The following is a 52638-nucleotide window of genomic DNA, read 5'->3' as shown; positions in this document are numbered from 1 at the left end:
AAATAAAAATTAAAAAAAAAAACTGGACTCCTAATCTCCCACAAGGCTTTCCAAGTTGAGCAAGCAAACAGTACTGTTTTCTGACAGTTGCACAGACCGAAAACCTTGGACTCGTTATTGGTACCCCCTCTGATCCATCAACACATTTTTAAGAATATATTGAGAATCCTCCAACTCACCACGAGCACACCTATTACCTATCATGTGGTCCAAGCCATCAGCTCTTTCCTGGATCATTATAACTCAAGAGGCTTGAACTGGGGGCAATGTTACCTCTTGGGGAACATTTGGCCGTGTCTGGAGACATTTTTAGATGTCACAACTTGGGCGGAAGGGTGCCACTGGTGATTTAGTGGTTAGAAGACAAGAATGCTGCTAAACATCCTACAAAGCAAACGAGAGCCCCTACCCCCACATGAGTGGAATGGAATTGAGAAACCCTGTATTACAGTCTCTGCTTTAACGCCTTCCCTGCCAAATCTATTCTCAACATACCAATTAAACTGATCATGCTAAAACTGAAATTCAAATTTTAAACCACATTGCATCTTGGTCTAACCCCAAACCCTTGTAATGACCTGGCTCCTATGAATCAACCATTAATTGATTTCCCTTCCTGTTGCTGCTCTCTTTGTTCCTTCTGCTTCAGCTACACAAGTCTTCTGCTCCCTGGCTATGCCTATCTCCTCCTACCTCAGGGCCTTTGCACTTGCTGTTCCCTTTGCTTAGAGTATTCTTCTCACAGATTGTTGCAAGGTTTACTCCTTTATCTCTTCTATAGATGCCATGATGTGTGACCCATTCCCACCCTTGTGGGATTGATAGATTTATTATTCAGCTACCAGGGGAAGTTGTCTGCTTTCTCCTGGAATTACCCTCAGTGTAAGAAAGTATCACTGCCTAGTCATTCCCCCTTTTCTGGGCAACAAACATTTAAAGCTGTATCAATGTAGATGGATAAAGGCCCACCTCCATCCCTCCAATTTGGGGCAATTCCAAAGGGTCAGCCCAGCTCCAAAGTGCTCTATAGGGGAAAATGGTGCTGGCTGAGGTGCTGTTTTAACAGTACCCTAGGCTAACCACTTCCTCCCTCCAGTTCTGTTTCTGTCCCTTCCCCTTCCCCAGGATCACCATCCTGGGAGAACTCTTCAGTAAACTCCTTAAATGTTCATCTCAGTATTAGACTATGCTTCCCTGGGGACACAACCTATGACAACCTCTTGTAGGTTTTCACTTGGTGCTACCCTGTCAGAGAATCTTTCCTTATTGCCCTAATCAGACTGCAGCCCTCATCCGATGTTCTCAGTCTTCCTCTCCTTCTATTTTCCCTTCCCCTTTCCCAATTAGTACCACATAACGTCATCTCCATTTTATTCATTTCTCCAGCATATTGCCTTTGTTCCTCTACTGGTGTATTCTGAATTGCATGAAGACAAGAATTCACCTTTGATTTGCTTACTGATATATCTCCAGCATTTGGAATAATGTCTGCCATGTAGATACTGCCCAACACATGATTGTATTGTTCAATAAATGACTGTTGAGTGAATGTTGCATAAAAAAATGGGTGCGTCCCACAGAAGATGGTTGTGTTTTATCAGCAGGTACTAGAGGGGGATGGAGACAAAAGCTAATAAAAGGAATAAGCCTGGGGCTCCTGGGTGGCTCAGTGAGTTAGGTGTCTGCCTTCGTTTCAGGTCATGATCTCAGAGTCCTGGGATTCAGCTCCATGTCTGAGTTTGCTTTTCTCTCTCCCTCTGCCCCTCCTGTGGGCTCCATCCCAGGACCTCAAGACCATGACCTGACCTGAAGGCAGAGGCTTTAACTGACTTGAGCCACCCAGGCGCCCTTGAAATAGATCTATTTTCAACTCTATTTTATAACCAATGAAACAGAACTAGAATTTATTGAGCATTTACCATTTGTCAGGCACGTAGGATTTCACAAGAATTATCTCATTTAATGTCTACAGCAGCCCTATGCCGTGGGCACTATTATGAAAGGATGTGCCAACTGCAGCTCTGAGAAATTAGAGAACTTGCCTGTGGTCACACATGATAGGGTCAGGACTCAAAACCTGAGTCCAATTCTAGAGCTGCATGCCTACCTCCCTTTCTAAAAGACTCACTTCAGAGCAGGTGGTGCTGGGAAAGTAGGGAGGGGTTTTCCAGAATGGCATCCTAAGCCGTGATCACTACAGAGGATCAAGGAAGGTGAAGCCTGGAACTGAACCCTCGTTTTGCCAATTATGAAGTGTTTGAGAACTCTTGAAAGCACAGTGTCAAGGGAGTTGTAGGTGAGCAGGTTTCTAGGCTGCAGGGATTGGCAGTATGAGATGGGGACGAGGCAACCCAAAATACCCAAAGAGCTCCCCCTGACCTATATAATGGGCACCTGGTGAGAGGGACTGTGTTCCTTGGCACATTCCACCTTCTCCCTGGTGATGGGCAGCTCCGCTCAGATTGAGCTTCTCCACCCTCCACTAAGAATCCTGTTGCCCTGGGTGATCAGAGGTGGTGCCCCACACAGCCGGCAGGACTAAACAGCCAGAGTAATCCTGGAGCCAGAGAAGGAACTCTGTATAAACAGAGGGTTTTTCCAGGGCTCCATACCAACAACTGTTTATAGCGTTCATCACACACACAGCAAAAACATCTTAAGTGTTGGCAAGACACCAGATTGAAGATGGCCTTATCTTTCACGGGTAGTTCTTAATTAGAACCTAAAACTTTTTAAGACTTAGTCACATTCAAGCTTGCTTTCCCTAGCATCCAGAGTCTAGAAAAGATCAAAACAACCATTTGCCCAGGGCAGCACTATTTGGCTGTGGCATTTGGTGGTTTTATTACACTGTAATAAGGTTACTTACGCTCTTTCTTCAGCCCTTTAATCACTATACACATGGATCCCCATCTGTCTTTTACTGTATTCTATCACCAGCGGTTGCTTGAACATCTTGGAACATCCTGTGTAGGAGGAGATGCACATTGGGTCTCAGTTGGGATTTCTGTGAACTGTTGATGCTGTTTACCTCTAGGCACTAACTGGACTTCTATTTGCTGAGTCAACAGAAACATGGTCTAGGAAACATTCCTTTTGGTTGGAAGGCAGCCTTCCTAGGGGTCTTTGAAAGCCTTACTAGGACATTGGACTATCAGTAGTTCATTGCTGCTACAGAAAACCCCCAGACCTTTGGCACCTAAGATTTCTCACATTATTATTAATTTTTAAAAGATTTAATTTAATGGGGCACCTGCGTGGCTCAGTCAGTTAAGTGTCTGCTTTTGGCTCAGGTCATGATCCCAGGATGCTGGGATGGAGGTCTGCATTGGAGCTCCCTGTGCAGCCGCGAGCCTGTTCTTCCCTCTCCCTCTGCCTTTCCCCCTGCTCCTTGTTTCTCTCTCTCACACTCTCTCAAATAAATAAATAAAATCTTCTTTTAAAATGAAGATTTAATTTATTTATTCGAGAGACAGAGTAAATGAGAGAGCACACAAATAGGGGCAGAGGAAGAGGGAGAAGCACACTCCCTGTAGAGCAGAGAGCCTGACATGGGGCTCCATTCCAGGACCCCAGGATCGTGACCTGAGCCGAAGGCAGATGCCCAACTGAGCCACCCAGGCACCCCGATTTCTCACATTATACTGCAGATCTCCTAGTGGTAGTCAAACCAAGAGGCAGATGAATCTCAGGTTCATTGGTTGGGAGCAACTGGTAGAACCAGTCACCATCTATTTCAAGCATGGTGCAGGTGAGGAAGTTGTAGCACACAAAGGCTAGGAATCTTGGACAAGTTCAGGTGCCTGGTCAGGGACAGAGCTAAGATGGGCATTCAGGCATCTTGATTTCCAGCACTTTGTTCTATGACACTTCGATTCCCATGGTTGGAAAATTTGGGGGGTGGGAGGATGTGGTATGGTGGTGTCTATAAGGCATTTGTTTCTTGGGCATAAATTCCTATGTCCACCAGTGATGTCAAGTCCCAAGAGGGCAGAATGCTATTTTTAAGGCAAAATCTCAGCTACCAATTAAATTTCTGACCAGGAAGCCAAATAATGCAGTGGACTGTCCCAACTGCTTTCCAGACCTGACTGCGACGTGCATGCATGAGGTGATCTGTGCGTCTGCAGTGAGCAGTGTTGGCCTCAGATAGTGCGGATTTCGTATTGCCAGCCTTTCCCCAAAATGTAGAACCTTGAATAGTCCTGTTTTAAGAAATGCAGCTGAGTAAGTTTTTGTTGTCGTTGAAGATTTTATTTATTATTTACTTATGGAGAGAGACCGAGAGAGGGCAGTGCAAGGGAGGAAGAAGAGGGCAGAGAGATAGGGAGATAGAGAATCTCAAGCCGACTCTGAGCTGAGTGCGGAGCCCAGTGCCCGGCTCCATCTCATGACCTTGAGATCATGACCTAAGCCAAAGTCAGGAGTCAGTGGCTTAACAGGTTGGGCCACCCTGGCACCCTGGAAACTGAGTAACTTCAAACATTGAATTGACTTCATTGAGTGATTCATGACTCCGTGGGTACAAGGGAGCTCTGAGGAGTTGTACAAAATGTTAGGTTTTTATACGCAGAAGACTAGGGGGCTTGGGGAGTGAAGAATGGATTATTGCACCACCTCAAACAAGTGCAACACTGTCAACTATACATCGTCATCATTATAAAAAAGGTTATTTCAGGTAAGGTCACTTTCCCTTAGGGGAAGGCAGGAGGAATCTGGCAGGCAGATTACCTCACTCGTGCCCACCAGAAAATTCCAGGCTGATTGGTTTAAAATTCCATTCCTGGAAGAGGCTGAAAGTGCAGCTAAGTTGCATATTAAGTCTCAGTGATGTTGAGCAAAGCTGACTCCATTTTGGACCTGTTTCTTTTTCACAGCCCCTTAACACACAGCACTTAGGCGGGCACTTCAGGAAAGGTGCATCTGACCCTGGCAGCAGGGGGCGGCGCGGGGCGAGGCCCCGTCGGTCCGGTCCAGGTCGGGGCTTGGGAGCCTCTCCCCCCAGGACCAGAGCGGAGCAGGGAAAGCGGGAGGCCAGGAGCAGTAGAGAGGGCGGCCTCCCGCCGCCTAGACGCGCCCGCCCGCGCGTCCGCTCTGCCCGTACCTCGTCTCTATGGCGGCCCCAACGGCCCTCCGGGGCGCCGAGCGGGATGAACTCGGGCGCGGGCGGCGGCGGCTGCAGCGGCGGCGGCGGGGGCGGCGCTGGGGCCGCGGTGCGGTCCAGAAGGGGCAGCCCCGGAGGGGATGGCTTCGCCCCGTCGGCTCTGGGGACCCGAGAGCAGTGAGTGTGGCGTCCGGCAGGGGAGCGTGAGCCGCACGGCCCGGGCTGGGCCCCGAGGAGGGGATGGAGAGGGGAGAGGGAGGGGGAGGGGAGGGGATGGGAGGGGGATAAGGAGGGGTTGGAGATGGGGAGGGGGTTAGGGAGGGGAGGGGATGGGGATAGGGAGGGGGAGGGATACGGAGGGGATGGGGATCGGGAGGGGGAGGGGAGGGGGATAGGGAGGGGATGGAGATGGGGAGGGGAATAGGGAGGGGGAGGGGAGGAGGATAGAGAGGGGATGGAGATGGGGAGGGGGATAGGGAGGGGGAGGGGAGGGAGATAGGGAGGGGAGGGGGATAGGGAGGGGAGGGGATGTGAGGATAGGGAGGGGGAGGGGAGGGGGATAGGGAGGGGATGGAGATGGGGAGGGGAATAAGGAGGGGGATAGGGAGGGGATGGAGATGGGGAGGGGAATAGGGAGGGGGAGGGGAGGGGGATAGGGAGGGGGAGGGGATGTGGGGATAGGGAGGGGAGAGGAGGGGGTAGGGAGGGGGAAGGGAGGAGATGGGAGAGGGAGGGGGAGGAGAGGGAACGGGAGGGGGGATAGGGAGGGGAGGGGGATAGGGTGATAGGGAGGGGGGATAGGGAGGGGGATGGGGGAGGGGAGGGGGAGAGAAGAGGCTGGGAGGGGGATAGAGAGGGGGAGGAGAGGGGAAGGGGGGGATAGGGAGGGGAGGGGAAGGGGATAAGAAGGGGGAGGGGGGAGGAGGATAGGGCCTTGGAAGATGGGGATGACCTCGGGGCGTGAAGTGAGGAAGGTGGACAGGCTGGAATCCCCGAGGGGCCACCCTGGAGGTGGTTAAGAGGCACTTCAAAGAGTCGACGTGTCAGGGGGCTCGTGGGGTGCTGAATCGGCTCTGAAGCTCCTGGGAGCTTGGCCTTGAGGGGGTGTTGAACCCGAGGGGAAAGGGGGGGCGGGGCCGACCATAGGCCTAGCGAGCCAGGGTTGGGGGCACTGCTAAGGCTCCGGGGATGGGGTTGGAAGAGGTGGGACTGAAGGATGACGTGAGGAGGAAGCCGGGAGAAAGTGAGGTGACCTCACTCAGACCGATGCTCAGTAATTCCGAGCCAATTAATAGATGGGAGATCGAACGACCAGGGAAAGGTAAGGATGAAAGAGTGAGTTAGAGGATTGCAAGGGTGCAGCGATTCCAGAGAGAGGAACCCGGAAGAGAAGGCAAATGCTGGGGAGGGGGAAACTATTACTTCAAAGGAGTAAACCTTAGAGTTTAACCTTCAGGCAAAGCTTGTGTCTGCTGAGTTCTTTGTGAGTAACCACTGTATTGGTAGAAAAATCTGCGTGTCTGCACGTTCTAGTCTGAAATGTGCTGTAATGACACTCTGCCTGTACAGTGAAGTTTCGGACTTGTGTTTGGGGATTCAGGGATCCTTGGACAAAGAGTTGTTTGTATTTTTTTTTTTTTTTTGAGCTAAGATGTATAGTGTTTTTTATGTGTCAGGTATTGTACTCAGTGCTTTACATGTGTAAACTCACTCTGCTTGTCTGTGTCTTTCATTCTCTCGACACAAGGATGTTAATGGATCCTTAGGTCCATTGGAGATGGATCTATGTGCACGTACTGACTGACGACACTGATAATGTTTGAAACTTCTGTCATGAATATTTACAATGTATTAGAAACATTTAAATTGTAATACAGTTTGATTCAAGAATCTTGCTTTGCATTTGATTATATAGTTGGGATGCTGTCTATGAGAGAGAGCTGCAAACTTTTCAAGAATATGGAGATACAGGAGAAATCTGGTGAGTTAGAAAAAATAGTGGAATTATGATTCAGAAGAGAGAGAGAATGTTGTGTGTGTGTGTGTATTTGTGTGTGTGTGTCTTTTAAGTGCTTACCCCCAAAGAAAGACAACTCAGGAATCTTGGGAATCGTAGACTGATTCTGGCGTTAGTGGGTAGATTTAAAAAATCTCTCTCATCTCTCTTTTAATGGTCAAGACTTAAATTTGATAAGAATATAGGTATTCCCTGCTTTTTGAAAATTCACATTATGCCACTTGGGTTTTATGAAAGGCATTAGTACCTGTTTTGCTAACTGAAAGGAATCTAAAGATCTTTGCTTGCACGAAAAAAGGTGAAAAGCAAAAATAGAGTTCACTGTTTGTTTTTCAGTGAGCCATTAGAGAGGCAGTACACACTCCTAGCAGCAAGAGTGGCTCTGCCAAGCTCCTTCCCCAGGAACTATACTCAGCATTCCAGCATCAAGCTGTCATAGCTTTAAACAGTATCTGTGAGAGTCTGTGCTTTATCATGATTTATTTTGTGCATCTGTTAGCAAGATATATCTCAAGGTATCAGGTCTAAGAGAGGTTATCTTTGGGGTCTGAGAATGCTCAAAAAATTTTACTATATAAATTATTGGTCATTGCTTCTTTGCTTTGTGGCCTTTCACCTCAGGAAAGGTTTCATAGCAATGCTCTGCTTGCAGTTAGTGGGGGAAACCTGTATTAGGAAATTGCTGTTATCCTGTGATTGTCCTTTTACAATAAGCAATAAAATTTTGAGCTCTCAACATATTCAAGTTAATGCTGATGTAGAGAAGCATTAATAAGTAACATAGTGACCTTATCTATTCTGTTCCGTTCTTAGTAGTGTTCTCTCCTCAATAACAGTAGAGGTGTAGCTTAAGTCACAGATGTTACTTCTTCCTTTCAAAAAAGGCTAATTAAGCATTTTGAATAAGCTGCTTTAATGGAATATAGTTGTAATCTTTGCTCTATATTCCTCTGGTATTTGATTAACGGATTCTCTGTTTCTAATAGGTTTGGAGAAGAGAGTATGAATCGGCTAATAAGGTGGATGCAAAAACGCAAGATTCCATTGGATGCTTCAGTGCTTGATATTGGAACTGGAAATGGTGTTTTCTTGGTTGAACTTGTTGGTACTTTTAGTATTCATGTGTTAAAGCCAAATTTTAAAATGAAATTTAAAAAAAAGTCTTGGAAATGAGGATACTAACCATGTTAATCTAAAGTAATAGAGCAAAAAAAAAAAAAGTACAGCAATCATACCATTTACTTTTAGAAGCCACATGGTACAAAAGGGAGGCTGCATGGATTGTGAGAAAGCATTAAATGAGAAGTAGGGGGATCTGAGTCCTAGTCTTGGCCCTTCTGGCCTTAGTCTTGACCTTGAGCAAGCCACTTAATTTCTCTGGGTATAGTGTAGGTTCTTTCCTAAAGCTTTTGACTAGGTGATCTTAATTGGTTTCTTCTAGCTAAAAGCTCTGGAAATCTGTGTGTATAAAAGAAAGATGACTTTTTACACTTCTGGTAGGACATAAATACCTTATTTTCGGAGTGCATGGTTTGAAGAGAGTATTTTGTCTATGGGACTGAGTTTTGGCACAGGTTCTACTAACTAAACCATCACTGTTGTGTATCTGTTGTGTGCTCATTGCTGTGGCGTGTATTGTGGAGAAAATTAAAACACTTAGGCTTCCTTCTAGATGGCTTTACTGTCTTAATTTATAAGGATGTATATGTAATGGTGAAATTTATTAGGTGGCTTCTGTGTGCCAAGCCTTGTGCTGGGCATTGGGAACTTGAAAATGCAGACCTTTTGCTTGAGTTGTTCTAATATAGTAGAGGATGGACAGACGTATACGTAATTAACACTGTAGCTTAACGTGTGTGATAATGTATCACTGAGTATAGAAAAGAGAGCAATTAACTTTGGGGAACAGCAACGGGAAGGGTCTTGGAGGAGCTAATATCCAAGTTGGGTGGAAATTGCAGGGACCGGGGTCTGGTGAGTGTGAGTGAGGTGTAAAGAGGAAGAGAATTTCAAGCAATGGACACAATATTTAAAGATCTGAAGGTGCCTGGCTGGCTCAGTTGGTGGTGTGGGGCTCTTGATCTTGGAGTTGTGAGTTCAAGCCCCATGTTGGGTGTAGAGATTGCTACAAAAATAAATAAATAAAAAATCTTAAATAAAGAAAAACAAAGGTTTGAAGCAGCATATCATGTACTGGACTCATAAATAATTTGGTAAATTAGAATATAAAGTGTATATGTGGGGTGGACAGAATGAGGATTAAGTTAGAGGTAGCAGTTATATCATCTGCCATGCCTAATAGATTTTACTTTTAGGCCATGGGAAGCCTTTAAAATGTTTTAAGCAGTGGAGTATGATTAGAAAAAATTATGATAAATGTTTTTGAAACATTAAGGTATAACATATGTACATGTTAAAGTGCACAAATCAAAAGCATGTGGCTCAGTGAATTTTCACAAAGTTAACACACATATGGTCAGCTATGAACTATCACCCTGGTCAAAAAGTAAAATATTACAGACTCTAGAAACTCCCCTAAACACCCTACCAGTCCTTTCTAAATTACTCCCTCCTTCCCCTCTAGTGGTAATCACTGATGACGAGGTTTTAACATCAGAGATTAATTTGCCTGTTTTTAATTGTATAAAGTCTTTTTTGTTCTTGTTTTTTGAAGATTTTATTTGCTCATAAGAGACACAGAGAGAGGCAGAGACATAGGCAGAGGGAGAAGCAGGTTCCCTGCAGGGAGCCTGATGCAGGACTAGATCCCAGGACCCCAGGACTTGGGATCACAACCTGAGCCAAAGGCACACACTCAACCACTGAGCCACCCAGGTGGCCCTATTTTTGACTGTATAGATGGAGGGCTCCAGCATGTATTCTTTCCAGTGTACACATTCTGAGAAATTCGCTCAAGTTGTTTGTAGTAACACATTCATTTTCATTGCTATATAAGATTTAATTATACTGCAGTTTATTCATTCTCTTGCTTACCTTGTAGATTCTCTTGTAGATTCTTTTGGATTGCAGTATAATTATTTTAGTTTTATTTGTAGAGACTAATGATTTATCCTTTGAGACTAATAGTTTAAGTAGATTCAGATTTTTTACATATACAGTTGACTCTTGAACAACATAGGTTTGAAATATGCAGGCCCATTTGTGGTAAGAATACAGTAAATGATACACATAACATACAAAATACGTGTTAATCGACTGTTACGTTATCAGTAAGGTTTCCAGTCGACAACAGGCTATGGGGGTGCCTGGGTGGGTCAGTTGGTTAGGCATCCACCTCTTGATTTGGGCTCAGGTCATGATCTCAGGGTCATAAGATTGAGCTCTGTATTGTGCTGAGCGTGGAGCCTGCTTAGGATTCTCCCTCTCCCTCTGCCCCTCCCTCCTGCTTTCAAGAGCATATGCTCTCTCTCCATCTAAACAACAACAACAACAACAAAACCCCCAAATCCCGGTAGACTATTAATAAAGTTATGCGGAAATCAAAAGTTAAATGCCAATTTTTGACTGCTAGGGGTGTCAGCACTCCTAACTCCTCTATGTTGTTCAATGGTTAACTGTATAATTATGCAGACTATGAATAATGGCAGTTTTCTTTCTTCCTTTCTAATCCTTTATAACTTTTCTCCTCTATTACACTGTCTAGGATCTCTAATAGAATGTTGAAAAGAAGTGGTAACAGAAGACATCCTTGTCTTTTTTTCCCCTTTTCAGAGATTACTTTGAAAATTTCACTATTAGGTATGATGTTAGCTTGTAAATTTGTTTTTTAGATTACTTGGTATCAGACTAAAGTTTCTTCCTATTCCTCCTTTGTTAAAAGAGAGAGTGTGTAGGTGTGTTTCTCATGAATCTTGTTATTAAATGTTTTTCCTGTGATTGAGATAATCATATTAAGTTTGTTCTTTAGGCTATTTGTGTTGATGAATTACACTGATCATTTTCAAATGTTAAGTGTATTTCTGGAATGATACGTATATTATCAGCATATATATTATTAGGTTCTGTTTATTAATACTTTGTTTAGGATTTTTGCAGCTCTGTCCATGAGAAAGATTGTCTTGATAATTTAACTTTTGTGTAGTGTTCTGGTCAGTTTTTAGTACCAGGTTATGCTGGCATTATTAAATAAGAATGTATTTTTTGAAAGAGTTTATTAATAGTGTTTTTTCTTCCTTAAATGTTTGGTAGAATTCATTGGTGAAGCCACCTACATGTGGAATCTTTTAATTAAGGGAAGTTACTTTCTTTTTTAATGTGTACTTATTAAATGTAGTATAATGTGCATAGAGAAAAATGGTAATTTAAGTATATAGCTTTTACAAAATGAACACCTTGTAACTTACCAACCTGATCAAGAAATCATTGTTAGCATCATAGAAGAAGCCCCTTTGTGTCATTCCCTTCTAACGTTAACCACAATTCTAATTTTTTTTTTTAATTTTTATTTACTTATGATAGTCACAGAGAAAGAGAGAGAGAGAGAGAGGCAGAGACACAGGCAGAGGGAGAAGCAGGCTCCATGCACCGGGAGCCCGATGTGGGATTCGATCCCGGGTCTCCAGGATCGCGCCCTGGGCCAAAGGCAGGCGCCAAACCGCTGCGCCACCCAGGGATCCCCAACCACAATTCTGATGTCTGTCATATGTTAGCCTGGTTTTGGTGTTAGCTGTACTGGTTTTCTCACTGTGGTTTTTAATTAACATTTCTGTTATAACTAATGATGTTGAGCACCTTTTCATGTGCTTATTTGCTGTTTGAATATCCTCTTTGGTGAAATGGGTGTTCAGATCGTTAGGCCATTTAAAAAAAAATATTTTTAAAGATTTTATTTATTCATGAGAGAGAGAGAGAGAGAGAGAGGCAGAGACACAGGCAGAGGGAGAAGCAGGCTCCATGCAGGGAGCATGATACAGGATACTAGGATCACATCCTGGGCCGAAGGCAGGCGCTCAACCGCTGAGCCACCCAGGGATCCCTTTAGGCCATTTTTAAATTGGGTTATTTGTTTACTTATTGTTAAGATTTGAGGATTCTTTTTATTTTTTTATTTTTATTTTATTTTTATTTTTTTTATTTATTTATGATAGACATAGAGAGAGAGAGAGAGAAAGAGGCAGAGACACAGGAGGAGGGAGAAACAGGCTCCATGCCGGGAGCCCGACGCGGGACTCGATCCCGGGACTCCAGGATCACGCCTTGGGCCAAAGGCAGGCACTAAACCGCTGAGCCACCCAGGGATCCCCTATATTTGAGGATTCTTTATGTATTCTGGATGTAAGTTCTTTACCAAGAACTAAATGTTTTCTCCCATTCTTTGGCTTTTTTTAATTAATAATACTCTTTGAAGGGTAGGAGTTCTTGATTTTGGTGAAGTCCAGTGTACTAACTTTTTTCTCATATAGATTGTGCTTTTGTGGTCATAATAACTCTTTGCCTAATCCAGGGTCACACAAATTTTCTCCTATGTTCTGAAAGTTTAAAGTTTTACCTATTACATTTATTTTTATTTTTTGTTTTTGAATTTTGTTTTTAAGCTCACCCACTGTGGGGCTTGAACTCAGAGCCTTGAGATTAAGAATCACATGCATCACTGACTGAGCCAGTTAGGTGCCCTTATCTTTTACATTTAGATTTATGATTCTTTTTTTTTTTTTTTTAATTTTTATTTATTTATGATAGTCACAGAGAGAGAGAGAGAGGCAGAGACACAGGCAGAGGGAGAAGCAGGCTCCATGCACCGGGAGCCTGATGTGGGATTCGATCCCGGGTCTCCAGGATCGCGCCCTGGGCCAAAGGCAAGCGCCAAACCATTGTGTAGATTTATGATTCTTTTGGAAATTTTCTGTAAGGTTTCAGATACTGGTTGAGGTTCTTTTTTTTTTTTTCTTTCACATGTGACTGTTGTATTGTTTCCATTATATTTTGAAAAGATAATCCTGTGTCCATTACTTTGAGTTTTATCTGTTTTCTTTCTTTCTTTTTTTTTTTTCTTCAAGATTTTATTTATTTATTCATGAGAGACTGAAAGAGAGGCAGAGACACAGGCAGAGGAAGAAGCAGGCTCCATGCAAGGAGACCAATGTGGGACTCGATCCCAGGAATCTGGAATCATGCCCTCAGCCAAAGACAGATGCTCAACCACTGAGCCACCCAGGCATCCTGAGTTTTACCCTGAGTTTTACCTGTTTTCGATATGCTATAAATGATGTTATGGTTATACACTTTATTTAGTTAGTTTTTGATCTCCCCTTCTGCTGAACAGGGAATTGTGAAGTTCTCTTTTCAGAGATGGCTTACAGTATTTCACTGTTTGGTGAAACACTAGGTGGCTTCATTTTAGTGTGATAGAGTATTAAACTATATGAAAATACCAGTTTATTTAATTATGCAGTCATTCATTCATTTATGCATTTGCTCCCATGTTGAAGGGTACTGGGACTGTTTTTAGTACTCAATTATTAGTGATACTGCCAAACAATTTTCCGAAATGGTTATACTAGTTTATACTCCTGCTGGCAGTATGAGAAGTCCATCCTTGCCAACTCCTGGTCTTGTCAGTTTATACGATTTCAGTAATTTTGGTAGGGCGTAGTGGTATCTCATGATTTTATTATTTCCTGATGACTAAAGATGTTGAACATATTTTCATATGCATCTTGGGTATTTGGCTATTCTTTTTTGTGAAGTGTCCCACTTTTCTTGCCTATGTTAAAATTGGATTGCCTGTGTTTTTCTTATTGATTTGTAGGAGTCCTTTGTATCACAAAATACTTTCATCTAATGCATGGCTTGCCTTTTCACTTTTATAATAGCATTTTTTGATAAAAACAGTTTTTTAATTTTAGTAAAGCTTAATATATCATTAAAAATATTAGTAGTGCTTTTGCATATTCTGTATTAAACCTTGCCTGTCCTGAGTTATAAATATATTTTTCTTTGTGTTCTCCTGGGAGCTATGTTGTTTTCTTCGCATTTAGGTTCTGATGAATTGTTGTGCATGTTGTGAGATCAAGTTTGAGGCTTATTTTTTCTCTTATGACTATCCAGATAACCCAGCACCATTTTATTGAAATGTCCATCCTTTGCCCCACTGTACTTTGGTCATAAGCTAAGTAGTGCTGTGTGCTTGGGTCTGTGTCTGGATTCTTTATTCTATTCCTTTGGGTTTGTTTGCTTAACCTTATGCTAGTGCCTTGCTGTCCTGATCACTGCAGCTTTGTCTTCATATTTGGTTGATGTAAATTCTCCAACATTGATCTCTTTTCCATTGTGGTCTTGGCTATTGTTAGGTTAGCTTTTCCCATCTTTATTTAAATTTTAGAATAATCTTACCACTTTTCGGGGAAAAAAGCATACCCTGGCATTTTGATTAGGATTGGATAGAATTTACAGACTAATTCAGGGAGGATGCATATTTATTTAAATTTTAGACTTGTTACTTTTCAGGAAAAAAAAATCGTAGGATTTTGATTCAGACTGCATTGAATTTGGGAAGGATTTAGATTTTTACAGTATTGAGTCTCTGAATCCATGAACATGATATGTTCCTCCATTTATTTAGTTCTTTATATTCCCTCAGTAATATTTTGTACTTTTCTCTGTAGAGATCTTATTTATCTTTTCTTAGATTGATCCCTAGATATTTGTTGTTGTTCCAGTTGTTACTGTTATGCTTTTAAGATTTTATTTTCTAGGAGTGCCTGGGTGGCTCAGTTGGTTAAGTGTCTGACTCTTGCTTTCTACTCAGGTCATGATCTCAGGGTCATGGGATCCAGCCCCATGATGGGCTCTGTGCCCACCGTGGTGTCTGCTGGGGATTATCTCCCTCCTCCTTAACCCCTTCCCCTGCTTGTACTTTTTCTCTTTCTCTAAATGAATAAATAAAATCTTAAATTTTTAAAAACTTTCTAATAGTTCATTGCTAGTAAATAGAAGTACAACAGATTTTTCTATTAATCTTGTGTCCAGTAATTCAGACATTAATTCTAATAGTTTATTTATAAGTTCTTTTGGATTTTCTTACATACAGTAATGTCATGTAGTTTTATTTCTTCAAGTTCAACTTTGATGTCTTGCTTATTGAGATACTGTGTACTCTCGAATACAATGTGGAATAGAATTATTAAGGCAGGTGGCCCGTTACACTGCCTAGCATAGGAGGAAAGCTTCTAATATTTCTCCACTAAATATGATGTCAGCTATAGGTTTTTATAGTCTTTATCAGATGAGGGTTTTCGTTTATATTCCTCATTTAAGTTTTAATCACGAATGAGTGTTGAATTTGATCACTGGCTTTCTTTGATATCCATTGAGATAAGATGATTTTTCTTGATTCTGTTAATGTTGGATTGATTGATTTTAGGGATGGGGTATCTTTACTTTTTTAATTGATATTTTTATTCAAATAATTTTAGGGATTGATTTTTTTTTTTTTCTAAGTAAGCTCTGTGCCCAGTGTTGGGCTTGAGCTCTACCCACTGAGCTTGCCAGATGCCCCTGATTGTTCACTGTTAAAACAAACTTCCATTCCTCAAGTAGAACAAGTCTGATTGTTGTGTATTATCCTTTTCATATATTACTGGATTTCATTTGGTGGTATTTATTTTGCTTATGATTTATATAGTTTCATCAGAGAGATTAGCCAGTAATATTCCTTGTCTGAAATTTTCATGTGAGGTTTTTGTATCAAGGTTATGTTGGCCTCAGAACTGGATGGGAAATTGCTCGCCTTTTATTCTTTGGAAGAATTTGTAATTGGCTTTGTTTCTTCCTTAAACATTCAGAAGAATTCTTGATGACATGCTCTGGAATGTGGAGGTTTTTTTTGTTTGTTTGTTTTTTGGTAGGGTTTGAGTCAGTTTTGTGTTTTTCAAGAAATTTGTCCACTTATCTGAATTTTTTTAATATTTTATTTATTTATTTATGAGAGACACACAGAGAGAGGCAGAGACACAGGTAGAGGGAGAAACAGGCTCCATGCAGGGAGCCTGATGCGGGACTTGATCCCGGGACTCCAGATGGCAGGCGCTAAACTGCTGAGCCACCCAGGGATCCCCCATTTATCTGAATTTAAAAATTTTATTGGCATCAAGTTGTTCATAATTTGCTGTTAAATTTTTAAAATTTACATATTGTGAAATTGACTTTTTTACATGGAGTTCTGTGGATTTTAACACTTGTACAGATTGCCGTAATCACCTTTATAGTCAGGATGCAGAATAGTTGCATTCTATATAACCATACATTTTTCCCCTGGTAGCCACTGATCTGTTCTCTATCACTAGTTTTGTGTTTTTGAGAATGTCCTATAAAATGGAATTATGCAGTATTATAGTCTTTTGAGATTGCCTTCTGTTGTTCAAAATAATGCTTTTGAGATTCATCCACGTTTTTGTGTGTATCAGTAGTCATTTTTATTGCTGAAAAGTATCTGATATATGGTTATATCACAGTTTGTTTATCCATTTACTTGTTGGAAGGGCATATGAGTTGTTGCTAAGTTTTTGGCAATTATGAATATGCTGCTATAAACATTTGTGTAGACGTTTTTGTGTGAACATGTTTAAGTTTTCCAACTATATGTTATTAGAAACTGCCAAGCCATTTCTGAATAATTGTACCATTTTACATTCATATTTCACATACATGAGCAATGTATGATAGTTCTGTATTTTTGCTGAAATTTGGAATTGTCCGTGTTTGGTGTTTTAGCCCTGTAATATTTATATACAGCATCTAATCATGGTTTTAGTTTGTAGTTCTCTGATGGCTAATTAATTTGAACATGTTTTCATGTACTTAATTGCTATCTTTATATCTTGTATGGTGAAATTTCTGTTCGAGTCTTCTCATTTGGACTGAATTGTTTGTTTTCTTACTGTTGAATTTTGTGAATTCTTTGTGTATTCTGAATACAAGAATTCTCTGAAACATCATTGTAAATGGTTTCTCTCAGTCTAGCTTTTCTTTTCTTCTCTTAAGAAATGAAAAGTAAAGTTTATGACTTTGATAAAGCCCAGTTTATTGAGTTATTTGTATTTTTTCTATTAAATATCTCTATGTGGGGCTCAAACTCATGACTCTAAGATTGAATTGCTTGCTCTGTAGACTGAGCCAGCCATGTACCCCTAGTTGTTGTTTCTTTTTAATGTATCATGTTTTTGGTATCCTGTTTAATAACTCTTCGCCTAATCTTTTTTCTCCTTTCTTTTCCCCTAAAAGATTTTATAGTTTTAATTTTTTATGTTTGGATTTATGATCTTTTTGAATTAATTTTTTTAAAAAAGGTTTTATTTATTAGAGAGAGAGTGAGTGAGCACAGGTAGGGGGAATGGCAAGCAGAGGTAGAGACCCAGGGTCCTGGGATTGAGCCCCAAGTTGGGCTCCCTGCTCAATGGGGAGCCTGCTTCTCCCTCTCTGCCTTTTGCTCCCCCTGCTTTGTGTGTGCTCTCTCTCTCTCTCTCAAATAAATAAAATCTTAAAAAAAAAAAAAAGATATGAGGCTCAAGTCAAGATTCTTTTGTGTGTGTGCATATAGATGTCCCTTTGTTTTAAAGCATTTATTGAAAACACTGCCCTTTCTTTAATTATCCTTTCATCTTTGCCAAAAATCAGTTTGCCATATTTTTGTATATCTATTTCTGGACTCTATCCTGTTTCATTGATATATGTATCTATCCCTTTGTAACACCACACTGTCTTGATGAATATAACTTTTAGTAAATCTTAAAAGTGGAATAGTGTGATTCTGCCAATTTTATTCTTTTTTCAAATATTGTTTTGGCTGTCCCAATTCCCTTGCCTTTCCAAATAAATTTTAAAATCTATTTGTATTTATCTACAAGAGAATCCATGCTGAAAATTTGGTTGGAATTGAACTAAAATCTGTAATTTGAGGAGAAGTGACATCTTTACTATCTAGAGTCTTCCAGTCCATGAATATGGTATGTCTCTTCATTTATTTAGGTCTTCCTTGATTTCTTTCATCTGCATTTTTTCATTTTCAGCATATAGATCCTGTATATATTTTTATACTTGTATTATATATATATGCTTTTGGGGTATTAAATGTATTGCTTTTTGAAATTCAGTTTCCAGTTGTTTGTTGCTAGAAATCTGGTTGATTTCTGTGTGTTGACCTTGTATGCTGTAACCTTGCATTTATTAGTTCTAGGAGTTTTTTGTTGGGTTTTCTGAGCTTTTTTACATAGACTATCTTATTGTTTATAAATAGGGGCAGTTTCAGTTCTTCTTTTTTAATTTGTATGCCTTTTATCTCTTTTCTTGCCTAATTACACTAGGTATGGCTTTCCAGTACAGTGTTAACTAGGAGTGTTAACAAAGGACATTTCTGCCTTGTTCCAGTGTTAGTGATCCAATCTATGTGTACATTTCACCATTAAGGATGATGTGTTAGCTTTAAGGATGTGTTAGCTTTAAAAAAAGGGGGAGGAGTGTATTAGCCTTAAGATTCTTTAGATGTCTATTGTCAGGTTGAGGAGATTTCCTTTCTATTTCTAGAACAGATGTTGAGTATTTTATAGTCTTATTAAAGTTAATTCATTAGAGGGATTTTGCAGTTTTTGAGGAATTAGTCCAGTATATATAAACAGAATTAGACTATGGATGATGTGGCTTATTCTGGGAATGCATTGTTGGTTCCTTGTATGAAAATCATTTAATCTATCATATTAACAACCTAAAAAAGAAAAACCTCATGATTATATTCTTTGACCGGAAAAACATTTTTGGCGGGAGTCTGGAAATAGCAACATTAGACCTTTTCATGTTGTTCCACAGGTCTGTGAGATTCTGTTCAATTTTCCCCCCATTTTTCTCTGTTGATTAGATTTGATGTCTTCAAGTTCATGGACTTTTTTTCCTCCTCTTTCTATTCTATAACTAAGCCTACATGTTGCAGTTAGTTGATAGTCTATTAAGGCTTTTTTTTTTTTTTTTCTCCCTGCAGCTTTTTCTTACTTTGTGGTGTATTTTTGTAGAAGGTAGTTTATTAGTCCCAAATGATTTTCCACAGTGTAGATTTTCTAATTGTACTTCTATCATTTAAAATGTTTTCTGTGCCCTGTATTTTCTGCAGGTTGGAAGTTAGACCTAGAATAAGGTTCAGGAAACTAGAGTTGGAGGGTCGAATCTGGCCTTCCTCTTTTTAAAAAATATTGAAATGTAGCTGTACCTATCCATATACATATTGTCTGTAGCTGTGTATGTGCTGGAGTGGTAGAGCTGAGTAGTTGTGACAGAGACTGTAGACTGGGAAAGCCTAACGTATTTATGCCCTGTTCCTTTAAAGTAAAATTCTGATAATCTGTGATTCAGAGATTTTTACAAACTTAGTTATTTTTCAAAATGAGTTTAATAGGTGGTCATTGATATTTGCCTCTGTAGTGCATATTTTGTTTGTGTTTTTGTGATGTTAATAGCTATTGCTTATATTCTGTGCCTTTTAAGTGTTTCATCTACGTTTTTGATGCATTTTTTTGTTTTTGCTGGGTGATTTATTTATTTATTTATTTATTTATTTATTTATTTATTTTTTAAAGATTTCATGAGAGACACACAGAGAGGGAGAAGCAGAGACGTAGGCAGAGGGAGAAGCAGGCTTCATGCAGGAAGCCCGATGTTGGATTCGATCCCGGGACTCCAGGATCATGCCCTGAGCCAAAGGCAAACGCTCGACTGCTGAGCCACCCAGGCATCCTGCTGGGTGTATGATTTTAGATTGCTGTTTTTCCTTTTCTGTTTTCTGGCTTCCATTCTTTATGACTTATGGCTGCCAGTCTTATTGTCAGTCTAGTGAAGGTGATCTGTTGTTCCTGTGTGTCTCCCCAGCCCCGCTCCTTGGATGCTTTTGAGATTTTCCTCTTTTTAGTTTTTATCAGATACACTATGCTGGCTTTTGCTTTTGCTTTTTCTTTTCCTTTTTCTTTTCTCCTGTTTTGTTTTCTTTATCTTGCTTTAGGTTTATATTGCTTCTTCAATCTGAAGCTTGGGGTCCTTCATTGGTATTAGAAAATTCTTACCTGTATGCCATTTTCTCTTCTGCCCTGTTTTCCTTTCTTCTCCTGCTAAGATTCCTATTTTATATGTGTGTGTACATATATATGTTTATTTATATATATTTATATATAAATATATGTTTATATATTTACATATACTTATATACTTATACATATAAATATATATATATGTTTGATCTTATACTCTGTTATATTTTGTTTTCCAAAGTCTTTGCTTTTTTAATTGTCTATTCTTTTGTTCTATGCTTAATAGGAGTATTTTCTTTTGACCTTTCTTCCAATTCACTAATTTTTTTTCTGTGTTTAATCAGCTGTCAAGATGACCTGTGAATCTGCTTATTTTAAAAAATATTTTATTTATTGGACAGAGAGCAAGAGAGAGAGAGCACAAGGAGTGGGAATGGCAGCCAGAGGGAGAGGGAGAAGTAGCTCCCCACTGAGCAAGGAGCCCAATGCGGGACTCAGTCCTAGGACCCTGGGATCATGACCTGAGCCAAAGGCAGATGCTTAACTCACTGAGCCACCCAGGCACCCTTGAATCTCTTTAATTATTGCATTTTTTTTTTTCATTTCTGCTATTCATTTGGTTCTTTGTCATAGTTTTCAATTCTCAGAATTCTCCAAGAACTGTCACTTATTTCATTTATTTGAAAATTGGTTTCTGATAATTATTTTATTTGGGCCTCCTGTGAGTCTTTTCTAATGTCATTTCTTCCCCCTTCATTTCTTGTCATTTTTTTTTTTTTCCTTGAATGTCTCCTTATTTTTCACTGAATGCCAGAAACCAAATGTGAAAAATGTTGGAGATAGTTTGAGATTTTGGATGATTGTTGTAGAAACCTAAAACATCTATATATGATATTTTTTATAAGTTCTGTTGTGAGAAGAGGGAACATAAGAGGAGAACTGGTAAAAGTCAATTCATAGAATTATTCTGGCTTCCTGATAGAGAAGGAATTGAGAGAAACTGGGAGAAAATGATCAGAGTATGGAGTGGGACACCTAGAAGAATTGGAGATTGGCATCGAAGCAGGGATGTTAGACCTTGAGATTAAAATAAAGATAATCAAAGGGAGCAAAATTCTGTGGAATGTAATTTGGTATGTTGCTAGAGTTTAGATTAGAATCAGTCACTAGTGATGAAAAGTCAGGGAAGTCTTAATGGAAGGTGTAGGTGTAGGTTAAGTTTTGAAGGAAATAAATTGAGTAAATAGTGAAGAGTAGGGAGACAATTTCAGGCTACATTGTAGTTTTCAACTGCTTTCTCTTCAAATTTCCTTTGAAATTACCTTTGGCCTGATCTAAAAATGTTCAGCATAGTGTTAGGGGGTTGGGGTAAGGACCAGAAGCAATCATACTTTTGCCATAGGCTCCACATATCCTAGGTGCAGTCATGTGGCTTGTAAACTGCTGGGACTATAGCTTTAGGCTCAAAACTCTCTCTCTCTCTCTCTCTCTCTTTTTTTTTTTTTTTTTTTGAGAATTTATTGATAGAGCATGAGAGAGAGAGCGTGCACATGAGCAGTGCGGAGGGGTAGAGGGAGAAGCTGACCCCCTGCCAAACAGGCTATCCAGTGTGGGGCGTAATCCCAGGACCCTGGGATCATGACCTGAGCCGAAGGCAAATGCTTAACCACCTGAGCCATTCAGGTGTCCTAGGCTCAAAATGCTTTTTTAAATTTATTTTTTTACTTTTTTTTAATTTTAAAGATTTTATTTATTCATTTGAGATAACACAAGCAGGGGGCGGAGGGAGAGGGAGAAGCAGGCTCCCTACTGAGCAGAGAGCCTGACATAGGGTACCATCCCAGAACCCCAGGATCATGACCTGAGAGGAGGGCAGATACTTAACTGACTGAGCCACCCAGGAGCCCCTAGGCTCAAAACTCTCAACGTCCTCTGAGCCTTAATTTTTTGGGGATATTAATACCTGCCCAACCTATTTCACATAGTTTTTGTAAACATTTTGAAAACAAAAAGTGTAACGTGATTAATAATCACTTCACTGGTGGAAAATTGTAATTTAGAATTATAGTGAAGGAAAATTTTTCAGGAGCTTACTATGTATGCATTTCATCTATTCATATAACTTAACTGTGCTAAGTAAAATTTATGATCGATTTATGTGTGAATTAGAGCATATTAATATCAGAAGTTAATGTTACATTTTTCTACTAAGGGCAAAATATTATACATACATTCTCACTATCTATGAGAGAATGAATTTTCTTTTGAAATAGAACTTAAATACTATAAAAGCAAATGAGTTGTCACTTGATGTGAATTTAAATTCTTAGTTTCTATTTAGATTCTACAATAAAATTTAAACTGTAGATTATTGGATTGTATATGTCACTTGATCTATTAAATAAATTAAACAGTCGCAGTCCTAAAGGAATGTTGTAATTCATAAGCAAAGCAGTTTGTTAAAACCTTATTTTAAACTAAAGTATAAAATTGTTTCTCTGTCTCTAGGCAAAATCTGGTTTCTGTAATATTACTGGAATTGATTATTCTCCTTCTGCAATACAGCTTTCTGGAAGTATTATAGAGAAAGAGGGTTTATCTAACATTAAGTTAAAGGTAACTATTATATTACTGTAACTTATGTAATAGGGGTTATAAAGTATTAAGTATTTCTAAAGTATATTTGCTAACTATCTTTTGTACTCAAATTAAGGATTAATTATCAGTAATCCAAATTGAAACATTTTTAAGTAACTATTAAAATTTTCAATGTAGTTGGCTTGGGGAAGTTATTTTCTTCTCTTCCTGTGTGCAGGTGTGTGGTGTGTTCATTCTCTCATATTTGCAAATACAAATAATAGCTAACTTTGGATTAACTAGATCAAAAAGTTGTAAGTACATCAAGTGGTGTAGTGCTGCCAAAGATTACTTAGTTCTTTTGTGTGTGTTCTGTGATCTGTGAGGAGATGATGACTCTTGGATTTATATATCTAGCCCAGGCTTCTCTGAGCTCTAGAATGATTTAAAAACTGCGTGTTTTGCACTTCTTCCTGGATAGTCTCATGTAGTCCAAAATGAAACTCTTAGTTTCTCTTTAAACCTGCTTTACCCCAGTCTTCCCAATTCTGTTACTGATACCACCATTCACCTGTTGTATTAGCCTAAAACCAACCCAAGGAGTCGTCCTTGATTCTTCTAAGTCCCATGTCTCATTCTGTTGGTTTTGTCTTGTGTATCAGGCACGTGATCATTCCTTGCTGTTTCCACTGTTCCCTCCTAAGTCTGAGCTGCCACCATTTCTTGTCTACAGCTACAGTGGCCTCTTAACTTGGCTTCTCCATTTCTCCTCTTGCCACGCCACTGTCTACTACCACAGGGCAAGCAGAGTGATTTATTGAAATATCAATCAGCTCCTGTCACTGCCTTGGTCATGAGCCTCCAAGGGCTTTCTCATTGTATAGAGAATGGAATCTGAATGCCCACCCCACCTCACAAAGCCCCTCATTTCTTACCTGTTTTCCTCTTTGTCACCAGTATTCCAGTCACACTGGCTTGCTTTCTGCTCCTGAAACATGTCTAGCCTGTTCTTTTCCAGTCTTTCTACCTGCCATTCTCTGTCTAGAATATTCTTGCCCCAGATCTTGTTTGGTTCCTTCTCTCAGTCAGATCTGTGCTCAAATATCACCTTTGGAGGCCTTTCATATCTTTTCCAAAGCATTTCTCTTCCCAGACCCTGCTGTCTTCATTACTCTGTTTTTATTGTCTTCATACCACTTTATCTAAAATTATTCGTTTGGCTTACTTATTTGTTGTGTCTCCCTTTAGAGAATATAAAGTGTATTCTCATACAGGGACTCTTTCTTTTTTGTTTACTATTATATTCCCAGTGACTGAAAAACCCTGCCTATAATAGGTGTTCATAATATACTTGTTGAATAAACGAGTAGTTTGATACAGGCGTTTAGCTCTAAACTTGGCTCCTAGGAATGGTGGAGCCATTTTTTGCTTCAGGTATAATGAATACTTTGGTGGGAAGAGGAAAAATAACATGTTCTAATAAACATAGAATCTACATTTTAAAATCAAAGAGTTTTAGATAATATGCTATTTATGATTACTGTATTAAGTTTGAATAATCATGAGCTAATTGATTACTTTTTAAGAGTAGCTTTTCAGAATGAAGTACACTGGCAAATTATTGTATTAAATGAAATTGAGGCAGATCACAGTTTCAAATGCTTATATTAATAGGTTATTGAAAATGAATGATATGCTGGTATATGATCTTCACAACCTAAAGTGCATGATATTTATAAAGTTAAGTAGCTGCAGTTTAAATAGTCCTTTGACTTCGTAAGCTTTATGCCGTTCGTTTTATTCATTAGTTGGTTTGTAAGCTGCTGAATTAGGGTGGAGGGACTTCTGATCTACTGTAAGTCACACGACTGTAATAATATCAGCTGAAAATCATCTTATTTTTAATGACCTGTTTGAGTTCCACATAATTTTTATTATCTTAAAAACATTTCAAATGTTCTATTTTTTGACGGAAATAACTTTTTCGTAAGCCAGGCTTGCAGGCTCTATTATGTGCTGGTGATATTAGGCAGTACACCTGGCTTTCATTTGTTTCCAAATTTGTAGAGATTTGGAATGTCCAGGAAACCCTGTCTCTCTTACTAATCTTAGTTTTAATGATCTTGGGATGAAGCATGTAAAAGTTAGCTATAAAGTTGAAAATATGTTTATTATATGTAAAATGCCATCATAATTAATTGGTCTTTTTATCCATAAACGTTTACAGATTGTCACTTAAATTCAGGAGAGATTGTGTTACTTGTTCTCATAAGACATTGATTTTTAATATAGGTAGAAGACTTTTTGAATCTTTCCACAAAGCTGTCTGGATTTCATATTTGTATTGACAAAGGGACTTTTGATGCCATAAGCCTTAATCCTGACAATGCGATTGAGAAGAGGAAGCAGTATGTGAAATCCCTCTCTGGGGTGTTGAACGTGAAAGGCTTTTTTCTAATAACCTCATGTAATTGGACCAAGGAAGAGTTGCTAGATGAATTCAGTGAAGGTAAATGGCTATATGTTGTTACTGTGTGCTTACCTTAGGTTTCATGTACTTAAATAGGATTTTTTTCCCCATTGGTGTTACAGTGTTTTAGTGTCCCCTTTGTGGGAATTGCCTGCTTTTCTTCTCAAGTGTAAATGCAAAGGGCAAAGAAATAATATCCAGAGATCCAGAGTACTTTCTAAAATTTTCCAAGAAATCCTGGCAGTTAGGTACTAACATTTATGAGCCTATAAAAGTTAAGTTCTTTTTTAAGCAGTATAATCTCTTATTTAGAGACTCAAACAGTAAGTACGTATATTGTGCTTCAGACTTTAGTGTACTGATCTACTGGTGATAGTGATAATAGGAATCAGTAATGTGCAAATGGAAGTAGTATTTTTAAAAACCTTACATGAGAGTTTTAATTCTATAAATACTTTCTGTATCTTGCTAATAGTCATTTAGGTTTTAGGATTTAACTTTTTTTCAGTATATACAGAACAATTATTTTTAACATTGCACAGAAACAAAAAGTAGGGACTTTGTACTAGAAATACTCCCTATTAATTCTTGAGGTAATCTACCTTTTTTAAGGCTTTGGTGCCAAGACAAGATCCTTTCTCACTCCATTAGGAAAGTATAATTAGTGCTGTGTCTAATATGTGGGGATCTTGTGAGAATTGAGAATCTGTAATCTATACACAAATATTTTGAGTTCTTTGGCAGACTGTTCCTTGCATGTTTTAAGGAATATTTTACCTGCCAATTTATTCATGCAGCACACAGGCATTTCTGGGAAAGTACCTTGAGAATCCAGGACTAGTATTTGCTTGTTTTTTTCACAGACTCTTTTTTAGATTAGCATGAAGTTTTTTTAAAGAAATGGGAGGAATTTTTAGGGTGGAGTATTAATAAATGATATGGTACTAAATTTTTGTTAAAATTTGAACCTCAGTTACCACAAGCTAATGGGAAACGAATTTATAACCAAACTATATGCACTTTATCTTAGAGTTTGTTTTCTTTTTGGTAATAAGGGAACAGGCAGTAGGAGGGAGAACACTTAACACATGTCCTTTTGTGTGCATTCAGTGACTTTGGCAGGTTATATAATGTAAAACTTGAAGTATTTGAGGCTTGAAATGTGAGCTTGTGGTTTCATTACTATTGCCTCTGGAAAACAAGAATTAACGTGTGATTTATTGTCTTGTATTTCATGCCATTAATTTTACTATCTTCCATGTTAAATTTGTTTCCCTTAGAACTGTTGAGGCCCTGTATCCATAGTCTTTCCCTCTTCCTGAAGCTTGACAGTTTTAATAAATGCTCGAAGTTAACACTGTGTAGGGCAAGTTTCTTTCCTGGTTTTTAAATACAGGTGTTCTCTTTTACCCCTGGAACCACCAGACAAAAACATATTTGTCTGTCTTTGATAATGAAGAACAGACTCTAGCCGGGTAAAGAGTGCTTAAATTTGTGTCTATGTCTAAGAACTACTTTAAGTTATATTCAGTTTTAGAGCTTAGTACAGAATTTAAGCAAAATGTTACAATAGGAAATGTTAAATAAACACATACAATTGAAGACATTTTTTAGGCATCTGCATCTGAGAATATGGAATTTGGAGTTGGATACAGAACACTAACAGAATACATGCATCACTGCCGAGGGGCTTGTTGGTGGCTTCTCACGATTGGCTTCCACGGTCCCTTTGGCATAGAGTGAAGCTTGCTTCACTGATCTTTGAAGGTTCTTTGCTTCTTTCCTGATTCGAAACATAAAACTGTTGAAATAAATCTTGCATTTTTCCTTTATAGCCCTACTTATATAAACATTTTGTGTTGTCATTTGTTTTGGTGAGGTTTACTTAAATCATTTGCCAGATAGTGGTTCAAATTTGATATCCAAGGAAGCTAACTTTCTTTAAACTACTGAATTAAAACGACTTCAGAAAACTTACTTTACTATGGAAATCATTCAGATTCATTCTGAAAAAGATTGAAAAATATTAATAACCCCAACACAAAAAAGCATATAGCTTAAAATAACTCAATTTGTTACCTATCACTGGAATACAACCACTTTTAAAGTTTGGTGTTTTATTTATTAAAATACAAGAACTTCAGTTCTGTAGGGTTTTTTTTTTTTTTAATTTTTATTTATTTATAATAGTCACAGAGAGAGAGAGAGGCAGAGACATAGGCAGAGGGAGAAACAGGCTCCATGCACCGGGAGCCCGATGTGGGATTCAATCCCGGGTCTCCAGGATCGCGCCCTGGGCCAAAGGCAGGCGCTAAGCCGCTGTGCCACCCAGGGATCCCCAGTTCTGTAGGGTTAATCCAAGGAGTTTAAAAGACTAGTCCTGGAAAATTCACATAGACAGCTCCATTTTCTCTTGAAAATTTTTATTATGAAGAATTTTAAGCATGTGTAATATTTCAGAAAACAGGCTTTGTACCCACGTACTTACCACAGTGGCTCCATTCTCTGGCATTAAAATATATTATTTAGGCTTGTCCTTCTCTGGAAAGGTTTTCTAATGATCAATTTTAATGAGCATTTTAATATATAGCTGTTTGTTAAGATTTGGTGAAATTTGATTAAGAATATGAATTAGAATGCATGATGAAACAAAGTATAGAAGACCAGTTGATACAGTGATATATATCCTTTTACATGTTTTACTTGTAAGAGTTATTTCAGCTGAAGCTCAAGGCATAGAAGCTTAGAAAGTGTAGACACCTCCACCTCCCAGGAAAAAAATCTACCCTCCAAACTAATAGTCCTATCACTTTTCCATGGTTAACTTTTCAGTCTTGCTTGTCTTAAATTTTAAAAACAAAATAAAATAATGTTAAATTTCCATTTTATTTTAAAGATTTTTTTTTTTATTTATTCATGATAGACAGAGAGAGAGAGAGGCAGGCAGAGACACAGGCAGAGGGAGAAGCAGGCTCCATGCCGGGAACCCGACTCAGGACTGGATCCCAGGACTCCAGGAGCGCGCCCTGGGCCAAAGGCAGGCGCTAAACCACTGAGCCACCCAGGGATCCCCCATTTTATTTTATAGTTCAGGAAAATGCCATGTTATCTTATTTTGATCTTTACAAATTCACTGTGAGGTAGGTAGGGGCATTGGTATGTGTAACCTCCTTGCATAGAAACTGAGGAACCTGGCAAGCATACCTTCACCTAGTAAGTGGTAGAGTTGGAACTTGAACCCAGGACTTTTGAAGCCACATTAATTTTTAAGTTCCACTGTGCTGCTTTGAAAGTTAATACTTCCTTTTCTTCCCAGATCCTTTATTATTTCAGTCTGGGTCTTGATCTTTGGTTATGAACTCTTTTTTGTTGTGGTAAAATATATGTAAAGTCAGATTTACCGTTTAACCATTTTAAAGTGTACGGTTTTGTGAAGTACGTTCCCAATTGTTCAGCCGCCACCACCACCTATCTCTAGAACTTTTTCATCTTCTACAAATTCATTTTCTTTCCACATTGTTTGACCCTTCTGTATTAAGTACTTTTAAATGTGTGATGTAGATCGAGTTACTCCATATAAAGCAGTCAGGACAGTGCCTGATACCTGGTTAGACCTTGGCACTTGATAGTTGCTTCCTACTAACTATAGCCGGCTGAGGGAGATGTGGAGTGTAAGGGGTCATAGACAGGACATGGGGGAAAGAGGGATGGATGGAGAGCCTCTCTTTTGCAATTTCATTTTGGGATTGTCTGTTCCTTGCTCAGTTTAAAGTGTTAGTGGGTATGCCCCCTCTGTGCACATCCAGTAAAACTGAAAAATTATCCAGTGAAATTCCATCACAACATAATGGTTTCATAAAAGGTTTGCAAGTACATTGTTCATACACATTCCCCTTTACTGTGGGACTGGATCCCTATTAAAAGTATTTTAATCTTGTCTGACAGGATTTGAACTTTTCGAAGAGCTGCCAACACCCACGTTCAGCTTTGGAGGCAGATCTGGAAACAGTGTAACAGCATTGGTTTTCCAGAAAACGTGAGACTTTTCACTGGACAAATTCAGTTAGCTTTATTAAGAAGCTCCACATCAAAGTAAACCTGACACAGAAAATGCAAGTGCAAATAAATGCTTAGTAAGTACACAGGATGCACATGTTGAATAGCTATAATGGGTTGGTAAAAATATGAACATGTGAATGGTTGAGTTTTAGACACCAACCGAGAATCATTTAAAGTTTTCTTTTGTATTTGAAATGTAAATATTTTTCTCTTTGATTAAAACAAATTTCCTGTAACTGTTGAACAAGTAAACTTTAAAGCAGTAAATGAATTTACAGAAAGCATGTATTTTTGGTTTTTGTGCCTTGGTCAAAGTTGAATTGGATATAGCTGCTCATTAAGATTTGACGAAACTACTCCAGGGCCAGAATAATAAACACCAGCTTTCTTAGTGTTTTATTAGACTGTTTATGAAACATAATAAGTATAATATTTTAGATTGGAGGTGGTTATTTAAAAAAAAAAAAACCCAATACCTGGGAAAAATGCCCTAGTTTTCATGTGTATAATTAAACAGAATCAGATAAATGTATAAGTTGATCAAGAAATACTTACTGAGCTTGTGTTTTGCTGCTGATGGCCTTTTATACACTGTGAAGGATAAACAGGAAGTAGGAAAGACAACTAAGAGATCTGTTATTTGGTGTTAAGTTGCATTATGGTATTAAGTCACTGAATCCACCAAATATCTTCTTCTCAAGGAATGTAATTAACCTATTCCTGCTTCTTCATATCAGAGGGATAGTACTGGGGCACCTGGCTGGTTCTGTTGGTAGAGCATGTGACTCTTGATCTCGGGGTTAAGGGTTAGAGCACTACAGTGGATAGATTACTTAAAAATAAAATTAAAAAAAAAAAAAAAGAGGCTAGTATTGGATGGAGGCAGGATTCTTTGGTTCTGACTAAAACCCATTCTCTTCCTCTGGCATCTGCTTACCAGGTGCTAAGTCTCTGCCTTAATGGCACTTACAGTTCAGTGGGGAAACCAGGACCAGTCCAGAGAAAACACTGTCAGAGGAATTGAGTAGTTGAATTTTCAAAGCTCTGCAGCTCCTTTTTGGTGACAGTGTTGGTCTGTGGACTGTGAGTTAGTGAGTCATCCTTCACTACTTTTCTCCATCTCCCTTTTGTCTTAACAGACTTGCCTAATCAAGAACTGAATAGTGTCATTCTTTTGTGAAAGGGTGGTGTAAGCTATATGTGTGTATATATATATACATAAGCCTTGAGGGACATGAGGACAAAGATGTTTTAGTTAGGACTAATTAGCAAGAGAAACAGTTTACATATTAATGTTTTTGAAGAGATAGGTTAATATATAATGCCATTTTTGTATTTGGGCTGATATTTTCATGTTGGAGCCACAAAATACGTTTTTAAGTGATAAAATTTTTGATGATTTTCAACATTTTGAATCTCTTGGGTTTTTGTTTGTTTGGCAGATGTTAGTCCAGTAATGAGTAAGTCTAGCATTACCATCCTATTTCTTTTCTTTTTGTCTCTGAGTGGGGGCAGGGTGGAGGGAAGAGGGGTTTGATTTAGATCAACATTAATCAACTATTAAGATTACTACCTGCCTTGCAAAAGATAACCGAAGACATTTACATAAGCTTTCAACACAAATAACATTGCTTAAAAAGGTTTTATTTTTAAAATGTAAAGGGTGAGATGTTACTTCAAAATATATGTGATTTAAACTTATTAAAAATTGTGTTGATTGAAAAAACCGCGCAAGGGATTTTAAACCACAGAAAAACAGTTTATAATTTATTGAGGAGGTCTGGTCTTTGTTGTGTTTTCATATTATTGTTTCTTGATGTCAAATATGATAATAGTGTAGAAGTACTTTTTTTAGAATTTTGAGTTGTTATGCATGCTGTTTTAAAGCACCACTCTAACAAAATAGGCTTTCTGTGCCACCAGACTGAGACATTGGGTTTGATTCACTGATAGCTTGGAATGGGCTTTTGTTGAAAAGCTCCTCAAGTCACCCTCGTGGCAGGGTATGTATGTTCCATTTGCAAAGATGAAGGATTTGGGGGGATCATGGAGCTGTTGCTAAGGTTAGGAGAAGGGATTTGTCATCTCTCCTTATCAGTTAATCCTGTTGGAAGCCGGCTTCTCAGAGGTTGCAATTAGAACAAATTGGAAGGTCCCAAAATGCTAACAGTAAATTAGTATTTTCAAATAATGCCACACTTTAAAAACCAGGCCAGTAAATGGCCCCAAGTTACTGAAGCAGTCGTAAATATGTGACTATTAAACTGAGTTTTGTTTAAGCACATGACTATGTGGGTAACTGGAAGAAATTATACAGTTATAAAAGGGAGCAGTGAGTTCCATAGTAAGTGCTGGTTTCTCTGCATAAGAAGTTGGAATTGTAATTTTATTTCATCAAAAGACACTCTTATTTTGAGGAAACTTGTTTGAAATGCAAACGAAGTTTCTCTCCAGAGCCTGAACGGCATTGTTGCTTCTCATTATGATGTTATTGCTGCATAGCCAGCGCTTCTGTGTGTAGGAAGCACGCCGGCCTGTCCGAAGGGATTTGAGGCTGAATGGGTGGGTTACACCAATTAACAAATAGAAAGTTTTCAGAACATTTTGTTTTAAGCCAGGTGCACAAGTTAGAGTTGCTTTTTGGGACTGGCATTTATGCATATGAGAATCAAACCTGACACTACTCTTGGCAGCTTGACTGAGGCCATTTTAAAATAAGTACAAACTGTCCTTGAATTGATTTTCCCCCCATTGTAGTAGCAGCAAGTTTGCCTTTCTTCTTCATCTGTGACATGCATGCAGTTTTCTATTATTGGGGGGGGGGGGCGGGGGAGAATGGAGGTAAACCGTACAAAAGACTTTTAGTCTTTATGTGAATAATGTGTTTCAGTTTACGTATTTTTAATTTTCTGTGATACTGTAATATAGAACTCTATGTTGACCTTAATTCACATTCATCTGGAGTGCAGTAGAGAGCTTAATTTTTAAGGTATCTATGGTAGCCTCTAACCTTTGAAATAATTTTCCTTAAATTGATATGCAAAGAGACAGAGTATCCCTGCTTATGTCAATAGACTCTGATTTATGTTTTCTTAAATTATTTTATGTATTTATGCATGCACGTATGTGTCTGGTAGTCCATAATGAAAATATATACAAATGTGAAAACTCAATTGCTCTCCAGGCCAGCATTCTGCTGCTTGGGGAGGCCTGGGTTTGATTTCCTGTTGTTGGCACTGTGAACTAGAGTGTACGTGCTCCAGAGACAGCTTTCTGCCTTGAAAGCAAGAGACCAAGTGTCTTGTGTTCCACAGTAGTAACCTCTTTAGCTAATTGTGTGTGTGGGGGTGTGTTGATGGGCTCTGAAAGGAGTCTTGTCTAGGACACTTCACTGGAAGGAGGCTGCCCATGACCTAGAGTTTGATTGTGGGAGACCAGGAGCATGGTAGGTTGAAGGACAATTGCTTAGTGGGAAAAAATTAGGAAACCCTTGTCATTTCTCTGTTAGGCTGGAAACAGAGATGTCCTTAGATGAAGGGGGAGCACATGAGCATGTTTTATTAACAGTTAATGGAAGAAAATTAATGCTAATTTATTCTTCATACACACCATGCAATTTGTTGGAAAAGTAAAAGAATAGTTTGAAATTCTTTGGTCAATTGATGGATTCCTATGTTAGGGGCATAGAAATGAAACTCAACATTAAGCAGACAAATACCCAAGCCCACAGGCTACATAAATGCTGAATAAAACCAGCTCTACAATAGAACTCTGAAAAGCGAGGGGTAAGAAGCCTAATGAATGATTGAATATGACCTTAGCAAAATCCCTGGAGTGTTGTTGAAGGATCATTCATTTCCAGCTTAGATGTCAAGATGGGCTCCAGTAACCAGGAAAAAAGAGAGCTTGAGTCAGTACTTACTGAGTTTTAAAAATCTTTACAACTCAGTGCATTAGACTGATCATTAAAAGGGCTTCTCTAACTAAATTTTGAGCTGTCACTGTGTAGACCTGTAGTTTAGGCCCAGGGAAACCAAATTAAAAAGATAGGAGTAATTCGCAAGACATGAATGTATCGATATCCTGCTTCTATGGAGTAGAACTTCAAAAACTGGATGTAGAGGCTGGCATAATGTACTTTTGTCATGCTGATACCATTGTAAGAAAGACTGAGCACCATGAGATCAATTGGACCTTAGAGCATTTGCAAATTACTTGCCCAGTTTATTAGAGGAAGATAGAAAGAAACCAAAATGTACTTTTTTCATTTTTAAGTGGTTCATTCTGAAGAAATGATAAATTCTTTTGTTCTGTTTAAAATACGTGTTATTACTGCATCAGAAAATAAGTATGTTAGTGAGTGATCTTTATTGTGCATGCTGTCCAGAAGCTTTTTAAGAAAAGCAAATCTAACACATTTGTTTCCCCAAATTCCAAAAAATGTATACATGAACCAGCAATTAGCATATCCTGGATATTATATGAGGAGCTTAGGAAGAAGTATGAAAATACCCCCCATTTGGACAAAGGGACCATTAACTGTATTTCTCATCCTTCATTAACATACTCAGAGATGAAGCAGTTTATTATTCTCCGTGACTGTAGCAGAATAGAAGTGCAGTTGGGATGGTCGCCACTCTCCTGCTATGGCCCTCCACACTGCTTGTCAAAGATGGGCATACGCAGGGGGAGGGAGCTAAATGTAGAAGAGAGTGGGTGCTGCCAGTGCACGTTTTCTCGTCACCCCTCCTCTAGTATGAAAATGTCAGTCCTTTGTTCCCATCTAATTTTAGTACATCCTGGCTTAAAAAAAAAAAAAAAAAAAAGTTAGGATGCTTTCCAACCATGGAACTTTGAGGGGTGGGGTGGGCGGGGAAAGAGTACAGGAAGGAGCAGTTTACATTCCATATCCGTCTGCCTTTCTGTGACAGCATCTAGCCCCTACTCTGTTGATTCTGGTAATGAAATAAATTTAGATGCACTGAACCAGCAATAATTAAGTTTTCCTTCCATGTCCTCAACAAGAAGTCTAGTTGGAGTCTGAATGGGGAAAATCATAATATGGCATCTAATAGAACATACTGGGCTGAATTAAAGAGCTGTGTACAAGTTTTAGAAGACAGGTCTGAAATCGTGAATGAAAAACTGCATGTTGTCTTATTTAAATGTGACCTTTGAGGCCCATTTGTGATTCAGTGAAACTGCTTTTATGCTGTTGTTTAGAATGAGAATAATATTTGTTGATTTTTGAGAAGCAATCAAAGGCAAGGTACACAAGTCAGAGCTGTTTATTCCTCGTGGAAACCCTCACAGGTCTAGAAGGAAAGCTCTGATTTCTTGAAAAGAACCAGTTGGGTCAAAGAATGGGTAACATAGTTTGTTCAAGAGATAGGACTGAATCCCATATGGCTTTGTAGTTGAAAGTGCCAACTGTCATGGTTATTATTTAATTAAAAAGTAATTAACCAGATTAAACTATGAGGGGAAATCTACATTCTGGACTTCACTATGAAATAAGTCCATCTTTTCCAGAGGTTTCTTGCTTTAGGTGTTCTGAGGTTTCCTCTTGGAATCTCTCTATGGTAAAGATGTTAGAGAGCTACAAGTAAGAGGAATTATTTTGTTACTAAGTCCATTTGATTAATGATTTAATTTGTGATGGGCGGTATCAGATTATTTTCTGAACTTGAAATTTATTTTCGTTCCTTTGATTTTATAGTAACACAGAGTTTAAAAGCTGTTAAGTAATAGAGTAAATATTAAAGAGAAATGATTATTTTTTTAAATACTAAATTTGGGAGGAAAAAATGATGGTAATATAGGCAGGGTGCTTTCCTTCTTTGGGCTTCAGTTTTCCTTTCTGTAAAATGACGGTGTTCAGTAGGTGATGTTTAAAGTTCTCCTCTACCCCTGTACTAGTCAGTTTGGGTTGCCGTTGACCTGGTGGTTTAAACAGCAGAAATTTACTTTTCACTGTCTGGAGACTGGAAAGTCCAAGGTCAAGGTACGAGGAAGGCAGGCTTCATTCTGAGGCCTCTGCTCTTGGCTTGTAGGTGGCTGCTCACCTGGCCTCCCTGTGCATGCTTACAAGGGAGAGAGGGTGTGGGAGCAGGCTCTCATGTGTCTCTTCTTAGAAGGGTGCTGAGTCCATCAGGAGAGCCCCATCCACATGACTTCATCTAACCCTGATTACCTCCCAGAGGCTCTACTTCCAGATATTATCACATTGGGGGTTAGGCCTTCAACATGTGAATTTGGGGGGCACACAAACATTCAGTCCATAATATCTGCTGAAATTGATCTAAGATGTAGAGAAGGGCTTAATAGATTTTCACTATATACAGGAAGTTTAAATGCTTCAATTAGCTAAATATTGGTTGTTAGGTCTCTTTAGAGTTCTTTTTCTTTTTTAAAGATTTTACTTATTTATTCATGAGAGACACAGAGAGAGAGAGAGGCACAGACATGGGCAGAGGGAGAGAAGCAGGCTCCTTTCCATGCAGGGAACCTGATGTGAGACTCGGTCCTGGGTCTCCAGGACCACACCCTGGGCTAAAGGCGGGGCTAAACCGGTAAGCCACCCAGGGATCCCCTCGCTTTACAGTTCTTAAAGCAAGGTATCTATGTGTATGAGGAATAGATGTACATATAAGACATTTGGAGCGAAAAAATCATGTATTTTTCCATCTAAGACATCTTTGTACATCCATTGGTAAACTTTAGATCTGGGTGTTGATTGTCTTTGATATGTATTTTTGATAATTCAGTTTGTATTTGTTTGACCACAGCTATATTTTATTCAGGAAACTCAGAAATTTACATCTGATTGTTTGGTCTTCTTCAATTTTACATATAGAAAGATAGAGATCAAGATTGGGCCTTAAGGAAACACAAAGGAGTCCTACTCATAGATGACCTCATTTAGAAGTGTAAAGTCCCAGGGTTCTGAGAATTCTACTCTCTCATGCTACACAGAGTCCCATGCTTGAGCAGGTGGTATGTGGTCTGCCCTTCTCAAGCCTTGTAACTATGGGCTCTTGTCTACTTAATCGTGGTTTCCCTTCAGAACTTTTCTTCAAAGCAGTTGGGTGTAATGGAGAGAGAAGCAGTCACGGAGACCTGCTGTATCACCGGATCAGGAATATTAAATGAGAAGAATCAGTGTGAAGCAGCTTAGCATAATTCCTAGCACACACGAGTAACTAGGCTTTTCTCCAAGGACCCTTCTTCCTGTTGCAGCTGATGTATGGACTTGTTTGAGATTTTACCCCTCAGTACCACTGAATTAATGTATTCAGTTCAACTGTATTCCAAGAGGGAAGAGAGGAGGAGTGGTAGACAAGTGAGTAAGAGTATAGCTCCTTCTTGAGTCTCTAGATAGGGCTGGTGCTGAAGCACCTTTTTATTAGCTAAGAAAACAGGACCGGATAGGATGCCAGATTTTCACTGAATGTTCTTTACGATGTGTTTCAGTGGACTCCTTAAGAATACTCAGGTTTAGGATCATTATCTGTTTACGTGGTAATTATTTAGTAATTAAAGTAGGTCTGGTGGGAAAAATGTTCCTGTGGATGCACTGGAACCGGCTAAGGACGCGGTGCACCTTCCCTCAACAGGTCTGCATGCTAAGGCAGTATTTCCAGTGACATGAAACAAGGTAACTAAGAACAGGTCCCTCAACTAATGAAAACTGAGTTGGAGTTGGGTCTTTCTGGGTATCTAGGAAGCAGTGGGCTAAGTTTTTATCATTGATTTCCACCTTGCATCATATAGATTTGATTTCTTTGATCAGTGAGTCATATTTATTTTCCTTGTTTTAAGTTGAGTTAACGGTGCCATTCACAGTGACATTTCAAAGTTTGGTGTTGGGTAATACTTTATCTGATTTGACCATAGTTTATACTGGAACTGACTGTATCGTTTATAATGTACAGTGAATTGGTTGTCCTCGTCTAGAAAACATTTGGTTTTCAGAATTGTTTATTTAACCTTTTTATTGGTGGGTAGGTGAATATTTCAATGCCTGGGCTGCTTAGTGTGACTAGAGAAATGCTGGCCAGAGCAGTGTCACTTTCTTGAGCTTAAATCTTTGAAATATTTTTAAAAGGTTCTATAGAGATGAGGTCAGTATGATAATATATGTCTGTAGGGTAGACGTAATAAAAGCTTCACTAAAGTTAAGTACTTTAACAGTGCTACAATGGGTAAGTGACCTGGTTTTGATCAAGAATTTTTTGTTTGTTTGTTTCTTTGTGAAAGTTAAGAGTAAAGTAGTATTTAAAATAGCAAGCTAACTTCTCATATCAGTTCTTCTCCCTTTCAGGTCAGGTGCAGGGTATGTGCATACAAAATAGGCAAGGCTAGTTCCTCAGGGATACGATAAAACAAAACATCTTTGCTTTTGATTAAAATGGAAGGTTGACAAACTGCTGAGGGAAGTTAAGAAATTCACAGGCTAATATACTCTGGAAGGCACATGTTCTTTTCATACTGCTCCCAGGGATGTTTTACTCTTTGGAGCCGGAGACTGATTTTTTTCTTCTTGATATTTTAAATCCAAAGGATTCAGTCTTTAGATTGGGTATTCAGGCTCTGTGAAATCAAAAACTGTATGTATTTTCACAGTTTCCTTTTTCCCTAATGAAAATGAAATTGACTCTGTTTCATTTTTATGGGGATAGGCAGGATGGCAGTAGCTTTGAGCATATCACTAGGCATGAGTTAAAAATAGATTTTTCTTGAGGCAGTGACTTATATGGTAGATAGTTGACAGGAGAGAAAAATTAAGTTAAATTTTGGGCTTATATTGTAAATACAACATCTAAATTCTAATAAAGGATATATAAGAAAAAAATGGAAATGTTTTTCATTTGAAGGTGATAGCATAAACATTTAGTCTGGGTGTGCTGTTGAAATATATTCTAGGTAAAACTTAGTGTGTAACAGTATGAAAATACTGTAACTTGTATTTAGCTATGTATTTGGTGGAGTAACTGAGGCCAACGTAGGTTATGGGTGACCAACCATGTTAATAGTGATTGATATTAGAGTACTTCAGCTCAGATCATAAATAGATCAGGGAAAGGTCAAGAATGAATTACGCTTTTCAGTGTTACTATTAAAATAGTAAAATAGGTTTGATAGGTTTTGCATATACCAGTAACTTTGAATATAGATAGTGAAAAGCCTTCATTATACTTACTTTTGCTTACTTATCATGCATAAACTTTCCAATATGTTTTTTCATGCTTGTGTTTTCTGGTAGCACATAACACCAATAGCTACTATTACTTTGCCAAAAAAAAAAAGAAAAAAAAATGTATGTCAAATTGAAATAAGTTTTAACTGTTGCTCTGTTCTTTTTAGCTTACGTTACCCAGAGCTCTTCCATCCATGAGTTGCAAGCGTGACATTTGCTGTGTTTTCAGCACCTGCCAACTTGGAAACCAGGGTTTGTGCTCAGGACTTAGGCTTACAACCCACACTTTGTGGTGCACAATGCCGTCCCAGCTGGCATGCTTCGTACCTCAATGGTGCTAGACGTTCGGTTACAAAGCTGTGCAGAGTCACGTGCACTGATTTCAATAGGCATTCCGCTTGGAGCTGTTTTCAACTCTCGTTTTATATCAGAGGAGTTAGATTGGTATCATTAAATTCACTGCATGGTTATTTTTCATTGAAAATAAATTTGTTTTATGTCGTTCTTGAATCAAAAAGTAACTTTGTCTTCAGGAACCAAAGTACCTCTTTTAAAAAGGTGTGTGTTTAGATGTGGGACAGAACTCTCTCTCTCTCTCTCTCTCTGTCTACCTATATGAGAGAGATTCCAGCCAGGGCTATAGTTCATTTTCATCAGTGGAAAGGTTTCAGAACACAGTAGGAAAAGGACAGAAAGGAAAGAACAGAAGGATTAGTGGGTCATAACATGGTTATGTAGGTAGGGTCGTTAGTTGTAGATGGCTCATGTATGTGGGGACAATTACAGAACTCATTTTTCTGAATAAGATCTACATAAGAGATGGTAGATTCAGATTTTTGGTTTTCATCTGTAACCAAAACTTTACATGTTGTCCGGAGAAATGTATTTTGCTAACTTGTTTTCTTTCAGTAGCCAGTTTCTTTGAAAATGCTTCAGGTGGACTTGGTGATGTCTGTCTTCCCTTCATCTGTTATAAGCAATTTTAAAAGGTTCTGCTTTGTAAAAGATCTTTTCAGATTTAGAAAGGACAGTGTGAAATGTGAATGACTGGCTTTTAATACAACAGTTGTGACAAAGAGGCAGTGGCTTTTGGAAGCTGAATAAAGGGGTTAATACACACATCTGCATACTGTGCTGTTGGGTGCGATGTATAACAAGTTTGATGTTTGTTTCACTCACTTTATTCTAAAAAGAATACTGTATTATTCTCAAAGATAAACTAGTTTATCATTTTTTTAGTGGGGAGCTCTTTTTACAGCCATAGGCACACGTAGATTTGATGGGTAAAACTGAACAACATTGACTGTACTTGCTTAGACTTCAAAGCTTAGCTCCTTGTTGCTTGAATATCACATTAATTTGATTCTAAAGGCACAAAAATAAAACACCCACTAACTACCTAGGACACTCATTACTACATATCAAAACCCAACCTTTACCCTCCTCTGCATAAATGTGCTTAGGTGAATACTTGATTAGCTTGTTGATACAAGTTATAGTTGGTTACACCCTTTCTTAATAAAATACACCCTTATTGTCTCCTATTGCTTAAGAGCTTTACGCTTGGAATAGGGGAACTCTTTAGAATAGAGCGATACTCAGTTTAAATTCTCCTAGGCAGTTTTGAGTGGATGGGATTCGTGCCATACGCACGGGCATTCCTCCATTTGGTGTTTCTGCTTTGAGCCGGGCCAGGAGAGCCAGTATTACAGTGCTTTGTCCCTGGTTTCATATATTGGTCTCAGAGTGAGACTGTATGTAACCCCTACATTTTATATTTCCCAGGTGTTTGTGTTTACCCAAGTTAGTGTTGTTGGTCAGTGATAATGGAAAAGTTACAGGTGATCATTTTTGGATTATTTATGTATTTATTCCTAAATTGGCTTATGAATTTGTGTTTAGTTGCCTGGTTGTACTCTAAATCTGGTTTTAATTTGGTTTTGACCTTTAAGGATTGAACAAAGGTAGACTGCTTAGCCCCCCCCCCCCCCCCCATCGCAGCTTACATTGCTTTACATCCAGAATGCGACTGAGCTTGTATTTACTCTTCTGACTTGAGCAAAGCTCTAATATACCACCTTTCAGGTAGGACTTTTTTAAAATAATGACTATGTAGTATAGCCCCCCAAAGTGGGGGTGTTTAGGATATACAGGGCTTACTGCATAATGTGGGAAGAACCACTTAGTGTGGAAGGTTAATTGACACAGGGTTTAATGTATATATCTTTTAGCTTTTGGAGATTCAAATTAAGTCCATGAGAAATAGCCATTCATTGGTTAGTAGCACAGCTCCTTAAGCAGGTATTTTGGTTCTGTGCACTTGCAAGAAAGCCTCAGAACCAGAAAAACAGGCTGCTTTAGGTTGGAAAGGAGGCGTTGCAGCAAAGAGCTTGCCATAACCACAATCCTTGGAATTTTGTGAGACTAAAATCATCCTGAAAGCAACAAGAATCATGATTGCGATAATTGTCTCCAGGCTCTGGATGTGCCCCCCTCCCCCCCCAATTTGGTTTTCTCCCTTGACCCGATGAACTAGTAATTGTAGGAATAAGCTGAATGTTTGCCAGCAGGAGTCACTCTAGGCTTCCTAATAAAAAGTAAATTAAACTTTATTCTTAAAGCTCTCAAAGGCTGAGGTGAGACTGTGATAAGATGGCATTAGGGAAGGTGTAGGAGGAGCATTCTCAAATTATCCCTTGTGCCTTTCTTTGTTTAACTTAGGGATCCTTGCTTGGTTCTCGTTCCTTTCAGAATCGGCCCTTGATAAATTCTTTTAAAGCAATGTTTATGGAAAAGGATATCCGTATCTTAGCATTCTGCCTATTAGCTCATTTTGGTTTTTGTAGGACAAATTGGTTACATCCCACATCATCTACTTGAATGAATAGACACCCATCCTTCTCCTGATTGTTGTTCATCGTAATCTTGCAGAAGAAATCACTAGAGTGAGCCGTAGCTGGTGTGAAAGGAGATGTTAGCTCATGGTTTTCTGAAAAAGAATGGGTCCAGTGTGATGAGAAACTGAAATATTTCAGCAACAGCCATGAAATATAATAGTTTCCCAAGTGCATACAAGCTCAAGAAGTTAATTGTCCATTTATGTTTGATACTGGGATTGAAACATTGGATTAAAACCAATTAAATGTTCCTAGAAGCAACAGAAAAAGTTTCCTGATTTATGAATAGACCCATTCAAATGGCGCAGACACAATCCATGTAAAGTAATGAGGTGTTTTGTTTTTTTGGCAAAGGAGAACACAAAACAGGCATAGGGGAGTTCTTTAAAAAAAAAGAAAAAAGAAAGAAAAAAACCTTCTCTTTAAAAATCTCTTTGGATACAAGGTCAATAAAATAACGTACACTGGTAGGACGGAGTGATGGGAAATCTAGGGCTTCACTTCACAAGGGAAACAGTCCCCCTCCCCCAGGTGAGCAGTACAATGAAAATACTCTGCTTATTCTATCAGGGTTACATTCCTGAACTTAAGTCAACATCCTAAGTTACAGAACGAAACATGCTCTGCGTCTGCTTAGCAACCACAAATCCTTCCTTCACCAGTTGCATATAGTTTGCATGTGGCTTCTGAAGTACATACACATTCCTTTATTTCCATCAGCGCCTCTAGTTGGGAAACTAGCGCTTTCTTTTCCCAAAGTGTGACAAGGCTCGCACAGCCCCCTCGCTGCCGCCCGGCACGCCGCCCCGCCGGGAAGCCTCAAAACCCCACACCCCGGAAGCTGCGCGTCCCAAGTCCACGCGGCCCGGGGTTTTGTGCCCCAGGTCCTGCGGGGGGCGGGGGCGGGGGCGGGGGCGGGGGCGGCCGCGGGACCCCTGGCTCCGGGCCCGGGCGGGGCGGGGCGGGGCGGCGGGGCGGCGGGGCGGCGCGGCCCGGCCGGCCGGCCCGGGGCCCCTTCCCGCGTGCCCTTCCCGCGTCCCGGGGCCTCGCAGGCGCGGGCTCGGCGGGCGGCGGGCGGCGGGCGGGCGGCGCGGCTCGGCTCGGCTCGCAGGGCGGCCTCCAGCCCCGCCGGCGGCGCGCCGCGACCCCCCCACTCCCCGCCCACCGGCGGCTGCGCGCACTGCACCCGCGCCCGCCGCCGCCGCCGCCGCCCGGCCCCTGCACGCCGCCGGCCCAGCACGCCGGCCCCTGCACGCCGGCCCTGCACGCCGCCGCCGCCGCCGCCAGCCCCAGCCCCGCGGCCGCCCGGGCCCCGCCACGCCGCCGGCGGAGCGCCCGACCCGGACACACGCCTTGCGGGCGGCGGCCCCACGGCGGCGGCGGGCGCGGCGGGCGCGGCGGGCGCGGGCGGCCTGGCCGGGGCCGGTGAGAGGGACGAGTTGCGAACAGTTCAGGAAGTGACAAGTCGATTTCCTCCTCCCGGGGAGCCGCTCGGTACAAAGCGCTCGGCGCCGGCGGGAGAGCGTGCGCGGCGGTGGCGGCGGCGGCGGCGGCCGTGGCGGTGGCGGTGGCGGCGGCGGCGGCGCGGAGCCTCGGCGACCCCGCGGCGCACAGTAAGCGACCGGCGGCCGTGCTGGCCCGCGAGCCAGGATGCCCGCCTCGCCCTGGGCAGCGTCGCCGCTCTCCCTTCTTTGCTCCTCTCCCCCCTGCCTCGCTTCGCGTCGGGTCGGGTCGCGGCGGGGCGGGCGGCTTCCCGGGGCGGGCGCGAGACTGTCAGCGCGGCGGGGCGCGGCGGGGCGCGGCGGGGGCGCAGTCCTGCCTCCGCGGGCTCTGCGCTCCCCCGCGCCGCGACCCGGGGACCCCGGCGCCCCGAAGTTCCCGCGGCGCCTGCAGACAACTCTTTTGTTCGCGGAAGTTTGCGTCCCACCCCCGGGATGCGGGCGCGCGGCGGCGGGACCCGCGGCTCCTGGACCGGCCGGGCCGGGCGGGGGGTGGGGGGCGCCTGCCCCGGGGAGGCCGCGGGGGGGGGGCGCGGGGCCGGCGGGGCGGGGGGCGCGGGCGCGGCTTCGCACATGGCGAGAAGGGCCGTGCTGCACGGGCGCTGCCCGGCTCCCCTTGGTGCCAGCCCCGGACTCGCCAGCCGGTGGGAGCCCGCTTCCCGCCGGGGCTGCCTGTCGGCGGGGCTGGGCGCGCGGGGCGAGGCGCGGGCAGGACCCCGAGCTGAGCTGCGCCCCGGGGCGTCCCGGCGCCCGCGCCCGCAGACCCGGGGGACGATGCAGGCCCGCGGCGGCGCGCGCTCCGCTGCTCGGGCCGGGCGCCCCGGGAGCCCCCTGGGCCCGGGCTGCCGGCGTCCGGCCGCGGGGCTCGCTAGCACGTACTGCGCTTCGCCCGACGGCGAACAAAGAACGGCGCTTTGCAGCGCTTGATGAATGGGATTCCGCCTCCTACAGGCCACGCTCCGAGCCGTCGTGCGCTGCAGCCCGCGGACCCGGTGGCGGCGGCGCTGCACCCCGGGCCCCCGACCCCGACCCCGACCCCGACCCCGACCCCGGGGCAGGGCCCGGCCGCCGCCGCCGCCGCCGCCGCCGCGCTCGCCTCGCCGCAGCGGGCGCAGATGGAGCCGGGCCGACGGCTGTTGAGCGGGAACAGACGTTTGCTGGGTTGTTGCACGGCGGGGACAAGGGCCGCCCTGTGCCGGCTGCTGCGGGGTCGGGACCGCATTGTCTCCTGGCCCGGGAGCCGGCGAGCGTCGCCCACTCCCAAGTGACACACCAGCGTGTGCTCCCGGCGCTCCCCGCAGGCTGGAAGGGGCCTCCCTGCTCCAGGTCCTGGGCCGGGGAAGGAGGTCGCCCTGGGGCAGGGCTTGCGGGACGGATGGAGGCAGCAGACCCGGTGAGACTCACTGCTGCGCATCTGCCCAGACTTTTAGTTTCATTTTAATTTACCCACTTAGCAGTAACTGGTCTCAGTTACAGTTTTGATACTGAGTTGCGGATCTGGGGGGTTTGGGTGTTGTCGTTCCCACCCCCAGGCTGTGGACAGCTAGATAAACAGAAAACAGCTATTTGTCCCCATTGATAGGCCTGTGTTAGTCTGAGAAGGTTTGACCTTTTTTTTTTTTTTGAGCTCAGGACTGGTTGGTGGCCCTTGACCCGGTGTCTGCACTTGGCTAGGATCTGGATGCTGCCAGCCCTCCTGCAAAAGGGAGGAGCATGCTGCTCTAGCTCCTAGGATCTAGAAAAGGAAGGAGAGGCTTGGGACAGGCCCGTTCCCACCCCACCCCCCACCCCCCACCCCCATGCCCCTCCAGAGAACCAGACGGTTTTAAGACCAGTTCAAATCATTTTGGCCAGGGACTCACTATTCCCCCACCACCCCACCCCGGGAGGTGATACTGATGTGCAATTATTTTAACATTGAAGACAAGTTTTAAATAAAAGCTGGCAGTACGGGTTGTTGCAGAAGTGGACTTGGATTCCGAAGGCTGGCAGGACAAGTAGAGCGTTCCACGATTGTGATTGATAATGTTTGTAGTCAGTTTCTCCCTTCTGTTTTCAATTTAGGGTATGTCGCGCACGTAGTAGCGTGTTGGAAGTTCATGAAGTTCCTTTAGGAAGAGCTTGAAGATGCCTTCTTGTCATCATAGCGGCTCTGCTTCATTGACGTTTTATGGGAAGCCCTGTTGTTATTTCTTAGGCTCTTTCTCTCCACATCTTTCATCTTTCTCGGTTCACCCTGTTGGTTACTTCGCTCTCCCCTGGCTCTGTGGAAGCCTGACGGGCTGGGTGTCCTTTAAGCGGGTTCTGGGGCAGACGCCTGAGCCATGCTGGAAGCTCAGTTAGGGCCAGCCTGCCGCTCTCTTCCCCTGCAGGAGACTGGAGAGGAGAGAGTCTTGTACACCCTGGGAGCTGGCAGCAGAGGACGCCTCGGAGCAGCCTGGAGGTGTACCTTTGCAGTGCTCTTAAGCAGTACGCCCTTCTCCGCCCCTGCTTCTTGCAGGGGGCCCTGAAGACTGAGTGCAGGACCCACTGGCGGACTGTTGAGTTGATGTTTTATCTGGGCAAGCGTGGCTTTCCTGAACTGCACACCGTATGGAAACTTTTTGTTCTTGCCCTTAAAAAAGCCTGAAATAAGCAAATACTCAGACCAGCACAACTGCCATCATTACCACCACCACGCACACCTCTCTGATGTGTAATAAAAGAGACCTGCAGGCGTAATTTGTTATGTAATATGCTGATAATACAAGTTTCGGTTTTAGATGGAAACCAGATGTGGAGGGGCTCTCTCTTTAATTGATCCAGCAAGGGGGACACGTTAATAGATTAACTAGCCTTTGCAAACCCTGAAGGTGATTTCTTTTCTTTCTTTTCTTTTTTTTTTTAATTGTGAGGGGAGAATCCTAAACTTGGGGCTTTTTTAAGTCTCCACCTCCCCACCTCCCCCCCCCCCCCCCCCCCCAACCCCTAGCTTCTTGCTTTACTGCAGCTGTCCTTTTTGTCAGACTCTTCCTCTCTTGAAAGAACCGGTTTGTTGCCAACATGAAGCACATGGCCGGGTCTGGCTGGGCTCAGCGCAGCTTAACTCTGCTGGGCTCCACGCTCCTCCTCGCCTTGTCCAGCTGCTGCCCTGTCCTCCACCCTACAAAACAGGGCCTGGCTGAGGGACTTGCGTGCTGCAAGGAATGTTGACTGGCCTCCCTCGACTCCTTTCTGAAATGTCTGATCATCCAGGGAGAGTTGCTGTTTAAACTTGCCCGGTGAATACACTTTCCAAAATCATTGACTCTCCTTCTCTGATTAATTTCTGTGTTTGTTTCCTGCCTAACTTTACGAGGGTTCTTTCTACATGGCTGAGTCACCTTTATTATGGCCCAGGGTCGGGGACTGCACTGTAATAGCTGACCCCATTAACAGCAGTTTCATTGCGTGCTGGGATGTGAGCTTTGGAAACAAACCCACAGGCTTAGATACGCTGATGTGCCCGGAGACTTGCTTAGAAAATTTTTGTTTTAGCGCAGTTTACATTAACATGATTAATGACCGCGCCACTGAAAAGTCTATATTCAAAAGCAATTTACCGTTCCCTAGGGTTCTTCTTATGGTGAAGTAATTTTCTTTGCCAAACAACTTTGTTTTAAGGTAATTTCTTCTTTGATGTTTAATCCAAACCTCCTGTGCACACAGTTTTGGATCAAGGCTTGGGCTTCGAAAATTGCGGGTTGTGGTTTTGGTGGTGCCTGTCTAACCTTCCTGAACTCGGGTCGGAGGGCACCCGGATTCTTGATTTAGGAAAGCCCTCTGAGATCCTAAGCAGCGGCAGAGTCAGTGCTGGGCTGATCAGGACGGGAGGAAATCTTGCAGGGGAAACTTGGCTTTGGGGTGTCTTGGAGGAGGGATGTAAGGAGGCTGGAGCTGAGGACAAGATTTTTTTTTTTTTTTCTTCCTTGCATCAACTGGAGATACTTGAGCTTTTTCAAAAAACAGAGACGTCTTTGCTTCAGCCACCTCCTCCTCCTCCTCCTTTTCTTCTTCTTCTTCTTCTTCTTCTTCTTCTTTTTTTTTTTTTTTTTGTTAAATGTGGGTGATTGAGAGGGGAAATGCTGATGGGTGGGTCTGAAAGCAGCCTTAGGAACCCGAGAAAATAAAAACACATTTGAAGGACTCTGGAAGATTTTGCATTTCAAAGGGTCTACCTTGTAGAATTTCACATCACGTCAGGGGTTATGGAGAAGTGTGACAGGCACCCCCGCTTCGTTAACGGTCCTGCCCCTCTCCTGCTGTGGGGGCTGCCGGGGGAAGCTGTCTTTTGCAGGGGGGCGGGGTGGGGGCCGTTTGGCCAGACTGCGCAGGAAGATCTCGGAAACAACAGTGCTCCTTAGGCATCTGTAGTCCCTGGAGGGACTTTTTCCATGGGGCCGCTCTCAGGAGGTAAAAGCAAATCATGTTGCTAAACAGCCCATTTGACCCCAGAATGCAGGGGCAGGCCAACTCCTGACTGCACTTGCTCTTTTCCTTCGCTTGTGAAACAAAGAAACAGATTCTCCTCCTGCACTGGTATAATGTGGTTCCCTAGTTCCCAAGATTCAGGACCATGAAAAGTTGGGCGCAGCAGGCTTCAGCCCAAATGGGTGTGGATTGTTCAAAGAATAATAGCAGTGCCCACTGGTTATTGAAGGCCCACCCTGGGCCAGGGGCTTTGCATACGCTCTCTAATTTTCAAAGCATTCCTGCAGTTACAGCTAAAGAAAGAAATTGAATCTCCGAGAGGCCAAGTAACTGGCCTCAGGCCACACAGCTGCTAGGCCTGGAGGCTGGTAGTTCTATCCTAGTCTCTCTCACTTCAGAGCCTGGTTGTTTTGCACACGCATGCTATGGGTTGGTGTGTTCGAAAGATAGAGGCACTAAGTTCTGTTTAATCTCAAAGCATAAATTTTGTTTAGTCTTGTTAACACCACAGGGAAACTTAGAAATTTTGACTACCTCTTTCCCTCCCTCCTCCTTTTCCTACAGCTTTAAAAAAACTTTTTTTTTTTTTTTTTTTTTTCAAAAGGAGGGCTTGGGGGCTCCCTGGGTGGCTCAGCTGTTTAGCGCCTGCCTTTGACCCAGGGCATGGTCCTGGGGCCTGGGATCTAGTCCCTCGTTGGGCTCCCTGCATGGAGCCTGCTTCTCTCTCTGCCTGTGTCTCTGCCTCTCTCTCTGTGTCTCTCATGAATAAATAAATAAAATCTTTAAAAAAATAAATAAAGGAGGGCTTGGATTCTAGGTCTACCATAGGACCAAAGACAGCGCCTCAGTTCTGAAGACTGAGAAGTTTTGCTTCATCCTTACAGAAGACAGACTTACAAGAAAATACAGTTATTCTTGGTGACCTTCTAGGGGAAATGGGAAATAAATCTGGCAGCCCAGAAGAAGCATCCCCATTTATTCAGATTCCATTTTCCATTCGAAGAGATTGTTAAAAGGGTTTCCAGTGTGGTTGGGTTTTTTGGTTTTTTGGTTTTTGTTTTTGTTTTTTGCTTTTGTAATTCGGATCCCTCAAAGTAAATCATTTTGTGGTGTTTGCCACCCCAGGTTTGTGTAATAACACGTTTTGTTTACATGCCCAAAGTAATCAAATAACTAAACTCAATTGTACAGCCTCCAGTGTGTGGGAATTTGGTATGCCCTAGCTCGGGCTGGGCAGAGGCCCTGCATTCCGTCTCAGACCGATGGCCCTTCGAAGGTTGATCCTGGTTTGCGGGTGGAGGTGGAGTGGGTGGTGTGAGGATGTCTATGTCCAGCAAGGCCTGCCTGGCTGGATCTCCTGCCCTTTCTGCTCCTAAAGAGTTTGTGGGAGATAGCTGGGCCCTCTGTGCCGAGATTTGAGACTCCAGAGCAGTTATTCTGAACCTTGGCTGCACATTATAATCACCTGGAGAGATTTAAAAGAAAAAAAACCTGATGCCCAGGCTGCATCCAGGACCAGTTACATCAGAATCTTGGAGAGAAGGGGTAGGACGCAGCATTGGTATTTTTAAAGCTTCTGAGTTGATCCTGTTGTGCATCCAGGACGGAGGAATGAGGGCTGGAATAGACCCCATGCATACCTCTTTTCCCTCACGGACCTTCCTCTTCAGGATTGGAATAAACCTACTGGGATTTTCCGTTGTTGCCATGTCTCGGTGAAGGAGAATATGAAAGGTACCCACTTCTGGGCGAAGTGCCTGCTGTAGACATCATCCAGGTGGTTCCTCTTTCTGCTGGGCCAGGTCTTGGGTGTGCCTTCCTGCACAGGATTTGGTATAACCCCTCCGAGCCACCACCTTTCTGGAACAGAGAGTGCCGGTTTTATTCAGCTTGTTGCCTCAGGGTAGTTCTAATATGGGGGGGGGGGGGCCCTGCCTCCCCACCATCTTTCTGATCTTTTCAGCTTCTTGTTCCTTCTGCAGGTTTGGCACATGGTGATCCTCTGGGGTTCAAGGGAGGGAAGGTGCAGTCTGAGTCCTGGCCATGTCTTGGTGATTCTCAGCAGTTATTCCTTTTCTCCTCAGTCTGCAGCAACTGTCACAGTGTCTAGCCACCTGGGGTTTTTTTTTTTTTTTTTTTTAAAGATTTCACTTATTTATTCATGAGAGACACAGAGAGGGGCAGAGACACAGGCAGAGGGAGAAGCAGGCTCCCTGCAGGGAAACCAGTGTGGGACTCGATCCCGGACCCCGGGATCACGACCTGAGCCGGAGGCAGACACTCAACCCCTGAGCCACCCAGGCGTCCCTCTAGCCACCTGGTTGTACCCAACTGCTCAGAACCTGTCCTCTTGCCGGCGTGCTTGGGATGAGGTGTCATAGAATTATGTTTAGAGTGACTGGGGGCCGTAGAGAGCATGAGCTCTGTGGCCTGCTTATGTTATCTGATGGAGGAGAAATCCAACTCCCCCCACCCCCACCCCAGAAGTACGGTGACTTTGCCAGGGTCACACAGTGGACACCCAGAGGAACCAGCACCTTCGTCATCTGAGTCCCCTGCTCCAGCATCCTGTTCTCTGCAGAGAGACTCTGAGACGCAGTCTCGCTTGCAGGACCCTGTGCCGTATGCAGCTCAGGCCAGCAGTTAAGCAGAGTCATTGTTCAGAGCCCTTCAGCCAGTGAAACGTGCCATCCGTTGACCTAGGTCTACTTCATAAGTCCGTGTTTCTCACCCTCTCTCCTGATGCTGCTCAGCAGGGATCCATTAGGCTGCTGAGTGCAGGCTCACTGAGCCCCAAGCAGGGGAAACAGTCCTGATGGAAAGTACTGAAACCTTGAGCCTGATGAAGAGGGTTTAGGTTGCTTTGGCCAAGGTTTGTCCACCTGCTCTTCTGTGCCTTGGTGGTGGTGACAAATCAGGGCACTTTCTCCTCTGCTGGGAGTTGGTCTGGGGCCTAATGAGGTGGGGGCGAGGAGGTGGGTGTTTTCTGCAGGCATTCATTTCCCAGGCATTGATTGGGCACCTGCTGAGCGTCCCGAGTGGGGCTGGGCACTTGACTTCATTAGTTCATTTAATCCTCAGTGCAGGATAGATGGCTGAGGGACTTGCTCTGTCCATTGCTGGAAACACTACCACTCAGAGCAATTACTCGCCCGGAGGAGAGAGGACAGTGGGATTTCAGCTCCTGGCTGGCTTCAGTCCTATGTTCTTTCCACCATGCCATGCTCGTTCTTCATCCAGTGCTGTCTCAGTGGAAAGGTGATACAGTTCCTGCAGTAAGCAGTGTCTGATGGTCCAGGAGGTGTTCTCTGGCCATTACTCCCCGGGCACCTCGCTGCTGCTTCTAAGGAGGGGCTTGGGTGGCTGTGCTGCGGAGCCTGCCAGGTAGGCCCATGGGCTCCTGGACAGCAGGGCCTGGCCAGGTCCAATCTGCATCCAGCAGCTCCAGCAGTGTCCTGGATAGAGGGTGCTCCTGCTTGCCCGTCCTCCACCTAGGGGTGGCCACCCTCCTCCCAGCTGCCCCCTGCTTGAAGTGCCTTGACGGACAAGGCCCAGCTGGGAGAGGCCTCGGCTGCGCCTGGAATTCCCCTCGCTCTGGCATTCATGTTGGCCAGGGGCCTGGGAGCGGAGGGAGGTTCCATCTGCTGGCTGGGAGCAGCCTTTCTGCATGTTCAGAGGTGGGAGGACTGCGTCCTCTGTAGCCGGCCACCTCCATGCTCTGGGTGAGGAGAGGGAGTCGTCTCCTGGTTGTAGGGGTTTGTGTCTGTGGTTCTGAGGCTGCAGAGGGGGGGTATTGAGATTCGGGGGTCCCCGTGATATGGTCCTGGGGGCCATCCTGCTGTGAAGGCTCTCTGGTAAGCACACAGCTCCTCTCTTGCTGGACTGGTTTGCTGCGTGACCCTCTGGGCTCCGGATTTCTCATCTTGCTGGCTCTGCCTCCCAGCGTTTTAAGGAGCACGGTTATAAGAGCCTGTCTGAGAAGCCCCTGTGAAGGGTGTGGTGCCGTATGGAGGGACACAAGGTAGGAGATGTGCATCGGACCCGAAGGGTAGAAGTTATGCCATGTGGTGCAGGGCAGGCCGCCTTCCAACCGGGAAAGAACCACAGAGGAGCTTTGGGCAAAGCAGAGGTGAGACCCAGGCCTGTGTCATTTAGGGCAAGGGCAGTATTGCACTCTGGAGTCAGTGCCTGGGTTCAGATCCCAGGTGTGCCCTTTGCTGACTGTCTGCCCCTGGGAAGGTGACCATCTCTCCCAGCCTGGGTTCCCTCATCTGGATGATGGCCTTGCCGGCGGGGCAACCCACCCTGTGGGTTTGGGACACTGAGTGAGGCCCTGGGTGGAGACCCTTAGAACCCAACAAATGTCAGTAAGCATCTCGTGCAGCCTGTGGCAGGCACGTGCTATTGGGAGAACACGGGAAGGATGGGGCAGTTGTCCTCACGGCCCTGGTGGGTGACACCAGGATGAAGCACAGAGCTTAGCTCGGCTGGGTGGGCCAGAGTGGGGCAAGTAGAGCCTTTCCTCACCCAGCATTCTCTCCACTCTCAGATGTCTTTAAGATTTTTTGGTGGGGGGAGGGTTGAAAGCATGTGTTCTAATTTAGTTTGCAGGTGTGTCTCTTAATAAGCATTAAGACTAGTGAAATCTTTTAAGCTTTCTCTTTGGAAACAAAATCTCTGTTTACCAAGACTGATTGACTTTGGTCTTAAACATAGAAAAGTAAATGCATATAAGCATCACAGCGTGGCCACAGAGCCCTTGGCTCTGCTCTCACCCACCTCTGAATGCGAGTGTGTTCTTTGCAAGCCTCCAGGGCGGCGCACCTCTGTGACCTGAGAGAGTGGGAGGCACATTTACCTCCTTCTTAGATTCTCTTTAAATTCTTTGCAGCTGATGTCTTTATTTGGTTTTGCCACCTCTTTCAAGTCTGCAAGCTGCCTTCACGACTGCAGTCAGCATTGGTGTATGTCACGTGGTCACAGCTGGGGCACTCGCCCCCAGCCTGGCCACTTCTCACTGGGGTACAATTGTCCCTGGGGTACAATTCCAGTTGGCCCTCCGGACCCCTGTGCCACCTGAACACGACCGGCCATCTCTCCAGGAATAAGAGCTCTTTAAAGCTCATTGAAGCTTTTGAACCAAGCCCTTGACCCAGTTGACAGAGGGAGCGGCCTTTACCCTCTTCAGTGGTCACTGGGCTTCTCTTGGCGCAAGCCAGTGATTCCTGACAGTCTCCACCCACATGTCTTCTGAGCATTACACATCGCCAGCCCCAGCCTGGCATCCTGTGGGGTGTTCAGAGTGGACAGTCTTGGCATGTGAGATTGCCTACTGGACTTTG

At 42.6% G+C, this 52638-nt stretch overlaps 2 protein-coding genes across 4 annotated transcripts; both read left to right on the top strand.

Annotated features, from left to right (window-relative positions):
• Positions 1–5114: 5114 nt before the first annotated feature.
• EEF1AKMT2 (EEF1A lysine methyltransferase 2) lies at positions 5115–41617 on the top strand. Of its 3 annotated transcripts, XR_003236798.2 has the most exons (7): positions 5115–5281; positions 7020–7085; positions 8108–8222; positions 22655–22762; positions 25016–25232; positions 29139–29326; positions 38619–41617. XR_003236798.2 is itself a non-coding variant. In XM_026010695.2 (6 exons), the coding sequence occupies exons 1-6, from the start codon at positions 5151–5153 to the stop codon at positions 29231–29233; spliced, it is 732 nt and encodes a 243-aa protein (XP_025866480.1). In that variant the 5' UTR covers positions 5115–5150; the 3' UTR covers positions 29234–29533. The 3 variants fall into 3 exon arrangements, 2 of the variants coding, with proteins under 2 accessions (XP_025866480.1, XP_025866481.1); XM_026010695.2 differs by lacking the exon at positions 38619–41617 and having other exon boundaries at positions 29139–29533; XM_026010696.2 differs by lacking the exons at positions 5115–5281; positions 7020–7085; positions 38619–41617 and having other exon boundaries at positions 8108–8226; positions 29139–29533.
• A 1362-nt stretch (positions 41618–42979) lies between these two features.
• Positions 42980–45213, top strand: LOC140595743 (uncharacterized). The gene is made up of 2 exons (XM_072740338.1): positions 42980–44240; positions 44912–45213. Exons 1-2 carry the CDS (start codon positions 42999–43001, stop codon positions 44927–44929), a joined length of 1260 nt encoding a protein of 419 aa, XP_072596439.1. The 5' UTR covers positions 42980–42998; the 3' UTR covers positions 44930–45213.
• Positions 45214–52638: the final 7425 nt, after the last annotated feature.

This window comes from Vulpes vulpes, chromosome 15 (assembly GCF_048418805.1).
Source record: "Vulpes vulpes isolate BD-2025 chromosome 15, VulVul3, whole genome shotgun sequence".
Lineage (NCBI taxonomy): Eukaryota > Metazoa > Chordata > Mammalia > Carnivora > Canidae > Vulpes > Vulpes vulpes.
The sequence above is the reverse complement of the archived record's forward strand: the minus strand, read 5'-3'. Positions and strand labels throughout refer to the sequence as shown.

Bases quoted from the DNA above. Each gene is read 5' to 3' on its own strand.
- LOC140595743 (XM_072740338.1), top strand. From the start codon at position 42,999: ATGCCCGCCTCGCCCTGGGCAGCGTCGCCGCTCTCCCTTCTTTGCTCC.
- EEF1AKMT2 (XM_026010695.2), top strand. From the start codon at position 5,151: ATGAACTCGGGCGCGGGCGGCGGCGGCTGCAGCGGCGGCGGCGGGGGC. The intron at 5,282-7,019 runs GTGAGTGTGGCG...TTGATTATATAG, and splicing joins GCTCTGGGGACCCGAGAGCA to TTGGGATGCTGTCTATGAGA. The intron at 22,763-25,015 runs GTAACTATTATA...TTTTTAATATAG, and splicing joins TATCTAACATTAAGTTAAAG to GTAGAAGACTTTTTGAATCT.